Source organism: Benincasa hispida, chromosome 8, assembly GCF_009727055.1.
Source record: "Benincasa hispida cultivar B227 chromosome 8, ASM972705v1, whole genome shotgun sequence".
NCBI classification, from domain to species: domain Eukaryota; kingdom Viridiplantae; phylum Streptophyta; class Magnoliopsida; order Cucurbitales; family Cucurbitaceae; genus Benincasa; species Benincasa hispida.
Window position 1 is genome coordinate 26,030,223 of NC_052356.1, and position 72,089 is coordinate 26,102,311.

A 72,089-nucleotide genomic window follows, 5' to 3' on the forward strand; every position below is an offset into this window, starting at 1 on the left:
ATTGGAAATCTCATTTAATATGATACTTCTTAGTTTATAATCTGTAATTTGGTCTTCCTCCAAGAAAGTAGCATTGTCGATACAAACACTTCATTGTCTTTTAGATCATAAAAGAGACCACCTCTTGTTTCCTTTGAGTAGCCTACAAAGAGGCACAACTTTGAATGTGGTTCCAGCTTCTTTGGGTTAGTCACTAGCATATAGGTCGGACACTCCCAAATCCTGAGATGTTGTAAACTAATTTCCTGATCCCTCCATAGTTCAAAAGGTGTTCCATAAACACCTTTTTTTTATCGAACTTGGCTCAAAAGATAGGCTACAGTCTCCACTGCATAACCCCAAAACGATCTAGGGTTGGAAGCATAGCTCATCATCGACTGAACCATGTCTAACACGATTCTGTTTCTCCTTTCTAATAGACCATTTTGTTGGGGTAAGCCAGGTGCTGAGAGTTGAGATGTGATTCCATGTTCTATCAAATAGTTCTAGAATCTCATATCAATGTACTCTCCACCTCAATCAGATTGAAGTGGTTTTATCTTTTTACCTAATAAATTCTCATCTACCTTGTACTCCTTGAACTTTTCAAGTGTATCGGACTTGTGTTGCATTATGTAAATATACTAATATCTTAAGTAACCATCTACAAAAGTAATGAAATATTCATACCCTCCCCTTGCCTTAACACTTATCGAACCACAAAGGTTTGAATGTAAAAATTTCAAGGGTTCTTTGACTCTATGACCTTTTTTCAGTAAAAGGTCATTTTGTCATTTTATCTTTTAGACAAGATTCACATACAAAGAATTTTCTTCTAACTCTTTTAGAAGTCCATTATTGACCAACCTCTCAATCTTATTGAGATTTATGTGACCTAGTCTTATGTTGGGATTGGTTTCCTAAATCTCCCGGAGTCTCGTAGTTTGTAATTTATACACATTGTTATGAATAAAATAAGAGTTATTTTATCTGGCATTTACTCATATCCAATAAACAAAGCTCCATGGTTATTGTTTGTAATCTTAAGCATGTATATGAGATGTACAAGTGGATCATGCCTTAAGTGATAACCTAAATAGGTCTGTAGTATAAGGATTAAGGAGGGATTCCTGATCTTGGTGACACTACGGATACGGCCTGCTTTGTAGAGGTTTATAAGTGTTGTGAACTACTACAAATGGTAGATCCTGACCATTCATGTGGAGACATGCAAGTAAGGGTGTCCTATACAAAGAGTTTGTATAAGACTGGACCACGAGATGGTTCGTCTCTGTATATAACGTCGTTGATACTAGAGACTTACATCTCACCTAAACGACCATAGGTGACATGACCTCAATCTGAGTGTTTTGAGAACTTCTGCCTTTGAGGGTGGTCCTTTGAATAGTATGGGTGAGAGTGGCCAAATTGCCAACTCAACATGCCTACTACTATGGGGACTTGTCTGATTTGGGAGTTGGGAACTCAGTTATACAAGATGAAATTCACTCCTTCCCCGAAGCAAGGGTAAGTAGATAGATTGCTCCCTTAAGGGTTGATTCTGGGGCTTAAACATAGTGGCTACTGTTGGATCGACATCATCAAGCAGCGGAAGAAATCAGGATCCATATGCATTCTAATTCATTAATTTTAGTTAAAAAGAAACATGTTAAAACAGAGTATAATAGGTTTCAAAAACATACCTTGGCCGAACCATCGAAATCTCTATTTCCAGCTACTAAATCCTCCAAATCCTTATGTAAACCACCACAAGATCTTCCCTACTATCTCTTGGTGCTCTAGATTGAGTTGTGGGACTCAAAATAAGATGAAATCAAAGAGAATATGGAGAAAGCTCACTGAACCAACCTATTGAAGAACACCTTCTTCATTCGAATTTTTCAGCAAAAATTCAATCAATACATCATCCAATTCTTCACTCCAATCTCATCAATATATTGCAGACTATCATGCAAAGAGATGTGTTGCATGGGCAGTCATGCTTGAAGTAAATCAAGGAAGAGGTGTGGGGTTCCTTGTAAGCTAGTTGAAGATGAACTTTAAAAAACCAATTTTCCAAGTTTGTGTAATTTTTCAATTTCCAAAAATCTATTTTGATTTTAAAATCATATTTTATTTCTAAAATCAAATTATAATTTTACAAATAAATTTCATAAATTAATTTTCAAATAAAATTAATAAATAATTATTTAAAAATTTTAAATAATTCTAATTAATTTAAATATCCAATATTGAATTAATTTTTACACAAATTCATCTTCATATATTTAAATCATATTTAAATATATTTTCTCCAATTCCGTTTGATTCTAATTTGAACATTTCAAATTAACTTATCACGATACTCTAGAGTTAATCTATTTCTGAGTTGTAGGGGGACCTCATGGACCTACAGATCCTAGGCTCCAACGATCCGAGATTAATCGGCTAAACTCATTAGACTGATTTAACCCTCATTCGTTAACTAATGGGTCACTCCACTAAAGCCCATAGTTGAACTTCCTTCACTATAGATATATTATGTCCACTCGATATAACCATGATGAGTAAGTTAACCCTTCACAAGTTGTTTGTTAATAACGGTTGGGTTCAAATCTCTGTTTTTACCCTCGAAATTACCTCTTGTTCCTTAAGTTCCTACTGATCCCCTAATGAACAATTATTTTGTGATCCAATCAACAAAACTAAGTCCCTCTCATGCAAATGAGAGGGCGAGATCCCTTGTTCAAGCCCTAGAATAATCACTTAAGGGAACAACCTCTCTACTATCCTTAAAGCGGATAGGAGTGAATTCCCTCTTGCACCTTATGTCCCCAGCTATCTATCCAGTCTTACACCTGAAATGGCAGTCTTATTGAGTCGGCGCTGTTGAGCCAACCCTCACCTATGTAAATCTAAGGGCAATCCTGAATAAACAGGAGTTCATAGTTAGCTCAGGATTAAGGTTAAGTTACCTAGGTCATTGCTTTGAAATAGTCAGTCTTAAACAGTAAACAACGTTATAAAGTAAGAAGTGACTCATTTCGTGATCCGATCTTGTACAAACTCTTTTGCACAAGGACACCCCCACTCCTCATGTCCAACATGAATGAATTAGGATCACTTCGTTTGTAGCACTTTACAACTCCTTGTAACAACTACAAAGCAGGTCGCATCCAATAGTGTTACCAGAATAAGGTACCCAACCTTATCTATGTACTATAGACCATTTTGACTATTTGCTCGAACCTGATCCACCTTTATGTCTCCACATAAAGTTTAAGTACTCATCCAATAGTCAAGGGACTTTTAGGTTTATTGGATTTCTATTCAATCAATAGATTTATTCAATAACACATTTATTGAATTATCATAATAAGCTCCATTGTTTACATACCACGAGTTTTAGGACATAAAACACAACAGTCATCGCTTCTCTTTGGAAGATAGGACTCGGTCATAGTAGGACTATGACTTATGTTCATTAAAGGGATCAATGGTACTTAAGGAGTTAGATGTAACTATAGGGGTATAACGATTATCGGCCCAGTTGTACTTAGGAGTGATCTATGAAGAGTTATCACACTATTGATTGGTTGATATGGACACATAATATATTTGAAGTAAGGAGAGTTCAGCTATCGGTCTTTAGTGAAGTGTCTGATAGTTAATGGATGGTAGATCCCGTGACCAAAGAGTTTAGTCAGCTATTCACGTACCGCTGAGGTTTCGAGCTATAGGTTCATAAGGTCCCCTTGGTAGCTCAATGGATTTAATTTGAGGATTAGTTCTTGGTGTTAATTTGAAGTGTTCAAATTGACAAGAGGTAATTCGATTATATATGATATGATCGGTGTGGTGTATGAGATACATCAAGCGGAGGACAAATGTAAATGAGATTTACATTAAGTACCATGGATTAAAAAAAGAGCTATGGTTTATATATTTCATGAGATGAAATATTAAAACTATAGGTTATAAATATAGTATGGTAAGTTGGTTATCATATATATTTATAATAATATTAATTTCTGGATAATTATCTGTTTTTCTCTAATAACCAATTGAGTGGGAGGTTATTGGTGGTTTCATTGTAATCGTGAGATAAAAAGGAAAAATGTTTTCCTAAATTTAGTAGTTGTTGAAATGAGACTTTCTATTCTTGAAAGTTCTCATGGTGGCTATCAAGTAAATATGATTTACTAAACGACAGCTGAAGAGAGACTAGACGATCGTGGAGTGACTCTACACGATAGTCACTTAGTTGGCTGATTAGCTAAACGATCATGCAGCTTTTGCTAAACGATCGCATAGCTTTTGTTAAACGATTGGGCATCATCTATATGATAGACCTTGTCATCTCCCACTTGATCAATCGTTTACACGATTGTTTCTCCATCATCCTCTAACCAAGTCCATATAGAGCCCACACTTTTGGATTCTCACATCAAAAATACCAAGATAAACATTATGGCGGTGTCGTACTCAACTCGACTATCGAGGTTTATTTTGGAGGTTGTTCGTTGAGTTCGCGGTGTTCATGTGGTGGTTGTCGATTGCTCGTGATCTTGGAGATCGCTGAGTTCGAGCATTCGTGTGTTGCAGTCTTGAAGTCTGTTCGAGCATTCATGATCAAGGGAGATTGAAGATGAGCCTTCAAAGGTACATGTATTCTTTCCCTTGATTGTATAGTAAAGCATGTTGTAATTTCGGTTTTGCTCATAGCCTGTATGTTTTCGTTTCTTGATTGTAATTATTAATGTTCATATACAAATGAAAATTGGAACAATCATTCCGCTGCTCATGGAAATCCTCATATCCGATTTCCTTCATCTTAGATGTCAAAGATGTGCATTTTATTTTGAAGAAACTTTAAGTCTTTTGTTTTGCATGGTTGCAATGTTGAACATTTCAATGTTATGGAGCATTTTAGATGCTAATGGTCTTAGAATGTATAAGTTATTTTTGTTTGTTGTTGAACATATATTAATACCATTTTTTGAGATAAATGCTTTATCATAAACAAAAGATAAGATATGTAAACCTCAAACCCTATTTTTTCTACTTAAGTAAGTTAACTAACATGTAAATCAAGATTAAGTATAAGTTAATAATATGTTTGTAGGGAAGGATTGAAGAGGAAGAAGAAGGAAAAATGTTCTAAGTGTTGAACATTATGGGCCTCGGGTAGCAAGATATTGAAGCATTTTGTAAGGAAATTTTTGGGTAAGTATAGTAGCCTTGCGTTGGAAGCTTTGATGTGTTGCCTAGGTGTGCGGCAGCCATGTTTCATAAAGCTTATTTTGACACATGATATGTTGAAAATGGTGTCCTAAATCTCCTTGTAGTCTCGTAGTTTGTAAACACTGTATAAACATATTGTTATTAATAAAATAAGTGTTATAAGCATTTACTCAATCCAATAAACTAAGATCTAAGGTTATTTTATGTAAATTTAAACATATAGAGACGTACAGGTGGATCTTGTTTAAATAATAACCTAAATGGTCTATAGTATATGGATAAATGAGGGATACCTTATCTTGGTGACACTACGGATACAGCCCACTTTGTAGATGTTACAAGTGTTGTAAAGTGCTACAAATAAAATGATCCTGATCTTTCATGTGGAGACATGCAAGCAAGGGTATCATATACAAAGAGTTTGTATAAGACCGAACCACGAAATAATTAGTCTCTTTATATAACACCGTTGATATTAGAGATTTACATTTCACTAGGATGACCATAGGTGACATGACCTGAATCCTGATTGAGTTGGGAACTCCTGCTCATGAAGGCGATCCTTTGATTTGTATGGGTGAGAGTGGCCAGATTGCCAACTCAACAAGCCTACCATTTTGGGGATTTGCCTGATTGGGGAGTTGGGAACTCAGCTACACAAGACGGAATTCATTTCTTCTCCGATGTAGGGGTAAGTAGATAAATTACTCCCTTAAAGGCTGATTCTGGGTCTTGAACATAGTGGCCACACCCTCACTTGGGAAGAAAGGACTTAGTCATAGTGGGACTTTGACTTATTGTTCATTTGAGAAATCAGTGGTACTTAAGGATTTAGATGTAACTATAGGGGCAAAACGGTAAATTGACTCAGTTGTACTTACGAGCGATTTGTGAAGGATCATCGAACTGTTGATTGGTTATATCCAATGGTCACAGAAATATATCTCAGTGCAAAGAGTGCAACTATCGGTCTTTAGTGGAGTGCCCGACAGTTAATGGATGGTGGATATCGTGATTAAAGAGCTTAATCAGTTATTCACATACCATTGAAGCTTCAAGCTACAGGTCCATAAGATCCTCTTGTAGCTCAATGGATTTAAGTTTAGAATTAGTTTTTGGGTTAGTTTGAAGTGTTCAAATTAATAAGAGAGAATTTGATTATATATGATATTATTAAATTAATTCAATTATATATGATATAATTGATATAATGTATTTGATACATTATTGGAGGAATTAATATAAATATGATTTATATTAAATACTATAAAATAGAAAAAGAACTATGGTTTATATGTTGCATATGATGCAATATTAAAACTATAGGTTATAAATACATATGATAAGTTAGTTATTGTATTTATTTATAATTTATTAATTATATGATAATTAATATTTATTTTTCTCAATAATCGACTTGAGTGGGAGGTTATTTGCGGTTTTATTGTAACTGTGAGATAAAAAGGAAAAAAGGTTTTTCAAATCAGAAGAACACACATTTCGAATCGTCACACAAAAGAATTCACTATCAAGTAAAAAGGTTTTAATGTACAATAAGAGACTAAACGATCAAACGTCGAGTTACTATACGATAGTGCTCGTTATTACACGATCGAGTATCAAGTGTATGCGATAGACTTCTTCTTCTACACGATCGATATCAAGTCTATACGATAGGCTTTTTCTTCTACATGATCGTTTGATTGCATACTTGATCATCTACTCGATCTTTTACCTCCTCCTTCCCTCTATCCAAAATCATATAGAGACCACAACTCCTGGATTCTCACATCGAGAATACCAAGGTAATCTTGTGGTGGTGTCGAGTTCTTTTCGAGGGTTGGGGATTGAGTTGTACTCACTGGTGATCGAGGATCTTCCAGTTAATCGTTGCATTTATGTTGTTTGGACGCGTTGCTAACTGATTGAGGGAAATACGTGAAGAAAGGGTTCTTCAAAGGTATTATCACTCGATCCTTAGTATTCAATTTATGAAGCATGCTGTAATTTATTCTTTAATGCATAACCTATTTTGAATGACTGTAAATATATGTGTTCTTTCACAATGGAGTTTGGAATGATATGCTTCTATTAACAGGTTCTCTAATTTTAGAGTTCCTTCAATTGATATCAGAGTCAGGTTGTTCTGGTATTCCGAATTCCATTGTTGCATTGAATGTCATTTACAATCTTGGTGGGTTTGAATTATTCTACAATACGTTTAAGTGTTGCATGTGGTTGTGGATACTATGGTTGATGGATAATTTCAGAATAATTGCCTCTGTTTAAAGCTTTCTTTACATTTCCAAAGTTAATTTGTAAGGACCCTTGCATTTTTGGGCATTATTAACAAGCGATCGAGTCTATATTCAAGTTTTTTATGTTGTTTGCTTCAAGGAAGTAGACCATTCATTGGTTGCATCATATGGCTTAAGCTAAACGATCGTTTAGATTTAGCTATGCAATCATGTAGAAAAGTTCTACTCGATCGTGTAGTATTTGCTAAATGATCGCATAGCCTATGCTATGTGATCGAGTAAAGAGTTTACTCGATCGTGTTGCGTTGGCTACTCGATCACGTAGATGCTTGGGGTAAACGATTGTTGAGTATATGATACTCGATGCATGGCACGCATGCTAAATAACTGAGTAGACTAGCATGCTCATCGCATAGTCACTAGCTTCTTGATCACTTGGTATAAGATACTCGACACTTGCTCCACGATCGTTTAGACAATCATGCTTCATCGCATAGTCATTGCCTACTCGATCGCATAGCATGCGTTGCTCGATGTGCGCTGCATGATCGCATGGGCCTTCATGCTCATCGCATAGTCACTAGCATGCGATCCACACTAAACAATCGTTTATACTCACTAAGCGTTACTCGACGATCTGAAGGAGTTGCTACATGATCAAGTGACGAGGCTTCGCCTGGGTGGTTCAAGACCCGGTTCACCTGTTTGAATTGGTTGACTCGATGTTTTATGTAATAGTTTGCTTTATTTATTCGGCTTTGAGGCTAATTATCCCGGTCCAATTTTTATTTAATGTACATGTGATGTATGTTAGTTTATATGCCATAACATATGACATCTAGTTTCAAAACACACTATAGGTTATGCATATTATTCATGCATCATCTTTATATTATAAGTGTTATAATATAGTAGTTTGCATGATTAAATTACATTAAAGCATGATCATGCATCATATAATATAAAAATTATAATATATATATGCATTAAGTATATCCATGCATCATCTTTATATTATAAGTGTTATAGTATAAGAATGTATGTTAGCATGTATGCTTAGTTCATTACAAGTTATATAAAAGTTATATATAGTAATGAATGAACATTGCATGAAGCATGACACTTAGGTTTATTTATAAAAGTTATAAATGCCTTGTGTTTGTATAACTTAGCAATGTGATTGATTTTAGTTTCATTTTTTATAAGACTTATAATTAATGAAATTAGAATTAAAATCAATAACCAAGAGTTGCATGCAAACTTAGGTAAAATCCTGTTTTAAAAGAGTTTTAAAATTTGATTCAGATAAACCTAAGCTCATGAATTTCTAATGAGATTAGAAATTAGTTTAATCTTTTAAATCGATTTAATAAGATTAAATTGATTTCAATAAAATATTAAATTTGTAATAAATCTATCTATAAGGGACATTTTGTCTAAGGCGAGTTCTGGCTAGGCTGGGGTACATAAGCTGACGGAAACGGAACACCCCTATCTGGGAACCTACCTAGAAAAGTGAATTAGATAGATTTGCTACAAGCATGCAATTGTTGATTAATATTTGTTAAAATGTTTAATGAATGTTGATCAAAATTTGTTAACTTTCCAAAGTAAGTGTTACTTTTGGGCAAACTTAAATAGTCACTTAGTAAAAATAATTCACCGTATTTTTCTAAGTAAATTAAACCCTAGGTTGTTAAAATACTCAGTGGGAGAAAAAGATATATATGATATGTCAATTCTACTCACGTTTCTCCCTTAATGTTCACACTGTGAGTTCATGCTTGGCCTTGTGGTGCCCTGGGAGCATCCCCTTTCGAATGGTGTTTGCATAGGTCAATATCAAGGTGAATGGAGATAGTATTTATAGTAAGTGGGAGAAGGATGTGTGTCCACATGTCCTGTAGTCACTTTCATTTTTTTTCACCATGAGACCTTCTTGCACGGCCTCGTGACACCCTAGGAGCATCCCCCTTCGGATGGTTTGTGCGGTTGATCAATATCAAGGCGAACTTCAGAAATGGATACGGTCGCTTTAGTTTTTGCTCCAATCGATTTTTCCCTTCGGTTGGCTACTTAGGGCAGAACTCTAGGATCTAAAATGAAGGGTCATACTTACGGCTAATCGTTGGCAGAACTCTCCAATCAATGATGGCTAATCGTTATAGGAATAAGAGTTATTCTGGAGTAATGATTAGTTGAGAGTGTCTCAATTCAGTGAAGGGAGAAATTGACTACCCTGCGGTGGCTTTTGTCCTAAATCACTGAAGCATCATTGCAGAACTAGATGTAATATGGGGTTCATTTAGATTTTGCTAAACCGAATTGGATTTTTTTAAAAGAGTAATGTTAAAATCTAACGTAGATCAATATGTTTGTTTTTACAGCAACATGTCAATGTATGATTTTTTGTTAGTTGCCTTTTCTACTTTGACCAGTTTTAATTACATAATGTGGAAAGAGTCTATTAAAATATTTTTCATGGTAAACGACCTCGTGTTTGTCATGTTTGAGGAATGTCCTCAAGTCCCAACCCCTGATGCACCGTGAATTGTTCGTAATGTATATAAGGTGTGGATGAAGACTAATTCGAAGGCCCGACTTCACATTTTGGCAAGCATACCTGATACATTGTCCAAAAGAGTTGAGAACATGGTCATTGCACGTGAGATCATGTACTCGTTGCAAGAATTGTTTGGATGTCAGATCTCACTTTTTAAGCAAAATGGGATTGATGACAATGAAACTAATTGTGTCAGTTCCCAAGATAATCTCCGGTCCTTATTGAATGTCAAGGGACTAACAAAGAAAGCAATTGTTCCTAACTTTGATGAAGTTCATCGACAAGGACTGTCCTCTGAAATGAAACTTGGAGTTTATAATATAGGTTCTGATACTGATCCCACTACACTCTAGAAAAAAGAAGAAATCTGAAGACGATAAATGTGATTTATTTTTCTTGGAGACGTACCTGGTAGAGAAATAACAATTTTTTTATACAGAATTTACAAATTACGAGAATATAAGAAAGATTTAGGACACCAATCCCAACACATAATTTCACGAGTTAAAATTCATTCATTACTGACTTTAGGGTAAATAGATAAGTGTTCCCTTAACTGGTGTCTCTGAAACTTGAACAAAGGATTCTACCTTCTCACTGGTCTAAGAAAGGTTTCTATTTAATGGTTGGACCATAAACAGGTTGTTCATTAGAGGAGCACTAATACTTAAGGATATAGAGGTAACTCAGGGGTAAAATAGTAATTTAATCAAGCTAATGTTACGGACACTCGTGAAGGATTAATTTGCTATCATTGGTCAATATCCGTGGATACAAAAAATATATCTGTAGTGAGAAGAGTACAACCGTGGGTCTATAATGGAGTGTGCCCACAATTAACGAATATTGATTAACTTGGTTAACGAGTTCAGGCAATTAATCCCATATCGTTAGAGCTTCTAATCTATAGGTCCATTAGGTCCCACTGGTAGCTCATAAAGGGTATAAAGGTAATTAAAGTAATTTGAAATGTTCAAATTTACTAAGGGAAAGAATATAATGTATGGTGATACATTATAATATAAAGTTTATATTTTAATTAAACTTTATAATATAAATTTATTTTGAATTTGATTCAAAAATTAATTTATCGGAGAATTAAATATTTGAAGAAGTTCAAATATTAAATTCAATGTGAATAGAATTCATATTAAAACTATAGGTTAATATTAATGCACAATAGATGCACATTAAAACTATAGGTAATATGAGAGAACATAATTGAATATGATTCAATTATAAGTTTAAGTTAAATATGTGATAGAGGAGAAGAAAAAAATAGAATTATAGATCAGGAGCCCTAGTCATCATCGCGCATGGAGGAACAAGGAAACAGGGAGTGAGCCCTAGTCGTCTTCATGCATGGAGGAGGATGGAAGGAGAAGCCTAGCCGTCTTTGCGTCGCATCACCTCTCGACCAGCAGTCGCACCATCGTTGAGCTCCGATGTTCGTTGCTCCATCGAAGCTGACGGTGTTGTCTATCTGCATTTTCAGCGTTTCATTGGACAAACGTGAAGCTAGTCGTGCCGTCACCGAGACCAAGTATTGTTGTCACTTCTTCCAAATGTTGCCTAGCCCGTTTGTCGCCATCTGAAGCCACCGCGTCATTTCTCTTCTCCGTCTAGCCACCGGTGATTTGATTTTTCTTGCTGAAATCTTATTTTTTGTTGGGGTTGGATCTGGGACGATGGTGCGTAAATGGTCACCTTTAAGACTAAAGGAGAATAATGGAGCTCATATGGCACGACAACCCTTTCATCTTCTTAAATCGGAGGTTGAAGGACTTTGGGGTGTCTGATGGTCGTTCTGAAAAGGGTGAAGGGTCTGGTACGAGGAGTGTTGTCGGAGTTAGGATGGAAAGTTTGACATTCAGTGATCCAGCGACGCTCAAAGGGATGAAGACGCCTCTGTCCTCTAACCTAGAACCAGAATCGAACCGAGTTGGGGAGAACCAAGATTTGGGTGAACCAGTGGGATGGGTATTGGGTCAGGTGGTGGCCAAGGGAGTTTGAGCTCTAGTGGAGATGGGGCCCAGGTTGTGAAGAATGTGTCTGGGTTGGGTCTAGAAGGAGTTGGGGTGAATGTTGCTAAGGTGTTGGGGGGTCTGCGAGATGGGGGTGGGCCTGATAGGAGTGGGCTGTAAGAAGGGAGTAGGTTGGAAAAAGTGGAGAAGGGGAAAGGGACGAATGGCTTGGGTGTTATAACGGGTGGGCCAAGAGGTGTTGGGTCAGAGATGGGGGTCGCGGAGGGGCTGAAGTTAATCTATGAGGAGGTAAATCGGGTTGGGTTTGTGGGGAGTGTTGAGCGTCTGATGTCTATAAACAAGAGTGAGGTGTCGGTTCAGTGAGAGATGTGGTTCAAAGACGAACCGATTAGGTTCAATGGGGGAGCGATTGGGTTCTGTTGGGTCCGATTCTGGTTTGAAAGGGGGAAATTCATGGGCGGCCCTTTTTGGGTCCAAGTTGAGGGGAAATTTAGAGTTTACCCCCCTCCCCCTACCCCCTCCGGTTAGTTGAAAATGATATAGTGGTTGTTAAGCCTTGTGAAGAGGTTCTTGATGTGAGTGTTTGTTTATGGAAAAAATCTTTGGTGGGTTAGTTTGTGGATGCAAAACTCCTGTATTATGTTATTTGTCGCCTTATTCAGAGAATTTGGGGACGTAGAGATGCCAACTATTACCTTGCTAGAGAACGGATTGATTATCTTTAAATTTCAAAAGGCAGAGTCAAGGGATTAGGTGCTGGAGAATGGTCTGTGGCACTTGGGTGGCAAACCCATCTTACTACGACAGTGGTCACCAGGTATTGTTCTTGAAACATTTTTTTTATTTTGTTTCTATCTGGATCAAACTGGAGCATGTTCCCTTAGAGCTGTGAATGGTTAGGGGTTTAGTAGTGTTGGCTAGTGCCATGGGTAAGCCTGTTTCTTGATATTGCAACTAGAGAGCGACGTCGGTTATCGTATGTGAGAGTTTGTGTTCAGGTGGATAGTGATTCGTTATTACCCCCTTCATTCACTGTTAAAATGTGGGATCGAGAGTTTATTATTCCATTATATGAGTGGAAGCCTCTAAGCGTGCTTGTTGTGGCTCTTTTGGGATACTGAGACAATGTGTGAGAAACAAGGTGTGGCAAAGGGTCAGAATTTGAGTTGTGACGGTTAATGAGGGGTGTTTAGGGGAGAAGGGTGGCCTTGAGAGTGTAAAGAAGGGTTAGGAGTTGAGTACTGGTGGGAAGGGAACTAGCCTAGTGGTTGGGAATAGGAGTGTAGGGTGTGATGACGAGTTTACTATGNAGAATGGTCTGTGGCACTTGGGTGGCAAACCCATCTTACTACGACAGTGGTCACCAGGTATTGTTCTTGAAACATTTTTTTTATTTTGTTTCTATGTTCCTATCTGGATTAAATTGGAGCTGTCTCTTATACACATCTAGATGTGCAAGTTTACTATGGTTAGCCGTCTCGGTGTGATAGAGGAGCTGTAGAACGCAGGAGTGGCAGTAGGTCATTAGGATCGACTCTCTTGAGGAGCAGAGTAGTTTATAGCTTCCCTGGGATTACAGGGTTTATTAAGCATGTTGATGATCGTAATCAGTTTGACGTTCTGAGTGATGAGGGGGGAGACTCGTTGGCACTGGCATTAGTGTAGTCTGATCCTGATCCATTGTCTATTTTGGATAGGATGTTTAGGAGTTCGAGCAAAAGCCCAGTGAGGAGTGGTAAGTGTGATTTCTTACAAGTTTCATTATCTAGTGTTCCTAGAATGTTAAGGGGTTGAATGACTCTGTCAAATGTAGGGTGGTGGCGGATTTTTTTTCTTCTTCATCTGTTACTTTCTGCTGTTTGCTTAAGATGAGGGTTCGTCGCGAGAACTTTGGTATAGTGGCGGGTAGGTTTGGTGATGCTTGGAGTTGTGTGAGTAACTATAGTGTGAGGGGAGTTAGGAGGATTTGGGTGATGTGGCGGAAGAATGTCTATGCTTTTATTCTGGATGTCAGTGGGGATCAGTTCATTTCTGGTACTTTGGTGGATATTGTATCTAGTGCTAGGGTACATATTGGTGTTATGTATGCCTCTAATCACGTGAATGATAGAAGGAACTTGTGGACCCAGTTGATTGATGTATGTGCCTCGTGGCAGCTTCTTGGAGTTGTTATGGGTGATTTTAATGCTATTTGTAGTAGTTCAGAGGATCTTGGTGGTTGCCCTAACTTGAGGGAGAGGGAGGAGTTTGATGGGGCGTTGTTGGAGGTGGATCTGGTTGAAATGGGTGTGATAGGTAATTGGTTTACTTGGAATAGTAAAGTTCAAGGGAATGTTATCTTGCGCCGGTTGGATCGTTGCTTGACTAAAGAGGTGGAAGGTGTCTTTTTGGTATTCGAAGGTTAGGGTTGGGCAGTGGGGGATTTCTGATCATAGCCTTCTTCTGGTCTCTACAGGGGAGACGAGGTGTAGGCCGCCTCCTACATTTTGATATTTTACTCATTGGGTAGAGGTAGATGGTTTTATTGATACTCTAAGGATGTGTCCCCTATGGTTAGCTTTGTGTGAAATTTGAAGGCAGTGAAGCTGGTTTTACGTGCCTCGTTTGGTAGGTATATCTCTATGTTATTTGATGAGGTGTGAGTTGCCAGGTAGGTTATAGAGGTTGTTCAGGCCGAGTTGGAGAGGGATCCTTTCTCATAGTCTGTGTGTGCGAAGGCAGCTCGGGCCACTGAGGTATTCTGGTCAGTGGCTAGATTGGAGAAGGCATCACTTCGGCAGAAGGCTAGGGTGAGGTGGATGGAGTTAAGCGATATGAACATGGCATTCTTTCATCATTGTGTTCGCTCTCGCCGTGGTTGTAGTGGTTTATTCTCAGTTGTGGATGTTGGGGGGATTCACCAGACGGTGCATGACAGGGTGTCAGGGGTGGCAGTGGATTTCTTTCATGGTAGTTTGGGGTCTCGACGTGTAGGGTATAAGGATCTTACTTCTCGGATTGGGGATATTGTGTAGTTTAGTTGGTCCGCGGAAGGGGTGGAGGCGCTTGGTCACCAAGTAAGTCGAGATGAGATCAGAAGGTTTTATTCTCAATGAAGTCTGGGAAGGCTCCTGGGCCTAATGGGTTTTAGTGGATTTTTACAGAGCTGCTTGGAATGTGGTTGGGGATGATTTCTGTGATGATGATATGACCTTTCTTGAGTTTTGTTATCTGCCTAGTGGAGTTAACTCTACTATTATTACTCTTATCCCAAAGAGGTGGGGAGTTTATCGTATGGAGGACTTTCGTCCTATTTCTTGTTGCAATGTTGTGTATAAGTGTATTTCAAGGGTCCTAGCTGAAAGATTGCGATTGTGGTTGCCATCTTTCATTAGTGGTAACCAGTCCGCGTTTGTTCCTAGTAGGTCGATTTTTTATAACATTTTATTGTGTCAGGAGTTTGTGGAGAGGCTATAAGGTGAGCAGAGGGAAGTTGCGTTGTGTGTTGAAGGTTGACTTTCAGAAGGCGTATGATTCGGTCAATTGGGATTTCTATTTGGTGTGTTGTTTGCTATAGGTATGCCCCTTCAGTTTGTTAGTTAGGTGAGGGCTTGTGTTATTTCGCCTACGTTCTCTGTGATGATTAATGGTTCCCTTAAGGGTTTTTCCCTAGTAAGAAGGGGTTGAGGCAGGGGGATCCGTTGTCTCTATTTTTGTTTGTGATGGGGATGGAGGTTCTGTCCAACTTGTTAAATAATTCTTCTGTGTAGTTTAGGTTCCATGATCGGCATGAGCATGTGGGCCTAACTCATTTGACTTTTCCAGATGATTTAATGATTTCTTGTGCAACTGAGAGGGGTTCTTTGGAGTTTGTGAGGTAGGTTCTGGCAAAGTTTGCAGAGTTGTCTAGGTTAGTTGCAAATGTTGGGAAGAGTTCCATGTTTGTTGCAAGTGTGGAGTCGAGTTCCATATTTGTTGCAAGTGTGGAGTCTGGTGAGGTAGAGAAGCTTGTTGCTTTTATGGGATTCTCTCTTGGTTCGCTGCCTGTTAGGTATCTGGGATTACCTTTATTAGATGGTTGGCTAAGGGTTATGGACTGTGCACCTTTGATACAGAGGGTTACAGCTCGTATTAGAAGTTGGGTGGCTCGGTCCCTCTCTTTTGCTGGGAGGTTGCAGCTTGTCAGGTCTGTCTCACAGTCCTTTCAGGTGTTTTGGTGTAGCATATTTGTGTTGCCTGCATGTGTAACTCCTGAAGTTGATCATCTGTTGCGTAGTTATTTATGAAAGTGCAGTGAGGAGAGTCGGGGTGGTGCGCAAGTGGCATGAGATGAGGTGTGCTTGCCAAAGGGTAGGGGTGAAACATGTGGCTTCATGGAATCAGGCTGCTATTATGAAGCTGCTCTGGCTTCTTTTAATTAAATCAGGCTCATTATGGGTGGCGTGAGTGGATGCATATGTTTTGTGTGAACGGTCTTTGTGGATTGTTCGGTGTGAGGTTAGGAGGTCTTGGTGCTTGAGGGCTATCTTGCGTTGTAGGGATAGATTTAAACATCTAGTGGGTGGGCAATGGAAGGTCATGTTTTGTTTGATGGGATCCTTGGTTGTCGGGAGGGTGCAATTATGGATTCATATGGGCCTACGGTGGTCTATGATGCAGAGAGTAGTATGGAGGTGCGGTTATCAGTTTATGGATGGTGAGGGAGGTTGGAGGTGGCCTTCAATGTCATGGGAGTTGCTTGAGATCTGGGGTCTTATTCAGGTAATGGGGCCTAGGGTGAGGGGGGAGGATTATTGGGTTTGGATGCCGGGTATTAGTGATCAGTTTTCTATCACCAGTGCGTGGGAGAGTTTGCATCCTCGTCGTCTTAGGGTATCTTGGGCAGGTCTTTTGTGGTCTAGGGGTGGTATTCCACGTCACTCCTTCTGTGTGTGGTTAGCTGTGAGGGACAGGTTGGGTATGCAGGATTGGTTGAGGAATTGGGATGTGTTGTTAGAGGGAGGGTGTCTTTTGTGTGGGGGAAATGTGGAGTCGCGGGATCATCTATTTTGTTAGTGTGGGTATGGGAGAGAGGTGTGGTTAGGTGTGTTGCGTCAGTTGGGTTCGACTCATCGAGTGGCGGGTTGGGTTGTCAAGTTGAGTTGGTTGTGCCAAGTGGGGTCGGGTAAGGGGGTGCGTAGTAAGCTATTTCGTGTCTTCCGGTGTGCTTCCATCTACTACATATTTGGCAAAGGAGCATAATCACAGCTTCATGAGGGTAGACCGAGGACAGTGTCTGCTCTGTTTCATCTTATGGTCTCTACAGTTTGTGCTCGTGCTGTTTCCTAGCGAGTTAATCTTCTCGGTCTTATCTAGTGCGTTTACAAATGCTTTTCCTTTTTTTGTACATATCGATGTTCTTTGTTTGGTTGTTGGCCTTAGTTGGTGGGGTTTTGTTTCCTTTTCTCCGTTTTCTCCCAAGTGGATGGTGTTGTTTTGTGTTTATTTTGGCTTTGTTTCGGTCGAGTCTTGTCTTTACTTGTGCTTTGTTGCTTTGATGCCTTGATCTGGGCTATGAGATCCTCCTTGTTGTTGTATAATAATATCACCTATTCTCAAAAAAATAAAATTAAATATGTGATATTTAATTTAATGATTAATTAATTAATTAATTTTAATTTAATTTATTTTAATTTGATTTGATTTAATTAAATTAATTGAATTAAAACTATAAGTCATGAGAGAGGGATGTATTAGAATATGATTATAATGCACCTTTAATTAAATATAAGATATTTAGTTACTATTAATTAAGTTGATTAATTAATAATTATTTGATTTATTTTAATAAATTAAATTTTTATTTAATTTAATTTTTAAATTAAATGAATTTATTGTTATTTAATTTAATAAATTAAGTTTGATTTAATTTATTGGTTAAATAAATTTAAATAAATTTGTTGTAACTAACTCCCTAATGTGGGGAGTTATATGGGAGTGAGAGAGATCTTCTCCCAAAACTTCCTTCTTTCTAGTTCGTTCTCGGCATCCCTGAAGAAAAGGCCAAAATTTTTTCTCTTGGCTTTTGACTTTATGAGATTTTCTGAGATTTTTTATCGGTAGAAAATTCCCTCCAAAGATAAATTCCCTCTTCCACTTGATTTGCAGTAGAGGAATCAAGATATAGACCCAATAGTTGGTGAAGCCCTTTAGAGCCGTCAACGAAAGTAAGAGATTCTAAATTTTATTTTCGTTAATTTGTTATTAAAATCTGAAAATGGTTTGGATTTTTTTCGTTGCGCTTAGGATTTCAACCCAGCAACTCTAACTCCCATCCACGTGAAGAATAACTCTCCTATGTGGGGAGTTATTAATGGTATAATAATATAAAATTACATTATATTATAACAAACTTTATAATATAAATGATTAATTAACTAACTTAATTAAACGATCATATTATATGCTTTTTAATTACATTAAAATGCACATCTCTCATATAACTTATAGTTTTAATATGAATCATATTCACATTAAATTTTAACCTATAGTAATTATATAAATCTTATTTATAAGAATAAGACTTTAATCTCATTCAAATATTTCTTTTGCATACTATATAGCTTTAATTATAAATCATGTTTTAATTAACTATATATTATAATGTATCAATATACATTATACTTTAAATTAATCATATTAATATAATTAATAGCTTCAGCTCCCTTAAATAATTTGAACAATTCAAATTATTTCAAATACCATTATCCCTTGTTTTTATCCTTAGTGAGTTAACCAGGAAACCTTATGGATCTACAAATTAAAATCTCTAGTTATACAAGATTAATCAATTAAACTCTTTAATTAGATTAATCAACATTCATTAACTGTGAGTCACTCCATTCATGACCGATAACTGTACTCTTTGTACTGTAGATATATTTTTGTGTCTATGTATATAACCAATCGACAGTAAGTTCCCCTTCACTAATTGCTTATAACTACAACTGGGTCAAATTACCATTTTATCCCTATAGTTACATCTAACTCTTTACATACCATTGATTCTTCTAACGAACAAAATAGTTTATAGTCTAATTATAAACTAACCCCTCTCGAACTAGTGAGAGGGTGAAACGCCTCATTATTCAATACTTGGAATCAGCCTTTAAGAGAGCACTTCATCTACTTTTCCTTAAGACGGAATTGAACGAATTCCATCTGGTGTTGTTGTATTCTCAGCTCCTTGTTCGAACAATTCCCCTAAATGGTGGGCATAATGAGTCGACGATTCTGGCTACTCTCACCCATACAGATCAAAAGATTGCCCTCATAGGCAAGAGTTCACAACTTATCAGGATTAAAGTCAAGTCACCTCTGATCATCCTAGTGAAATGTAAGTCTCTTCAAGTAATAGTGTTATAAAGAGAGACTAATCATCTTGTGATCCGGTCCTATACAAAGAACCTAAACTCCATGTCTCCACATGAACGATCAAGATCAGATCAGTTATAACACTTTACAACTATTGTAACAATTATAGAGCGAGTCATATCCATAGTATCTTATCTATATACTTCAGACCGTTCAGGTTATTACTTAAATATGATCCGTTTGTATGTCAAATGCATACATGTTTAAGTTACATAAAATAACCTTGGATCCTAATTTATTAGATTGAGTTAATGCAAATTAAATGTCAAATAAAATAAAACTTTATTGTATTAAATAAATAATTTGTGTATAAATAATTTACAAACTACGAAGTCTACGAGATTTATAGCATCAATCCCAACAATTTTCCACTTATCCTAAAGATAGTGAGGTGTAAAATACAAACCATAATACAAAGTAAGGTACACAAAACAATAAACTAGGACATATACTGCATAATACTTCAAATGTAAGTTTCCTTCTTCTTCTCTCTAGTTCTTATTATTTCATGCTTAACCTATATTGCATTGTGAATGCATATTCTTTTCTGCGTTCTAAATTTCTAAAATAAAATCGAAAGCAAAGCTATCACTCGCTTCCACTGCAGGATTCAACCTTAAAAACATAGACATTGTTGAAATGAGTTTAGCCTTATTATCTCATTGCTCTTTAAATCTTAAATTTTTTTACGATGCTTTTTCTACTGCAGTTTATTTGATTAATAGACTTCCTACATTAGTCCATCAAAAGATATCTCCCTTGGAAAAGATTTTTGGAACAAAACTAAACTACTCATTCCTAAAGACCTTTGGTTGTCTATGTGATCCATCATTATATAACAAACACAAACTTGATCTTAGATCAACCCGTTGTATTCTTTTTAGGTATAGTTCCATTCACAAAGGTTACAAATGCCTATCTAATATTGGCTGATTGTATGTGTCTAAACATGTCTTATTTGATGAGACAAAGTTTCCTTCCATGTCTTTCTTCAGTCAAAACAATCATCCTCAAATATCTATTCAAATCCAAGCAACTTACCAATTTTTCAACCCAATTATCCATCCATTATTCAACTTAGTATATCAACTTTATGTCCAGTCAATGACCCATCAAATCCATCTTCAACAGAGGCTTTACACTTTATTAATCTGTGTACAAATCAAATATCCAATAGTTCCTTAGCTTCTCCTCTTCCATCTGATGTTCCTTCCTCGAATACTTCACAACCCTTCTCAATGTTGCACCAACCTCTGCCTCAACTACATCTCCTTCTCTTTCTCAAACTTCCTCTGCAAATCATTTTGATCCTATTAACAGTGAGAGTTCATTCAATGTTGCACCTCTGCTTGATTGATCTCATGTTGTTAATAATCATCAAATGGTTACAAGGGGAAAGAATGAAAATTTTAAGCCCACGGTATTGTTAGTGGAATATCTTGACATTAAGCCTCCAAATGTTAAATAAGCTCTAGAATGTCCGTGCTGGGTAAAAGCAATGATAAAGGAATACAATGCTTTATTAGCAAATGAAACATGGGCTTTAGCCACAGCTAACTAATAAAAAGGTGATTAAATGCAAATGGGTATTCAAGATCAAAAGAAACTCAAATGGATCTATAGCTAAAAATAAAGTAAGGTTAGTAGCTCAAGAATATAATCAAGTTACAGATGTTGATTACACTGAAAGATTTAGCTATGTCGTAAAATTCGAGTTTTGTTTACTTTTGCTTTATATTATGGCTGGGAATTAAGACAGTTTGATATAAATAATGCATGTCTTCATGGATTGTTAGAAGATGAAATATATATGGCTCAACTACCAGGTATCATAGACTTCAAAGCTCCTATAATGGTTTGTAAACTGAAGAAAGTATTATTTGATTTGAAACAGGTTCCTCATGCTTGGTTTGATAGATTGACTTCTTTTCTACATTCACTGGAATTCACAAATTCTAAAGTTGATTCTTCTCTTCTGATTTATCATAAAAATATAATATTTTATTACATTCTAGTATAAATAGATTATATTGTCATCACTGGTAGTTCAAAATAGATGGTTGATAAACTCATTGTTGATTTAACTAATTAGTTCTCCCTTAAAAATCTTGGTTTGTTAAATTATTTTTTAGGAGTTGAAGTTTCATACCCAGAAGCTCGAGGTCTTTTTCTCTCACAAAAGAAATATGTTTCAAAACTTTTGTATAAGGCAAAGATACAAGATGTTAGAGCAATATATACTCCTATGGTTAGCGACTCAGTTCTGTCTGCAAATCATGGTGAAAGATTTGATGATATTCGACTATATAGGAGCATAGTTAGAGCTTTGCAATATGTAACTAAGTGTGCCAATTCATGCATTCTCCAAATCAATTCCATTGGCAAGCAGTAAAACATATTCTCAAATATTTGGCAGGAACTCTTGAGCATGGTTTGTTGTTTAAGAAATCAAAAGATCTAAATATTCATGGTTTTGCTGATGCTGGCTAGACTTCAGACCTAGATGATAAAAAATCAACTTCAGGAGTTTGTATTTATTTTTGAGGGAATTTAATGCAATGAGCTTCAAAGAAACAAACAGTAACATCAAAATCTAGTACAGAAGCAAAATACAAAAGTTTAGTTTTTTTTTTTTTTTTTAAGAACTGATTTGGTTAAATTCTTTGTTCGATAATTCAAATTGCTAATTATGTCAATCTCCAATACTATGGTGTGAAAATTTGAACGTTGTTCATTTAAGTGCCAATCTAGTTCTTCATTCTAGCACCAAACATGTTGAATTGACATTATTTTGTGAGAGATCTAGTACAACAAAAGAAAGTTCGAATTCAACATTTTCTAGCTCATGGACAAATTGCAGATGTGTTTATCAAGCCACTCTCAATTACAAAGTTTCTTCCTCTAAAAGATAAACTCAATGTATGCTCTTCTCACCATATAGACTTGGGGGAGAGGGGGGAGTAATTAAGAGAGTTGATTAAGCTGGGATTTATGTATTTATATTTATTACAGCTGATCAGTTTATTTTCATTAGTTTGTTAGTCAGTTGTACATTTTGTTTATTAGTTTTTACATAATCTACCTTTTATATAAAAGTCATTGTGCTTGATTATTATCATCAATGAAATACTACATCATTTGTGATCCTCCCTTGTTTACATTTTGAAACTCTTTGGACCAAACCACCAAACAAAAAGAATCCACCAACGACGAATGACTATTCCATCCCTCAAGCCCCAACATAATTTCGAATTTGGCGAAAACTCTAAACATAATTTCAAATTTGGCAATCAACAATGGCTCTACAACAGTCCGGCCATTGAGGTTGTTATGTATAATACTGGTGCTACATGGGAAGCAATGGGAAACATCTATTTTATCCCTTTAATCCATCAACCTTGTTCTTCGAACCATGATTGGGATTGAGAAGACGAGGATCCATCCTTGATTTCTAGTTTGTGATGGAACTAAGAAGAGGTCGGAGAAGATGAGCAAAAAAAAAAAAAGTCTTTACTTAACCTATTTTATATCTCTTTTAACTTTTCTTAAAATTAATTTTGTAATTGTTTTTTCAAGTAATCAAATACAATTAACACATCATCAAATATGATTACCATCAAGCCCGTACTTAAATAGGCAAGGTCATCATTTTGATTTGAAATTTTAAAAATCAAAAGTGCATTTTATCCCATATATAAATAAAATTCAGATTGGTTTGATTTTTTATGGTTTTTTAAACTACTGAACCAAGGACATGACAGAGATAACCAATTCTCAATGTGAATGAACCAAAGAACTCAAAAAATTAGAAAACTAGACCGAAACAGCAGGTTGGGTCCGGTTCGTCAGTTTGGACCGAATGTTGAACCCCATCAATATTCAATCTAACACGTGGCAACTTTATGACAAAATTCAAAATTTGAAAAACACACATCTCAAACTTTTTGTCCCGCTGCGGACCCCACTTCATTTCATCATCCACCAATCAGTGTGTACATGTGGGCTCCACTCACTAGATTTGTTCAAACTTTAAACGGGCACTTCTCACTCACTCTCATTCAAAAATATCTGGTGGATAAGTAAAATAGAAATCCCCTGTAAAAGCCCCTACCACAATCTTCCTGATCTTCACTACACGTGTACAGACCAAATCAATCGATTGATCACATCCCCATAATACATCCATCCTCACCATTCAATTTCAAACGATACACCTGTTCAAAATACATCGCGTCACACACAAATATAGCTCCGCCACTCAGCCGTTTCCCAGCCCCGAGAAAAACGAGTTGAAACGGCGTCGTTTCTAGCAACGGCGTGCGTTTCAATTTTGTTCATCCCAGAGCGCCAAAACAGTTGCCAGAACTGAAGAAAAAGGATAAAAATCAGAGAAGAGTTGATAGTAGAGAGAGTTGTAGAGTCGTGATAATCCGGTGGATCTTTTTCAAGTTTTGAATTTCATTTCTCTGATTCTGTTTCAAAGATGGAGATTGGATCGGGTGCGATCGGGTCTTGCTCGAAAGAGCAGCTTAAGATCTTTCAGGAATGGTTCGGTTTGGCCGACTCAGGTATTTTTCTATCCTCAATCGGTGTTTCTTGTTCTATTTTACTCATCAACGATGTTTATCGTTTTGTTTTCTGTTCTTCTCTTTCCGTGTAGATGGAGATGGTCGTGTTACTGGAAATGATGCCATACAGTTCTTCTCCATGTCTCATCTTTCTCGCCCTGAGCTCAAACAGGTATCCCACTTGTTTTTTTTTAAGTCCATTGAGTTTAATAGCTCAATCTAGCGTTGACGCCTGGATACTGGATAGATTAGAGAATTGTGATCCTTTTCTGTTCATTTTAATTGTTGTTAAGTTTAACTTCGATGTTTTTAGTAGGATGTCCGAATTCGATGTGCTTAGGGGTGGATAATCAGTATTGAAAACTTTCTTATTTGAACGAGAATTCAAGAAACTTTTTTATTTGTTTATTTGGTCAAATATTATTTTTACTTTCATTTGTTATGTGGTCATAGATTTTCATTTGGTTTTGTTTTTAAAAATTTTGTGCTTATTGTTTTTCTATCTTTTTTTCCAAGTCACGATTGAGGATTTTTTTTTTATGGTAAACTTAGGAGCATTTTAACTATATATGCATCAATAAGTTAAATGCTAACACTGCATTTATTGCATCGAGTATATGCTTGTGCTGTCTGTTTTTCTTTGTATGACATGGGTAGTTGCACATTGAGTAAAGAGTTTTGCTCGGATCGTAAGCACAACTTTGGGGGGTTTACTTATTTGGGTGTATGATATGTATTGGATTCTTGAGTTACATCTTCTTCCCTTTTCTACGATGCCATAAGTGAAACTAATGTGATATTTCATTTCCTGTTTAAAGGTTTGGGCTATTGCAGACTCCAAACGACAAGGATATTTAGGGTTCAATGAGTTCGTTACTGCTATGCAGGTTCTATATTACTTTATTTGGAGTTTATTACATTAACCAGTACATGGAGCTTTTTCTAATTCTAACATTGTTTTGATAACAACCAGCTTATTTCTTTAGCACAAGCAGGGTATGACCTGAACTCAGACATCCTCAAGAAAGCAGGCAAGTTGAATGATGTGTTTCATATTTGTCTTTTACTTTTAACAATTTGAAGTTCTTTTGGCTTTTATTCTTGATTGTAACCGATGAATTTCTGGTCTGGCTCAAGACATCAAATAATACAGATATCTTCTGCCAGAATCTTTAATTCTGTGGCATGTCAGTATTTAAATAAGTGGTATGTTAGGTCTATAGATTAGTTTTACTTTATCTTCCTAATCCTCGAAATGTGACAATGCTTTCATGGTATATAATTCAAGAGGAAGCATAATCTAAGCAAATTTCTTGTAGACTGCCCAGGTGATAATATTGTGATTCAGGGCCAGTAATTATTTCTGACCAGTTAATCCATCCTCTAATAGTTGGTTCCTTGATTGATTTTATTGCATATTATTGAGCTAGATTATTTGAAAACTATTAGTGAAAGGTTCAGGTAGAAACGGATAAATCTGATTCATAGATTGTAACCAGAAAGTGCTTTCTTTGAATTCAAACATTGTGTTCATGTGCTTACATAACACTTTGCAAAGAAAAGGCACTACTTGTTTACTGTTCACTATAAATTGACGCCGTTCTATTTCCTTACAGCCGGCATGGAGGAAATTAAACTTCCAGTGCTAGAAGGCTTGGACGCTTTAGTTGTTGTAAGTAATATCACTCATCTGACAATGTTGAATTTCCATTGGAATACAGAAAAATTAATGTAAGCTTATCATTTTTCTGATTCTCTTTTCAGAAGACTAAGAGATTAACAATATCTAGCCAACACGAAACAAATGGTTGGAAAATTTCTGATCATTGAATTCCCATTATAAAATTGCCAACTTGGTCTGTGATTTAAATTGGTACTCTGCTAATTTAGGAACTGTTCAACCTATGCCACCGTCATCAAATCCATGGTTTGCTTCAAAATCTGGGAGCAAGGTACTATGGGTTCTTTTCTGTTGACTTTTTTTCTTTTTCTAGTTTGCCTATGTTTGTTATGTTTGTTTTAGACATTTTTTAATTTGTTCCAGATCTAATTTTTGCATGATAATAATGATATGAAATTGCAAATGTTAACCTATTCATCTGTGGTAATGTTATCCTCTGCATTATTTCTTGTTAAGATATCCCATACTGCGGTTACATCAATAATTGACGGTTTGAAGAAACTGTACAATGAAAAGCTGAAGCCTCTGGAAGCTACTTATCGGTTTAATGATTTTGTGTCCCCATTCCTGGTGAGTAGATTGGGAAACATCTTGTCCACTTAAAATTTTTAAGTAAAGATGGAAGAAGAGTTATTGCAAGGTTACTGACATTGTGTATAATGCTCTCCTTCAATGCCTTTCAAATTCTTTTTGACTTTGCAGACAAGCAGTGATTTTGATGCTAAGCCAATGGTAATGTTGCTGGGCCAATATTCAACTGGAAAGACAACATTCATCAAACACTTGTTAAAATGTAATTATCCAGGTGAGTTGAATTTTCTTTATCACCTTTTGTAATCTGCATATATAAACTTTGAATTATGACTTATTATTTATTTAATCTTTTTTTTTTCTTTCAGGAGCTCACATAGGACCTGAGCCAACAACTGATAGATTTGTAGTAGTTATGGTAAGGGAAACCCTTTCTTTGTTGTTAAATAATAGTATTGAACTCATCAATAATAAGTATTGTGTTAAACTATTTGCTTATCACTGCAGATGATCTTTCTCCTCTTTGTTTTTTTGTTTAAGGAAAGATATGGATTTAGTGTGTCTAATTCCATATTCACTTTTATATGTTTTTTTCTCCTTGTTGAATGTGTTTTTTATCAGTTCTCAACCGAAGAAAAGTTGGCAGAAAAGACTTAAAGTTTTGTTTTACTTCCCACTGTGTGAAGTTTGTTTTCACCGAAACTACTTTAGTCGATAACCCAAAATCAGATAAAATTTTGAGTCATCAAAGGGGCGTTTGGGGTAAGGAGTGTAGTTGTAAAGTTTGAGTTGTGAACGTCTTCTACCAAACAAGAAGTGGTATTCATAATTCCACTCTTCTAACTCCAACTCGTCGGGCCAAATAATCCCCAAACTTTACTCATGTAATCAAACTGGATGATATATTCTTAACAAGGGGGCATATGCTAACACGTTCATGGTTCCATTGGTTTATTGTGAATTTCTACTCAGTCTGGACCAGATGAGAGAAGTGTTCCCGGAAACACTATTGCTGTTCAAGCAGACATGCCATTCTCTGGTTTGACAACCTTTGGTGGAGCGTTCTTGTCAAAGTTTGAATGTTCTCAAATGCCGCATCCTGTATGTTGAAGTTTTTAATGGCTTAGTTAAAAAAATTTAATACCGTCAGTTCATTTTTTTCCTCTTAAATTTATGCAGTTGCAGTTTCATTTTGCTAAATTGGTATAATGAAGCTAATACTTTTCACCTATACTTTCAGCTCCTCGATCAAATTACATTTGTGGATACTCCTGGGGTTCTATCTGGGGAAAAGCAACGCACACAGAGAAGCTATGATTTCACAGGGGTTATATCATGGTTTGCAGCAAAATGCGATCTCATCCTTCTTTTGTTTGATCCCCATAAACTGGATATCAGCGACGAGTTCAAGCGTGTGATAGGATCTCTTCGTGGTCAAGATGATAAGATTCGAGTTGTTCTCAATAAAGCAGATCAAGTTGATACTCAACAAGTAAGATTTAATTATTTTCTTCTTTGCATTGTCCTTTACTGGAGGATTGTATATAATGTATAATTTTTACTTTCCATCATTCTAGTTAATGAGAGTATATGGAGCATTGATGTGGTCTCTCGGTAAAGTGTTGAATACTCCAGAAGTCGTTCGTGTTTATATTGGGTAGGTTCTTTGATTCACTCTACTCTATAGTTGTGTCTGTGTGTGTGTTTTGACGGGGGTTGCAGTTTACATAGTTGTCGTTTAATTATTTTAATTTATTGTTAACTTGATATTTCTTTTGGATATTGTGTTTGATGTTGACCTCAACCATTTTGATTCTCAATTGATTTACTTCGATCGTCTACCATATTTACTGATTTATATAAACTATAACGTCTGCTTCCTAACTGATCCATGACAGTTTGAGTGCTATTACATTCCTCAGCATTCCAGTTGTTTTTTAATCCAATTCTACATGACTCATCTCTGACCTTCATCGGTATCATCATTTTCTAGCATTTCTTGGTTAACTTTATTATCTGATTTTATCAGGTCATTTAACGATAAGCCTGTTAACGAAGCCTCTGTTGGCCCAATTGGTCGCGATCTTTTTGTGAAGGAACAAGATGACCTCTTAGCAGACTTGATTGATATTCCAAAGAAAGCATGTGACCGTCGGGTATAATTCTAAAAATACATGTTTTTGAGTGCATATGCAATAAGCATTGATATCTACCTTTTTTTCCCTTTTGGCATCACTATGGCCTAGATAACGAAGTTTTGATTTTCTCACATTCCAGATTAACGAATTTGTAAAACGCGCCAGAGCGGCTAAGATTCATGCCTATATAATCAGCCACCTTAAAAAGGAGATGCCTGCCATGATGGGCAAAGCTAAAACTCAACAACGGCTTATTGATAATCTTGAAGATGAATTTGGAAAGGTAGCTAAGCGCACTCTCTATATGTATAGGTTAAGTTGTAAAAAAAAAAAAACCCTTTTAACTTTCTCGTCTTTGTCCTATGTTTAAAAAATATCATCTATACTTTCAAAAAGTTACAATATTACTCTTGACCTTTTACCAAATTTCAATTTGGTACCGGAGAGGAGACTTGGAACGGTGTGACATTGCCCTAGAACAAAAATTTGGATCGTCACCTTGTTTTAGATCACCGTCACACTATTTTAGGTCTCAATTTTCGTCTAGCATTCTACTCCAAAGATGATTTTGAAATGTTTATGAAAAATGAAGGATAATATTGTAACTTTTGAAAGTGTAGTGTAATTTTGAAACAAAGTGTAATATTTAGGGGTATTTATTTATTTATATAATTTACTTAGATATATATCTCGATGAATTTCTATGTGAGGTGTAAATCATAATAAGTGAGAAATTCTTTGAAATATTTATGAAAAGTGAAGGATAATATTGAAACTTTTGAAGTATAGGGGCACTTTTGAAACAACGTACAAAATACGAAGTTTTGTTTTGTTTTTTTTAGACTTTTTATAATTTAACCAGATATATATCTCCATGAATTTCTATGTGAGGCATAACTGAAAGCTCGGGTTTTCACAGGTTCAAAGGGAGTACCACCTACCGGCCGGGGACTTCCCAAATGTGGAGCATTTTAGGGAGGTATTAAATGGGTATAGTATTGATAAATTTGAGAAATTGAAGCCTAAAATGATTCAAGCTGTGGATGACATGCTTGGCTATGACATCCCAGAGCTTCTGAAGAACTTCAAAAATCCTTATGAGTAAAAAAAAATATTAAATATCAATCTCAATCTCTCTAATTGCATTGCTACTTGCAATGAAAGTTGATGATGCAAAGTTTTGTTAGAATTCAAAATTTTGGGAACTTTTTATTATCTTTTTATTTCTATCTTCCTTTCAATTAATGCTCAAATGTATGTGTATCTCGTGGTTGAGCATTTTGATGTAATCTTCAAGTTTTTGGGTTTATTATAGAAACTAAAAGAGAATGGGGTTCTTCGTAGTTCATTCCATGGGTGAAAATAGTTGCTTTTTCTATTGAGAGTTTGTTGGCAGTTCGTGGCTTGTTGTAAGATAATTTATTATGTTTTATTAATGGTAACTCCATTTGTGCAATTGGTCCAAATAAATCGTTAAAACCAAGATGACGGAACCAAGGAAGATATATTAAATATCTAAGCTTGGTTTTATTGGTTAAAATATTTTTGTGGTTTTCTAGAAAAAAAAAAAAAAAAACCTCTAATTGAATATAAATATCACGTATTTATACTCATTGAAAGACACGTACGATATCACGTATTTATATTCATTGAAAGGCATGTACGATACATGTAGCTTGAAATGTCTACTAAAGTTTAATGACAATTTTAATTTTGATTAAATTTATTTTTCATTGAATTTAATTAGTAAATATTTATTATGAACTTGAATAATTAGTAAATGTCTCTTGTTTTGAGTTAATTTACTGTGTAAATGAAATTTATTGATGTGCTAAAAAGTTTTTGAGACAAATTTTAATAGGGGAATAAGATTTTGAATAATTATACTTATAATCAAGTTTAAATTTTAAATATTTGACATGAAATTTTAAATTATAGAAAGATAGAACAAAGTATAAAAATATATGAATAAAGAAAATTAATATATGATGTAATTTGAATAAAATTTTTAATTTGGAGATAACAAAGCTACCTCTTTATCTACGAAAATAAAATTGTGGATTTTCAAAACTCTATTTTGACATGGTTCAATATTTTCTTTATAAGTAATAAAAAAAATTAATTTCAATTTTTTTAAAAAAACTTTAATCTCTTTTGCAAGAGAAACCATTTTTTTGTGACATATTGAAACTGTATTTTATTTATTTCTATGAAATGTGGTGTATAATTTTTGTTTAATGGATTGCATGAGTTCAAAATTGAATTACTAGTATTGGAAACAAAAATAAGAGATAAATTTTTGTTTGCGCTATTATGTATGATGGAAAGGTCTAAAATTAAAAAGAAAATCAAAAGGAAAAATAAGATACAAAATTTTGTTTTTGCTACTGTGTTTGTGAAAGAAATATAAATTTGGAAAAGAAAAGTTAAAAAGATTAAAAAAATGTTTTGGTCTTGAGAATTACTTGTTGAAAAAAAAAGTCTTACAAAAAAAAAAAAAGAAAAGGTACAAAGAAAAGGGCATTTTATATGGTTATTTGTCATAGGAATAATGTTGTAGTTTTATGTTTCTTTAAAAAAAAAAATGTTATATAGATGGCAACAAGTGAACCTAAGCATAATTTTATTATTTATATTATATATTTTCGATCTAGAGGTAAAAGATTTACATCTCAAAAATATATGATATAACCCATAAAACTATGCTTAGGATTCTAATTAAGATTGGTAAAAGATTCATCCATCTCCTATTCACGTGTCAAATTAAAAAGAAACTTGATGATGTCATGATAGCATTAATGAAATAAAATAAATACGATAATAACCCATTAAATTCAATTCTTCAAATTTGAATCTAGGATTCTAATTCAACTTTCTTATCTCTATATAAACATATATTCGGGAGATAATAACATTACTTATTAAAATATTAAAAAATTATTTTAAATTATAAAACTAGTAAAAATATTTATAAATATAATAAATATCACATTCTATCAAATTGTTATATTATATAAATATTTTAATTCATTTAACCATTCTAAAATATTCTCATAATTAAAATATCCGATTCTCAATATCCCAATCTTGTTCTTACTTCTTAGATAGAAAAAACCAATCCTTCCCGGCAAAAGTATATAAATAATAGTAATAATAATAATAAGGCATTGATCAGAAAACCTCGGCCCGAGATTTGTTGAACGGAGAGCCAAAAAATGGATAATAGGAAGATGGGGAAAAGGTTTGAGGGGAAGGTCGCCATTGTTACTGCTTCAACTCAAGGTATCGGCTTCCAAATTGCTCACCGTCTCGCCTTGGAAGGCGCCTCCGTCGTTATTTCTTCCCGCAGACAGGTTAATTCATACTCCCTAATCAACGCCCTTGATTCTGCTGTTTTCCTTTGTGATTCTCTTGAGGTTTTTTAAATCATCGACTTCTAATCGTCGTTTTACGTTGATCAAGTCGGAACGACGATTCTCGAACTCTTTCTTTTCATTAGAAAGCAATATTACTTGCAGGATGACTTTGTTCGTTGTAATCTTAACCTCTGCCTCAGATCTTCTCTTAGTTACTTAAATCTCGCCTTATTTGATTTTAGTCTTTATTTTATCAATTATTTTCTGTCTTTTCTTTTGAATTTTGTATACTCTTTTCGATCTCTATAGGGAAAGCACAATGTTGGATTTGTGCTTTGAAATACACAACAGTGTTTGAACATAGATCATATCAGATGTCTGTTTGGTGTAGTACAAAAAATTTTACCAACAAGGACAGAAAACAGATTTTATGAAATTTCAAAAGTTAAGACGGCATCTTGGATTATGAATATGAAAAATTGAATGAATTAGACAATTGAAGAATCAAGATAGGATTTAAGTTTTCTTTTTTGCTGCCAAATTTGAGATAGCTCAATACTATTGGATATAGCTTCTACACCACACTTAAAAGCTCACCTTCTAATCTCTTGTCATAGAGAGAAGAAATTTTCTTCATAAAGAGTAGCGATGATAAACATAAAGTAGACAAGATATCAACTTAAACAAGAATCTTACTGTCAACCACTTCTATCAATTTGGTTAATATATGTTCTATGGTAAAGTGTCATTTTCTTTTAATAACTGGTTGATGTACAAAATGTTGAAGACTTAAATGGACAGCAGGAGATAAAAACTTTTCTATTCAATATTTATGTGAAGCATAAATCATGAATGTTATGGAAACTATAACATAAAGTTTGTGGATGCTTCATTTCTTAGTCATATTCCTGTTGTTGGCCATTAGTGCATCCTTCCTGACTATTCAATAATAATGATAATAATGAGCAAATGGAGAAAAGGAAACGGAGTCGGAGGAAAGGAAGGCAAGAATTAAAAAACTAGATATATTTTGGTTATTTCGAATTTGTTTTCAGCAATCAGCAACAACTTTCTGGTTTTGCGAACGAAACTTCAATGGTGACATGTTTGCTTAATTCTTTTTTGGTTTCCCTATACTTTGTTCTTACAGATGGTTTCTTTTTGAAGTACTTTTGAAATATTTCTTTTTTTTTGGGGCTTATGAATTTGTAGTAATTTTTTTCAACAAGAAACAAAAGAATGAGTAGTAATTTTAAATGCACAAGAACTCGATCCAATTGATCACAATTCTTAAATGCAGTTTGTTTTCACTTTACTCGTTAACCTCATTACCTCTACTAACTACAATGAATTTACTTCTGCATTTACTTTTATGTTTTATGAACTCTTCTCAAATCAAATGTTCTTATAGATAAATGTCGACGAGGCAGTTGAAAAACTCAAAGCTCAAGGACTTGAAGTGTTAGGGATCGTTTGTCATGTATCAAATGCACAGCAAAGGAAGAATCTGGTGGAAAAGACTATTCAGGTGACAGTAGTTTTATGCTTGCTTTCTAAGTTCTCCTGAACCTAGTGAAAACTGAAAGTGGTTATAATAGATGATCCTTTAACATTACGTTATTGGTAGGTTCAAACTCATAAGGTTTTTGTTTCCAAAGACAATTAAAATTCTCATTTCATTAACTAAAAAACGTTGCCAGATTTTCGTTATTTCTCTTGTATTTTTGTTGATAATTAAGAATAAAGTCATATCAAGCTCAGAGTCAATGATGTAATCCTGCTACAGTATCTCTAACTCGCTGCTCTTGTATATGGTGTTATCAATAAGACAATAATGTTACAGTTTTCTTTTGGGTAAGAAACCTGTATATATGTACCTGTTCTCTTTCCCATTGCATATTTCAGTTATTAGTTTGAGGTTAATTGACATTCATTGGTTTGCTTACAGAAATATGGAAAAATAGATGTAGTTGTATCGAATGCAGCTGTCAATCCATCAGTCGAATCCATCTTGCAAACTCAAGAATCCGTCCTTGAAAAACTGTGGGACATAAATGTTAAAGCTTCAGTCCTCCTTCTGCAGGTACTACACCGAAGCACAATTTTTCAGAATATTGTCATGATTCAGGGCTTTTTGAAAATAAAGAATATTTCTATTTGAGATGGCATTCTATTTTGTATGAGAGTTCGATTATTTGTCCACTTAACACGTCTTTTGTACTACTCTCCTAACTTCTCAAGTCCTTATTCACTCACCAAAATATTGCCTATCTTCTCTATTCTTCTCCTCCTCTATTTATAACCACAAGTATAACAAACTCCCTAGCTAATTACTAATACACCCTTAATACTCTAATAACAGCCTCTAATATCATTCCTATCAGAACACTACTTGTGTATATATTTGAATTTTGTAAATTTCTGCCACAGGAAGTAGCTCCTCACTTGCAGAAAGGCTCTTCAGTTGTTCTGATTTCCTCCATTGAAGGATACCAGCCTTCTGCCTTATTGGCCATGTATGGAGTGACAAAAACAGCCCTTCTTGGACTGACAAAGGTTAAACAATGGCTTTACATGCTTTTTTTCTCCGACTCTTGTAACTTTTGAATAATAAATAGCTATATATTTTTCTGCTTATTATTCTTCTTGATTGATTTCCTTCAGGCTCTTGCTGCGGAGATGGCCCCTGACACTCGTGTAAACTGTGTCGCTCCTGGTTTCGTGCCAACACACTTTGCTGGTTTTCTTGTGACTAATGAAGCCGTTGTAAGTAACTGTTTTAATGCCTTGGCCTTTTTATTGCTCTGGTAAATATGTTTTAAGTTCTAAAGATAGTATCATTCGATTTGAACCAAATTCAGAGGAAGGGGGTTGAGTCAAAGACTTTACTCAACCGGCTTGGTACGACTGAAGACATGGCTGCTGCCACTGCCTTCCTGGCATCAGACGACGCTTCATATATTACCGGGGAAACTCTGGTTGTAGCTGGGGGGATGCCTTCCAGACTCTAGGCTCCTTTGCACTGTATCCTCAAGTTAAATAAATTAGAACTGGAGGGTGTTGGTTGGTTTTCTTTCTTGATTAGGAATTCAGAAATAAATATCTATATAAGCTCTCGTTTGCCTTTTTGCCTTCTTACTTATTTTGGGTTAGCTTTTGTAACAGAAAAAAAAGAAATCTCATTTATCTCAATAAATTTTATAGTGATATTTAATGTGTAAATATGGCAACTTCTTGTTTGCCCGTTAATCTCCAAGAAAGAAGGTAGTGCAGTTTTTGGTTGTGTTGTTTATCTAAGTGAAGTGTTTTTTTCGATTCGTCCTGAATACTTGATGGGTTGATTTATTTTTCATTTTGCTTGAATCAATATTACATTATAGACTAAATTATATAAAATATTCTCTGTGTTACGAGGTGTTTTAAAAAGCCCTTTGGATGCTGGCCTAGGCTCAAGGTGCAGGTATGGCGTCTCGCACTAGGCTTACAAAATAATTAGTTGCCTTTAGATGTGCACCTTCTTTGAAGTCCCAATGCGTTAGGCTCTGAGTTTGGGGTTTTTTTCATTATTTTTTAAAATGGTAACAATTGAGGTTTTTCTTCTTTATTAACTAAAAAAAATTAAATTTACTAAGTCTAAATGTAAAATTTCTTGTGTTTAGGTATTTTTTTTTCATATTTCCACATCAACTATGCTGTATTACATTTATATATAATGCGCCTCAAAAAAAAAAAAAAAAAACTGCCCTTTTTTTCCAACTTGTGTTTGGTTTTATTGTGCTTGAGCTTTAAAAACATACAATATAATAAATATTATTTTTGACATGTCATAAACATTTCAAAACTATTTTTGGAATAAAAATCCTTTAGAATTTCAAATGAAAATCAAAATATGGAAGGACGATGACTTAGAACAGCATGGTAATTAAAATATTCATTTTTGTCTGAAATTCTAAAGATTTTCTAGTTCAAATGTGATTTTGAAACAAAGTTGGGTAATATTATGATTTAAAAAAAAATTAATCTATATTATGCCATTTCATTACTTGAAAGGATTGAGTGTAACAATCTCATTCTTTGGCTCTTGCACAGTACATTAATCTCTCTTCTTCTTGCATATAAGATTCCACCATCTTCATCTCAAATAATAATAATAATAATAATGTATATATGTTCTTCATTTTTAGGCATCTAAGTCCATTTCTACACACTACAAGCACTGATTTCGTTACCAACAAGGGTATTCTCGAGGATTTTTATGGTGCAATGGGAGCAAAGATTCGAACCTCATATTCTTTTAGTCATTACCACATATTTTATATCATTTGAGTTTAAACTTATTTTTTCATTTTGATAATTGGGCACAAATTTCTCCCAAAATATCAACGGTATTAAATATTTATTTGGGTTAGGTGTATTTTATTGCATATTAATGATTTATGTTTCTAAGTTGGAAGTGGCCAATACTAGAGAAACAAAGCGAGAGAACAAAAGCACATGGAAGTAATATCCAAAGAAACAATTTATGCTATGTTTGGAGTGCACCAGAAATATTTTTATTCAAATAACTTGACAACCCAGATAATTCAGACTATCCAACAAAAATGTAAGGATTGGATTGGGTTGAATTATTCTATTTTTATTGGGTTAGATTAGATTGTGAGTTAGCTAAAAAAAATTGGAATAATAAGATAAATAGTATAATTATACTATCATTTGAAAAAATAGCAAACGGCAGAGTAGTTTTGAATTATAGCAAGACGCGTGGAGATCACATGAGTCAAACTTTTGGAAATCCTAAAATGTCATTATCGTTCTCTTTAAAAATGTAATTAATTCGACATTTGTATTAATGAGACTGTAATTAATTCAACTATATATTCCAACAAATTTTCAACGGCAACTAACTTGATTATTTCAAGCTGATAATCGTCCTTAAATTTCGCGATTTTAACCGTTATGAATTTATGTATCAAATTTATATTTATTTTGAATTTTCAAATCTTCTACAACAACTAATTTTTAAATCTTGGGTATTCTCCAGGATTTTTATGGTGCAATGGGAGCAAAGATTCGAACCTCAATTCTTTTAGTCATTACCACATTTTATATCATTTGAGTTAAACTTATTTTTTCATTTTGATAATTGGGCACAAATTTCTCCCAAAATATCAACGGTATTAAATATTTTATTGGGTTAGGTGTATTTTATTGCATATTAATGATTTATGTTCTAAGTTGGAAGTGGCCAATACTAGAGAAACAAAAGCGAGAGAACAAAAGCACATGAAGTAATATCCAAAGAAACAATTTATGCTATGTTTGGGAGTGCACCAGAAATATTTTATTTCAAATAACTTGACAACCCAGATAATTCAGACTATCCAACAAAAATTAAGGATTGGATTGGGTTGAATTATTCTATTTTTATTGGGTTAGATTAGATTGTGAGTTAGCTAAAAAAAATTGGAATAATAAGATAAATAGTAGTAATTATACTATCATTTGAAAAAATAGCAAACGGCAGAGTAGTTTTGAATATATAGCAAGACGCGTGGAGATCACATGAGTCAAACTTTTGGAAATCCTAAAATGTCATTATCGTCTCTTTTAAAAATGTAATTAATTCGACATTTGTATTAATGAGACTGTAATTAATTCAACTATAATTCCAACAAATTTTCAACGGCAACTAAACTTGATTATTTCAAGCTGATAATCGTCCTTAAATTTCGCGATTTTAACCGTTATGAATTTATGTATCAAATTTAATATTTATTTTGAATTTTCAAATCTTCTACAACAACTAATTTTTAAATCTTTGTTTGAAATTTAAATTATCATATTTTATTAATGATCTCAACTTAAATTTATTGTTTTTATTATACTTTCTATTAAACTTAATCAAGAATCACAGTTTTAAAATACTTTTGAACATCATATTTATTATCGTTTTCTTCATCCTTTCGACATTTTCTTCTTATGATTGTTAAACCATTAAGAGTTTTGTTCAATGATAAGTAAGATGAAAATAATTACTATCATGACTTCCGATTTATAGAAGTTTCTATTGCTTCAAACACATATTTTAAACATCTTGTCGATCTAATCCAATATGAGGTTTTTCAACTTCTGAATGTATTATTTGTCGATTAACAATCAGGATGGTTGCAGAAATCCTAATGTGATTAGAATTGTGGAAGACAAAGATGTGAAATCCTAATGTGATTATAATCGTGGAAGACAACTGACGACAAGTCTACTTTGCAGGATGAAAGACTTGGCTTAATCGGTCATGAATAATAGTTCAAGTCGCAGAGTCTCTTCTTTCTAAAGTGATTCCTATCAAGCCATTGTGAAAAGGTATGCCAAGCATATAGATGGTGTTGGTATTAACCTGTTTGCCTTGGGAGTCTTATACCTACCTTGACTGATTCGATCAAGGAAGGATGTACCAACCTCGAATATTGTTTGTTTCTCTTCTATTAATTAGATCTCCATGATTGACATCAACACCACATCATAATTGGTTAGTAATTTCAATTGACGATTTTTAATTGGGATTTTCACACTCTAATCTAAATCGGTTTCTTTCTTCATGAATGCAATTATTTAGATAAAGTTTTTATTAGTCCAGTCCTCACTTTCTAAACTAATATTTTGGTCTAGAACCAAGAAAAAGTATTGTTACATAATTTTGGATAAGTTCAACATCGATGTAGATGGTTTAGTTGAGTGATTTTCAATTGCAGTGTATTTGTTTTTAAGTTTAATGTATAGTTTGGAAACTAATTACACTGTATTTATAGGTCACATAAATATCTCATTGGAAGTATCGCAAAAAACTTTCAAAAGATCTTTGATGACTACAAAACCTTTGTCCAAATTATAGTGTAATTAATTTTTCTTTAACCCTAAAATGCCCCCATCTGGATTTTCATAATTTTTAGTAGGGTGGAGGAAATTATGGTTGCGATGATAGATTTAGAGACAACAATTCTATTCACGACTAAACCATTGTTGGCGGAGGAGCCGATTTCGGAGAGAAAAATGGTGGCAACTTGGTTGGAGAAGGGGTCGGTGGAGTGATTAGAGCCTAGCCAACCGATAATCTCTAGATGTTAATTTTAATTACAATATAATTATAAATATTTCTTAATAAGTCAATTGCAATATCATTTGGATGGCTAGGGGTAGTTTAGACTTTTATAAATTCGTTATTTTTTTATTTTTAATTTATTTTTCTTTTTTTGTGAATGAAATGATGATTTGCTATATATATATACATGTACATGTATTTCTCTTTATTTAAAATTTGATTACTTTGTATTAATTAATTTGTGAATTTTTAATATTTTCTTTTAAAATTATTATGATATTTGTATTTGTTTAAAGTTTGCAATGAATATCATAGATATTTAGTATTTAGCATTTGATTTTATGAGTTTTTTTAGTTATTAGTAATGTGTTGTATATAAATTTTTCATATTTTTCATTAAAAATAAAAAAATAAGTTATAACCTGATAACCCAACCCAACCAAAATTTTGGGATTGAGTTGGGTTTAGTTAAAAACTTTATTTGGTTTATTTGGGTTGTCAATTCAACCAACCCGAATTTTCAGATTGGTCGAAATAACACTCTCAATCCAACCAACCCGAATTTTCAGGTTGATCGAAATAACACTTTCAATCCAACCTAACCCATATACACCCCTACTTGTTTCAAAGTAATCTATTATAGTCCACTTGAACTTAGTTCGATAGTCAAGACCTTAGCAAAGGTTATATGTTTGACATTCTTATTAATTTATTCTAAAAAATACATGTATTAAATCAAAATGAACTTTACTTAGTGGTACTGGTATACACCTCGATTCAAGAGGTCAAAGTTTCAATCTCTTACATTGCATCTGCTGTACCAAAAAAAATGCATTATTAAAAGAAATCTTTTGTAGTTGCTTTAATAACATATTTTATTATAACTAGCAAAAAATGCATGTATATTGCACATGAAATTTCATAGTTTTATATTGAAGTATAGAAACATACCAATGATTAATAGCTATAAGTTAGGGAAAAAAAAACATTTTTAGTCTTTGAGTTTTTTTTGCTTGAAATAACTTTTTTAGTCCCAAAGTTTTTAAGAAAAGGTTTAGAATGATTAATAAGTAATTTTTTTTTTTACTAATATTTTAAATGTAGACATGACATTTTTAAATTATTAAAAAATGAGAGTGTAAGAGAAAAGAGAATATATATATAATATATATATATATATATTATATTATATATATTAATATATATATATATATATATATATAATAATTTTTATTTTTTAATTAAACCATGGTTCAAATTTTGTCTAATAATATATTTATAAATCATGAAACTAGATACCAATTAAATATTGAGTTAATATAATTTATTATTAATTAATTTTTTTTGAAACACTATTATCAATTAGTTTATGAATATGTTTTATCTATATTATATAAAGGGTAACGAGAAACATTTGATTTCTTCTTTTGCTCCTTTTAATTGATGGTCATTTAGATATCTTTGAGTAAAAGCTCATTAAAAACCATATCGTAGGGTGACACAAGCAAAGGTGTCTCAAGGTCGAGCATAAAAGTTTACTGTAAACTAATGAAGAAGACCGTGGGATGTGTTGACAAACATCCCTTTCCTACGTTGTCTCACATTTAAATCATCAGAAAGATCTCATTGTATCTCTAATATCTATTCTACATGAAATAAAGGAAGAACAATTTTTTTTAAAAAAAATCATATTTTATCCTCTAATCTCTTATTCATAATTTTTTTATAAAAAAAAAATCGCATTTTATCTCAAATATCTAAAGCTATATAAAGATAAACAAAATTAAAACAAATAACATATTATCACCTGATTTCTTATTCACAATTTTTTTTTTCTAAAAAGCGTATTTAATCACTAATAATCTCTACTTCATATTAAATAAATGAATTTTCTTTTTAAAAAATAATATCAAATTATAATTTGAAATCTAAAATTTCTATGTAAATAGCTAATTTCAACCTCTCATTTTTCATTAGGTATATTTTTTTAAAAAAAAAAAATTTGTTAACCAGTTCTATCTAACTCTTTGCTTTCTTTATTTTCTTCTTCTTTTGGTTTTTAGAAATTTTGTTATAGGTATTTTTTTTTTAACTTCTTTAATAGCAACATCTTTTCCAATATTTATTTTCTTTCTTTAAAAAAATTTAATTTCTATGTTAAGATAACACCCTTTCATCTGATTAACACGTGTCCTCTTTTTCATTTTTTTTTTTCACTTTTAAATTTTGTAAAAGCATATAGAGTGATTTAATATAATTTTTTTATAAGCTTTTATAGTTTTTTTTATGCACGCATTAGATTCACCTAGTGATCCTACTAATCCTCACATATTGAAGAGGATGGAGAAAAGACCTTACTTTTGAGGTCAAGAAATTTCTCAAAGTTCAAGCTATTTAAACACCGACAAAGTGACGGAGAAGAGAGTGAGTTTTAATACTTCTGTAGTTTTTTTTTTTCCATGTTTTGTTATTTCTTTTCTTTTCAAATATGTTGTAAGTACACACCAATTCATTAAAATTTCAAACAAAGTTTAAAATCAAGAAGAAGATGTTGCAAATCGAAAAGAGATTTTTTTAGAGCTTCTGTTTGCATAGAAAAAATTATATTTTAGTTGAAATTAAAATTTGAAAAAACTAGTTAAAATTATGAGGATAATCAAAATTTCTTTTCCAATTAAGAAGGAATCATTGTGAGATTTTATTCAAAAAAATAATTTATTTTAAATAAAGTTTGAAATTAAAAAAGATATTCATATCATCCCAACCAATTAAATAAATATAGATAAGAGTATAACAAAAAAATAATAATATTATGCTTTAAACTAAAGTTTAAGATTAAGAGAATAATTACATCATCCAATTCAAAATAATTAAAAAAATATTTTGATTTAATTTAAATTTTTAGAATTAGGAGGCTTATCAAATCATCCAATAAATTTTTTATTAAATAAAAAAATTAGCACGTATTCTTTTCTTTAAAATTCTTTTTAAATCAAAGTTTGAAATTAATAAGTTAATCAATTTATCAAAATACAGTTAAAAAAATAAAAAACTAAGAGATTATTATCACGAAATTTTAAAAAAATATATTTTAGTTTAATATAATGTTTAAAAGTAGGAGGGTAATCAAATCATCTAATAAAAAAGTTTTTTTTTAAAAAAATTATCACGCAATATATTTTTCTAAAAAATCTTGGTTTAAATTAAAATTTGAAATTAAGAAAATAATCAAATCATTAAAATGAAAAAAGAAAAATCACATTTGATCTCTAACTAATATCTACTTCACATTAAATAAAGAATTATTTTTTTTATTTTAGAAAAATTGCATTTCATCCCTAACTAATATCTTAAATAAAAGGAAAAATATTTTGTTTAAAAAAACAACATTTTATCTCTAACTAATATCTATATCATGTTAAATAAAGGAATTTTTTTAGAAAACAAAATCACATTTTATGTCTAGATCACAAATTTATATCTAACTAATATCTACTTCACCTTAAATAAATATATATTTTTAATATAATAAAAGACAATCACATTTTATCTCAATCAAATATCCACTTCACATTAAATAAAGGCAACATTTTCAAAAAATCACATTTTATCTTTAACTAATATCTATTTTATTTTTTTTTTATTTTTTTTAGAAATTTGTAATAGCTACTTCACATTCTATTAAGGAAAAATAATTTTCTAAAAAATCACATTTTATCTCTAATTAATATCAAATCAACCCAATTTTTTTTTTTTTTTAAAAAAAAAAATCACATTAGGAAATTCTTTTTTAAAAAATCACATCTTATCTCTAACTAATATCTACTTTTTTTTCTTTTTTCTTTTTAGAAACTGTAAAAACTATTTTTTAAAAAAGTCACATTTTATCATTTTATTTCTAGTTAATATATACTTCATGTTAAATAAATAAAATATTAAAAAAAATCACATTTCATCTCTAATTAGTGTCGTAGCACGTTAAATAAAAGGATTTTTTTTAAAAAAAAAACCAATCTATCTAAATTATTTTTGTAAAATCAAATTTGGAATTCAAATCTAAATTTTCTCCACGAACATTTGAATTAAACTTTTAGTTTCCATTAGGCATCTTTCTCTTTTTTCTTTTTTTTTTTTTCTTGTATTGGTTTTAATTTTATTAACCTCACTCTTTATTTTTTGATTGAATTTTTTTGTAGCTTAATTTCTTTAAGTATCATCGCCACGTTTTTGTATTTTTTGCTTATTTATTTTTTAGGACAAGAATTACTTTTTAGGACAAGAATTACATTTTTTTTGTGCTTAAGGTATGTTATCTTTTTAATTTTTTTTAATAACGTAAATTGTATTTTTTTTATATTTATGTGAGAATAAAATTTAGATTGAATAGTATTTTTAATTTATATATATACATGATATATGACATTTTCAACGTTATGAAATACGTGCTCCCACTAATATTATAAAATTCGTATAATTATCAATTTACAATGTTATATAATTACTCATTTTATGAACTCGATGACTTGAACATAAATAAAAGTTCAAATTACATAACAGGCCCCAAATTATCTAGTATTCCTGTGGTAGTTACTCATTTCATTAACATTTAACAACATAATTAACAAATACATTGTCTTATTAAATAATAAATATATTGTTTTATTGTATAAGATCCACGTAATAGATAATTTTTATTTTTGGATAAAATACCATGCTCATCCTTCACTTATGGGAGTTGTTTAATTTTATTCTCCTACTTTTAAATGTTGAATTTTAGTTATTATATTTTTAATAAATCATAAATTTAGTTTCAAAGTTAGTTTATGGTTTATTTTTACACATTTTTTATTATCTATTATCATTTTCATAATAAACTTTGGAAATATATATTATATTTTCTTGCACAAAACTTGTTTTTATCATTTAACCAATTTCGATTAAGAAAAAAAAGCTTTGAAGACCAAATTTATGATTTATTGAGAATATAGTAATTAAAATTAGATATTTAAAAGTACATAGAATAAAATTGACCAAACTTCAAAGTAGGGAGATCGAAATACATTTAAACATATATTATATTTAATATGAATACTCCTTTTATTACTTTAATTGAAAGCATGGCATTATATGAAATAATATTAAACAAACACAACTCCTAAATATGACATTGAGAATATAAGTTTGTTGAACTAAAAAAGAAAAGAAAAACATTTAGAAAACTTATCGCTCAAGCAAGCTTTAAAAAGTGCAATTAAGTCTAAAAAATGCAATCATAAAATAACTACTCAATCAAAATGGAATCTTCACCAAACATTACTATGTTAGTCAACAATTAATTATTTAAAGAGATTGAACATTATTTTGTTTGAATTTGAATGAAGCCTAAATCTTAAGGCTTCCATTAATGATATGAACAAAGGAAATTTTATACTTTACCATCATTAAAATAGGAATAGACTTATTTTTATAGATTGGATAGGGTTGGCAACGGGGTCGGGCGGGGTGGGGTGGGGGGCATCCTCCATCCCCGGCCCTGTAGGGGAAATTATCCCCCATCCCTGCCTCATCCCCGCCATTTGAAGGCGGGGATGGGGGCGGGGATTCCCTGTCGGGGAAATGGGGTCCCCACGGGGCCCCATTCGTGGCAGACTTCAACGGAGTGGGAGGGATGAGCGAGAGGGGAGAGATGTTTTGTTGCAAACTGCAGAGAGCGAGAAGGGACTGAGGGATAAAAAAATATATATAAATTCGGGATCGGGGATTAATCGGAATCGGGATCGCAGTCGGAGTAGGGGCAGGGATACTGTCCCCATCCCCACCCCGTCCTCAGATGGGGCCTCGAATAAATTCTCCGATTTGACTCCATCCTCGGTCAAACCGGGGAATCCCTGGCCCGAATGGCGGGGACCCGACCCTCGGGTTTTTTTGGCAACCCTAAGATTGGATATACTACTAGGGATGTCACTACAAAAAATCATTGAAAAATGCATAGATGATAGACTTGTATTTTGACATTTTATCAATATTTATAGGACAAAAATGCCCCTCAACCCAGATTTTGGTTTTTAAATTAAATTTAACCAACTAACCCCCATCCTTACAATTGAGGACACCTAGTTAATCAAAAGTAGAAATAAATACAAACATGATAAAATTCCTAATTTTCACAATATCAGAGCCATGTATATACATAAAATTACAGTTTAATAAACCTAACAATAAAAAATGTTGGTTTTTCACTGTATATATAATGAAACTTAATTAACATAGAATGTACCTTACTTGTATTGGAAGTACTGGATGACTCAAAATTTAATATATGAATAAATTTCATTGTATGTATAGGAATGGAAACATTGAAATGCATATATATAAAAAATTTTATAGGGTACTTAAAAAAGGAAAACACTATTTTTAATTAAAAAAATTAGTCCAAAACAAGAGCAAGTGCTAGACTACAAGCTGCTAGTGTTATTCCATCAATGAAAAATAAGTAGTAGGAGTGTTCATAGGTTGGGTTGGGTTGAAAGACTTTTTAGACCCAATCCAATTGTGCGGGGTTGTAAATTTCTTTAACTCAAATAACCCTTATTAAAAAATGAATTCAATCCAATCCAACCACGAAATATTTGGGTTGGGTTGATTCGAGTTAATCGGGTCATTTATTTAAAATTTTGTTATAAAAAGAAGCAAAACTTAAATGTGTAAAATTCTAATTTATTTTTATATATTGAATTAAGATTAACAACTCCATTTCAATTTATATAGTGAAAATTTTCTTTCTAAAGTACAAAGAAACTACTTCTAAGAGTGGTTGAAGAATAAATTATTCAAAAAATATTTGAATTAAATAAAATTAAAATCAATATATATATAAATAATTGTGTTATAAGTAACAAAAGAATATATTTTAAAGTTAATAATAAACTCGGGTTGGTTCGGGTTGGTTTGGGTTATATTAGGTGAACCCATGAACCAACCTAACCCATAAAATTTTCATTTATTTGAACCCAACCCAACCCAAATGAGTTGATAACCCAACCCAAACCGCACAGGTTGGTTGGAATGATCGGTTTGGGTTGGGTTATCAACTCATGTGGGTTGAGTTGGGTTCAAATAATTGGTTGGAATGATCGGTTTTTTTGGGTTATCAAGTTTTTTGAACACCTCTAAGAAGCAGGGTTCACAGTCAAAGTGGGTAGCGATAATGAGGTATATCGAGTGGTATACAACAACTTATAATCTTCTTATATATTTTATTCATTAATTTTTTTAATTATGTATGAATAGGAGCATGAATCAAGTATGGCAGAAAGCAGGGCACATGGCAAATGGCAGGTGAAAAAGGGTGTAAAAAGAGATAGAGACATACCAAACGCTGTAAAGAAGGGAGGTTATAAAGCCAAAAACAAGAAAACCAAGGAAGTGGAAGAAACACATTCTACCACAATAGATATAAGTAACTTAAAGTAACTACATGAACATTGATTGTATTAACTGATCATAATCAGTTTGACGTACTGAGTGATGAGAGGGTGAATTGTTGGCACTGGCATTAGTGCAGTCTGATTATGATCCGTTGTCTGTATTGGATGGGAGGGTTGAAAGTTCGGGCAAAAGCCTAGTGGGAGGTGGTAGGTGTGACTTCTTGTAAGTTTCATGATTTGGTGTTCCTGGAATGTTAGGAGGTTGAATGACCCAGTCAAGTGTAGGGTGGAGGCGGATTTTCAGTCCTTCTCCTCTGTTACTTTCTGTTGTTTGCTTGAGACAAGGGTTCGCCGTGAAAACTTTGGTACGGTGGTGGGTAAGTTTGGTGATGCTTGGAGTTGTGTGAGTAGCTACAGTGTGAGAGGAGTTGGGAGGATCTGGGTGATGTGGCAGAAGAGTGTCTACAATTTTATTCTGAATGTCAGTGGGGATCAACTCTTTTCTAGAACTTTGGTGGATATTGTATCTAGTGCTAGGTTACATATTGGTGCTGTGTATGCCTCTAATCACGTGAGTAATAGGCAGAAATTGTGGACCCAGTTGATTAATGTATGTGCCTCGTGGCAGCTTCGTAAAGTTGTTATGGGTGATTTTAATGCTATTCGTAGTAGTTCGGAGGATCTTGGTGGTTGCCCTAGCTTGAGGGAGATGGAGGAGTTTGATGGGGCGTTGTTGGAGGCGTATCTGGTTGAGATGGGTGTGATAAGTAACTAGTTTACCTGGACTAGTAAAGTTCAGGAGAATGGTATCTTGCACCAGTTGGATTACGACTTAATTAATGAGGCATGAAAGGTGACTTTTTCGTATTCAGAGGTTAGAGTTGGAAGTGGGGGATTACTGATCATAACCCTCTTCTGGTGTCTACAGGAGAGATGAGGAATAGTCACCTCCTATATTCCACTATTTTACTCATTGGGCGGAGGCAAATGGTTTTATTGATACTATCAGGTCAGTGTGGAGAAGTTTTGAGGATGTATCTCCTATAGTTAGCTTTGTGTGAAATCTGAAGGTAGTGAAGCGAGTTTTATGTGTCTCGTTTGGTAGATGTATCTCTGTGTTATCTAATGAGGTGCGGGTTGCTAGGCAGGTTATGGGAGGATGCTCAGGCCAAGTTGGAGAGGGATCCTTTTTCAGAGTCGGTGTGTGTGGAGGCAGCTCGGGCCACTAAGGTATTCTGGTCAGTGGCTAGATTGAAGGAGGCGTCGCTTCGGCAGAAGGCTAGGGTGAGGTGGTTGGAGTTGGAAGATATGAACACGATGTTTTTTCATTGTTGTGTCCGTTCTCGCCATAGTTTGTAGGTTTATTCTCAGTTGTGGATGTTGGGGGGACTCGTTAGACGGTGCATGACAGGGTGTCGGGGTGGCAGTGGATTTTTTTTGTAGTAGTTTAGGATCTCAACATATGGGATATAGGGATCTTACTGCTCGGATTTGGGATATTGTGTAGTTCAGTTGGTTGCGGAGGCGGGGACGTAGGGGAAATTTTCCCCCATCCCCGCCCCCATCCCCGCCATTTGAAGGCGGGGACGAGGGCGGGGATTCCCCGTCGGGGAAACGGGGTCCCCGCGGGGCCCATTCGTGGCAAACTTCAACGGAGAGGAGGGATGAGCGAGAGCGGGAGGGGAGGAATGTAAAGAGCGGAGGGGACTGAGGGATAAAATTATATATATAAATTCGGGGTCGGGGATTAATCAGGGTCGGGGTCGAGACGGGGATGCTATCCCCATCCCCGCCCCGTCCTTGGACAGGGCCCCAAATAAATTTCCCGATTTGACCCCATTCCCGACCCGAACGCGGGGACCCTCCCCATCGGATTTTTTCGCCAACCTTAGATCATGCCTTAAGTGGTAACCTAAATAGGTCTGTAGTATAAGGATTAAGGAGGGATTCCTGATCCTTGTGACACTACGAATACGACCCACTTTGTAAGGGTTTACAAGTGTTGTAAACTATTACAGATGGTAGATCCTGACCATTCATGTGGAGACATGCGAGCAGGGGTGTCCTCTACAAAGAGTTTGTATAAGACCGGACCACGAGATGATTCATCTTTATATATAACAACGTTGATACTGGAGACTTACATCCCACCTAAACGACCATAGGTGACATGACCTCAATCCTAAGTGTTTTGAGAACTCCTGCCTTTGAGGGCAGTTCTTTGATTAGTATCAGTGAGAGTGGCCAAATTGCCAACTCAATATACCTACCTTTTTGGGGACTTGTCTGATCTGAGAGTTGGGAACTTAATTACACAAGATGGAATTCACTCCTTCCCCGAAGCAGGAATAAGTAGATAAATTGCTCCCTTAAGGACTGATTCGGGGCTTGAACATAGTGGCCATAACTTCTCTTTGGAAGAGAGGACTCAATCATAGTAGGACTATGACTTATGTTCATTAGAGGGATCAGTGGTACTTAAAGAGTTAGATATAACTATAGGGGCATAACGATTATTGGCCGAGCTGTACTTACGAGCGATCTGTGAAGAGTTGTCGCACTATTGATTAGTTAAGATGAACATATAATATATCTGTAGTAAGGAGAGTTCAGTTGTCGGTCTTTAGTGGAGTGTCTAGCAGTTAACGGATGGTAGATCTTGTGACTAAAGAGTTTAGTCAGTTATTCACGTACCGTTGGAGCTTCGAGCTATAGGTCCATAAGGTCCCCTTGGTAGCTCAATGGATTCAAGTTGAGAATCAGTTCTTGGTGTTGGTTTGAAATGTTCAAATTGACAAGAGGTATTTTGATTATATATGATATGATCAGTGTGGTGTACATCAAGTGGAGGGTTAATGTAAATGAGATTTACATTAAGGACCATGAAATAGAAAAAGAGCTATGGTTTGTATGTTTCCTGAGATGAAATATTAAAATTATAGGTTATAAATATAGTATGATAAGTTGGTTATCATTTATATTTATAATAATATTAATTATTTGATAATTATCTCTTTTTCTCTAATAACCAATTAAGTGGGAGGTTATTGGTGGTTTCATGGTAACTGTGAGATAAAAGGAAAAATGTTTTCCTAAATTAAGTAAGATGTTGATTTGATTTTTCCAATCTCGGAAAGTTCTCACGAAAAATACTGTCAAGTAAATCAGATTTACTAAAGACGGTTGGGAGAGACTAGACGATCGTGGAGTGTTCCTACACAATAGACACTCAACTAGCCAATGAGCTAAACGATCGCATAGCTTTAGCTAGGCAATCGTATAGCTTTTGGTAAACGATTGGACATCGACCTATACGATAGGCTTTATCATCTCCTACTTGCTCAATCGTTTACACGATTGTTCTCCTCTGGTCTCATGCTCTAACAAAGTCCACACAGAGCTCACACTCTGGATTCTCATATCAAGAATATCAAGGTAACCTTTTTGGTGGTGTCATACTCAACTCGACACAGTCGAGGTTCTGTGGAGGCCATTCGTGGTGTTCGGGGTGTTCGAGTTTCCTGTGATCGTGTTGTGTAACGATCGTAGTGTTCGAGCATTCGTGTGTTCCGTATTGTCGTTGTTCGAGCATTCATAATCAAGGGTCTTGAAGATGAGTCTTTAAAAGTATGTTAATTCCTTCCCTTAATCGTGTAGTAAAACATGTTGTAATTTCTGTTTTGCACATCACCTGTTGTTTCCGTTTGTGACTGTAATTATGTATGTTCATATATGATTGAAATTTGGAAAGATCCTTCTGCTGCTCATAGAAATCCTCATGTCTGATTTCCTTCAGATACACTATTCTGCTAAGGTATACCAGGTACTGAGAGTTGGGATACAATTTCATGCTCTATGAAATAGTCTTAGAATTTCAAATCCATATACTCTCGACCTTAATCAAATCAAAATGTTTTAATTGTTTTACTTAAGTATTTTCAACTTCAGCCTTGTACTCCTTGAACTTTTCAAGGACTTTAAACTTATGTTGCATTAAGTAAACATACCTATATTTTGATCATCTATGAAGGTGATGAAATATTCAAACAATTCTCTTGCCTTAATATTTATAGGACCACAAAAGTCTGAATGTACAAGTTCCAAGGGATCTTTGGCCCTATCACCTTTTTCAGTAAATGGTCTCTTAGTCATTTTGCCTTCAAGGCATGACTCACACACTGGTAGAGAATTTTTTTCTAACTCACTTAGAAGTCCATTTTTAACCAATCTCTCATTCCTATTGAGATTTATGTGACGTTATCTTATGTGCCAAAGTTGGGCATCTTGAGGAGAAATTTTTTTTCTTTTGTTTTGAGTTATCGTAGTTCTAAACAATTCAATATTTAAGAGGGCCTTAGCACATAAAGTTTATATTCTAATTTTGCAGAACAAATCTCAACACCATTTTTGTAAATAAACACTTATTTACATTAAAAGTTGAAGAATAATTTTGTTCTAACAAGCATTTTACAGAAATCAAATTCCTTTTTGAATTAAGAACAACATATACATTTTCTAATAAAATATATGATTTCTATAAACAAAGTAGAAATCCTCCCAAGATGAGATGACGTGCCCAATTCCAACATGCATTGTCATCTCACCAGTCTCTAGCTATAGCCAGAAACTAATTCCCTTAGATGAAGAACATATATGGTTAGTGGCATTTGAATCAATTATCTAGGTAGGATCATCTTTCTCTACTAAACAGGTTTCTAACACTAGTAAATCATACTTACCTTATTTGGCCTTCTTCTTTTCCGCCAAATATTTGGGACAATTCCTCTTCCAATGTCCCTCTTTAGTTGCAATAGAAACAAATTCCCTTTGCAGCCTTAACTTTCTTGCCTTTTTGGGCAGCAACAAGGTTAACCCCTGATCTCTCTACTTCTTCCATTTTTTTCGTGTCGAAAGAAGAGGACGCAACTTAGTTCAAAGGTCAAACCTTTGTAGAATTTCTTAAAGGATGAGAAAATATATTTCTCACCCTTCTATTCCTTGACTTTCATCAAGGACTTATAAGTTTGTAGCCATTTAGCAGGGTGGTCAAGTTGTAGTCAATTTTGTTCATAATATCATTATACAGAATTGTAGGAAACTTTCAGGTAAAGTTTCTAGGATGAAGCTAATCTGATTGGCCTCATCAATGACAGACACATTCATATCTACCATATTAAAGTGGACCATCATGTTCAGAACAAGTTCGTAAACAGAGGTCCCCTCTTGCATACAAGCATTGAAGATATATTTAAGAGCATCGTGTGAGCTGAGTGGATGGTAATCCAAACATTCCCCTCAGGGACTCCATGATCTCACGGACCGTGAGCATAGGCTCATGCTTCTTGACCAAAACTTCAGATAAGCTAGCCAGGATATATGTTTGGGCCTTTTTATTCGTCCTGACCCATTGCTCATACGCCTCTTGAACATTTCGGGTGGTATTGACAGGTGGGACTTGAGGACACTCCTGTATGAGGATGGATTGCAATTCATTGATTATAAGAATAATATTGATAGTATTTTTCTATTTAACGTAGTTATTGTTGTTAAGTTTGTTGACGACAAGCAAATTTAATGTAGCGATTGTCATTTTGAAATTGCTGAAGACGTATAATTTATTTATATTAGTTATACATGCATTACTCGATTAAACAATCAATCAATTTTTTTTAAAAAAAACAAATGCACCCTATGTAACATCTATTTTGTAATGATGCTTCAATGGGGCAAGGTAAAAGCCTGATCAGTTACCCCTTCACCGAATTGAGACTATCTCAACCAATAATTATACTAGAACAACTCTTGTTCCTATAATTATTAGTCACCATTGTTTGATCTAGAAATTGTTAACTTGATTAACATTTTCTTATAAGTGTAAACCCTCATTTTAGATTATAGAGTTCTACCCCAATGAGCCAACCGTAGTGATAAATCGATTGAGGCAAAAACTAAAGCATTCCTATCCATTTTTGGAGTTTGAGTAAAAGTTCATGCAAATGTCATCCATAGGGGGACACAAGCAAAGGTGTCTCGAGGTCAAGCATGAAAGTTTACTACAAACTAATGAGAGAGATCTTGGGATGTGTTGACACACGTCCTGCTCCCACTTACTATAAACACCCTCTCCATTCACTTTGATATTGACCCATGCAAATACCACCCGTAAGGAGATACACACAAAGGTTCCTCAAGGCCGAGCACAGGTCTCACGGTATGAACGTTTAGGGAGAAACCTGATAGAAAAATGAAATATCATATACCCTATTTTTCTCCTACTGAGTATTTTACTTAGGGTTGATTAATTTAGAAAATACGACCAATTATTTTTACTAAGATTTTGTTAACTTTGCCTAATGTAAAATTTACATTGGATAGTTTAACAACGTTGATTATTGTTCATTAAACACTTTAACAAACTTTAATCACTCATTGTATGCTTGTATTAAATCTATCTAATTCACCTTTCAAGTATGGATGTTCCATTTTCGTCAGCTTAAATACCCCAGCCTAAACAGAACAATCTTTAGACAAAGGTCCCTTATAAATATATTTGTTACAAATTTAATCTTTTAAGAATATCTAATTTAATCCTATTAAATTAAATTAAAAGATTAAACATATTTATAATCTTATTAGAAATATTATGATCATAGGTCTATAATGTGAAACCAATTTTAAACCATTTCAAATTTATTTAAACCTATGTTAGCATGCAACTCTTTATTATAGATTTTAATTACTAATTTCATTTAACTTATAACTATTGTAAAGTAATGAAACAATTAAAACCTAAATATGCATTTGATAACATACTTTAAAACATATAACAATTCTATACTAAAGTAGTGTCATGCAACATGCATTCCCATTTTTCATTACATACCATACATAACAATTATATACTAAAGTAATGAAAAATAGTAAATAACATATACCCATACATTTGAAACTGCTCGTCGAACAGGTTCGCGCATGCCACTTAACTTGGAGCGCTACGACGTGTACCCTAATGCCGTGGTGCTATGGAAAAATCTTCTGTCCACCTCCCGTTGGAGCATCACAGTGCTAGGGTACAACAACTTTTGTATAGTGATGATTTGCTCCAAATTCCTCTGTTTTGGCTCCAAATTTTACCAAATTTAAGTTAGAAAGAATCATGAATGACTTTAAATTACAGACTCGGTAGAAAATTAATATGTCAAAAAACAATGGGCCCTTATATACCAAATCATAAATAAGTTTTGGAAATTCTATAAGCCGACTGAAAACATCCAAAACGTGCAAACTACAGAACATGCATTCATAATGTTGATCTATCCACCCACGATTACTTTGAATAAAATCCAAAAATTAAAATTAGGACTCAAAAACCGTGCACTCTGATATCAAATGAAGGATGTGTGAACATCTGCTATAGAAGCGGATCACAACCCCAGTTTTAATTTTACAGAAAACATACATAAATTTAGAAGACGGAAACATGGAATACATTTAATTAAGCACACTGTACAAAAATTTAAGAAGAATTGAAGAGATTTTAGTCTACTTATCCTTGAAGACTAAATTATTTTCGCCAAATCCTCTCCGATCACGAACTTTTCAAATTCTCCCACGAACTCGAACACGCCAAAATACAGTAGCACAAAGAACCCAAAATCATATATCACTACAATGAAATCTCAGTATTTTTGGAGGGTAAGAATTGGGGAGAGCGTGTGGGGCTCGTTTCTAATTTTGGCAGGGAGAGAAATTTTATTGAGAATAAGAATTAGAGAAATTCTTTTTTCTTGTTTTAGATATGTTGTTCTATCAAACTCAAGAGGAAGAATCAGATTCAAAACCAACTCCCTCTCTCTCCCTTATATGCACGATAAAATAAAATGAGAGAAAATGGGGGAAAGTTATACCCAGAACTCCCTCCAACTACATTAATTCAAAATAAAAAAACTAATTTTTTAATAATAATAATAATAATAATAATAATATAATAATAATAATAATAATAATAATAACAACAACTAATTTACTATATATATCATATATTAAAACTATAGGCTAATATGACATATAAGCTATAGTTTATATTATATCACATATAATATAACCTATAGTTTAACCTTCTCTCATTTAACATACAGTATTTAATATAAATCAAATTTATATTAAATTTACCTATAGTATTTATTTGAATCACATTCATATAATTAATATTTGAATCATATTCAAATATTTACTTTCTCTCAAAGAAAACTTTATATCATAATGTATAGTATACATTATATTAATTATATCATAGATAATTAATTTCCTATGTTAATTTGAACTATTCAAATTAATCCAAAATTAATTCAATTGTCATTAATCCCAATTAAACTACCGAAAGAACCTTATGAACCTATAGATTGAAGCTCCAATTGTACTTGATTAATTAATTAAATTAACCAACTTCCATTAACTGTTTGTCACTCTACTAAACACCGACATCTGCACTCTTCGTACTACAAATATATTTATGTGTCCATTGAATGTAGCCAATCAATGGTGCATTGACCCTTCACGAATTACTCATAAGTACAGCTGAGCCAAAATTACCGTTTTGCACCTGTAATACATCTAACTCCTTAAGTACCACCGATCCCTCTAATGAACAATATGTTATAGTCCAACTATAATCGTATCGGGCTAGGAGAAGGTGTAGCACTACATTGTTCAAGCCCCATAATCAACCCTTAGGGGAGCAATTTTTCTACTTACTCTAACTATAAAGAATGAGTGAATTCCTTGTTGTGTAACTGCATTCCAGCTCCCTAATCAGATAAATCCCCAAAATGATAGGCATATTGAGTTGACGAAACTGGCTACTCTCATCCATGCAGATCAAAGGACCGCCTTCATAGACAGAAGTTCACAACTCACTCAGGATTTAGATCAAGTCACCTATGGTCATCTTGATGAAATGTAAGTCTCTTCTAGCAACAATGTTATATAGAGAGACTATTCATTTCGTGGTCTAGTCTCATACAAACTCTTTATATAGAATACTCCCCCTTGTATGTCTCCACACGAATGATTAGGATCAGATCATTTGTAGTATTTTATAACAATTTTAACAATTATAAAGTGGAATGTATTTGTAGTGTCACAAGAATAAGGTACCCAGCCTTATCTATCTATTACAGGTCGTTTATCTTATCACTTAAATATGATTCATCTATATGTCTTCACATACATGTTTAAGTTATATAAGATAACTTTGGATCTTAGTATATTGGTTTTGTGGGTTAATGCAACTAAATATCAAATAAAATACTTTTATTTTATAAGATAAATAAAAAGCTTGTACAATATAATTACAAACTATAAGACCACGAGATTTAAGGCAAATGTATGCAAACTTTTTTCTTGCCTATCAAGATGACGATTACCTTGTGTCAATCTCGAAAAGAAGACGGCCACTGAAGCTGAATTTGTGTTGGAAGAGTGGAATAATGGCAACAATGAGGAAAGCGTTGTCACCAACTGCTACATATATGTTTAGGAATGGGTGTTTTGGCCATATATTGGACTTTTCTTTCAAAAAAACATCATCACAACTGTTGTTACATCTGATTAAATGTTAATGCAAGTCAAAAAGGTCATATTAGCTAAACTTCAAGATAGGAGGACAGGTTTCTGCGATTCGGTCTAAGGGAATTCGCGTTAGTGACAGGGCTGAACTGTAGAACTGCAGATTTAAAACCCCAAAGCTCAAAGAACCCAAGTGATGATCCCTCATCTCTCTTCAAGACCATCTTCATACGATAATCTAACATACACCATGGTGAGATAATAAGAAGATATCTCAAAGAAGTTGGATGGAGTTATTACATCAATCCAAAGTGGATTTAGTAGTTAAATGATTACATACGGGATACTCTCTTGAAATGGTGTATGCTTTTAGGTATGTACCTATGCTTATATATCACTAAGGCATACATAATATTCTAATGTATGTAATCTACTTATTTTGAAAATATATCACCTCTAAAAGAAAGCCTCCCAATATTAATTCATGTTTACATCTAATTAAACAACGTTGTTTAATGTCAAAAAAATTCTAAATGAATTATGTTCTCGGTAAAAAAATATAACTAAATGTTTGATTTTATGATGGGTCATTCCAAGAGAAGTGAGTTATTTTGGCCAAAGAGATCAACTCTGCAAGATAGATCAAGAGATCAATAAACACCATGGAGTGGATCGGCGATGATGGGCAAATTATGTTCAAGTGTTCATTTACTAAACCAACTATATGTGCATGAATCCACTAGTGAGATTATTTGTAATGACTAAAATAAGTAACCGTTAAACTAATTATTCGAGAGATTGATTAATTTGGTAATCGTTACAAAATCATCTTCTACATAATCAAAAGGGCTCGAGACATTTGAGGAAAAATAAAAAATATCATGAATTTTCTATTCCCTAACTCTCTCTCTAAACGATTACTAATTTGATCGTCAGAGTGTTTGTGGTCAAGCACCACACTGATGCGAGGTTCTCTATTTTGTAAGGTGTTAGTTCGATTTACTTCCAAACATTATAAATTCACCATGAGTACTAAAATTCGATATCAATAGTTGGCATTATTTGTGGGGATGAAGTTCACACGCTCTTACACGAGTTCTAGTTTTTGGGTGTTGTGTGGATTTTTATTGGGCAACAAGGAAGGCTAAACTAAAAAAAACCTCCTTAGGCTGCACGAGTTGAAGGTGAAAAATTCATCATGGAATAATCTACCATGTGACAAGTGGTATCAAAGCTTGTCTCTATCCCATCTACACTCAAGATTGAGATTCATCATCCTCATGCCATACTTTCTCAGTTCAAGAATGATGAAGAGATTCAAATAGAGAGTAGAGAGATTCAAAGAGAGGGTGGATGTTCCAAAAGGGCAATTCGCAACCGAATTAAAAGGAAAATGTTGGCATGCTACATGACGATCTCCTTTCATTGAAGGAGGAGATCACCTAGCTGAAGGCCGCAATTGAAGTCCAGTCCCAACTTATGGCACAGCAGAACTTTGATGATGCAGTCCATGGTGAAGGAATGGTTACGTCAGGATTCTCAAGCACGAGAGTTGAAGATAAAACTTGAAATCATTTAGATAGATAGCGACAACAAGGACAGAAACAAGTCTAATGAGTGTTCAAATCAACTTGAGGTTGACGAGTGCACGCTGTGCGAAAGCTATCACAATGTTGAAGACTGTCTGGAGGACACTTTGGCCACAGCAGGACCAGGCGGTCCTTCTTATTCTTAAATAGACAAGAGAGTCTGAGGAGCCCAGCAACAGGCTCTGGAAAATAAGGCATCCAAGGGGTGATGCCACATTACGACCGAAAGCCATTTCTCAATAAGAGTCAGGTCGAGTTAGAGGCCAAAGGCCAAATGGAGATCATCAATAGTTTCATTTTGTTGCATTATGAAACTGCTTTCTTTCTTTCCTACACTACAAAAGTAAAACGCCAAAACGCCAAAACGCAATAAGAGTCAGGCACGATGCTTTACACAAAAGGGTTGATTGGCATGAAGCACCAAAATGCTGAATGATGCTTGAAATGCACTCAAAAAGTATCTTTTTGGCTTTAAATTTTATGAGTTTTATTGTTAATTTGTGCTCATTGATACACTTTCTTTTTAGGCTTTAAATTTCATTAGTTTTATTGTTAATTTGTGCTCATTGATGCAATTTTAGGTTTGATTTGTAGGAATGGAGTAATTGGATCAAAATGATCTATTTTGAGATTAAAATGACGAGAAAACCTCTATAATATATCAAAGTTTGATCTAGGGTAAAAGAAGGGGTCAAGGTTGATGAAAAAGGAAAATGAATGAATTAGGGCAAAAAAGGCTTGAAAACCACATGGACGACACTATCCCGCTACTTTAAAACCCATAGTTTGTAATTTGATCATAACTTTTGATTCAAATGGCTGTTTTAGGCGAATGACCACTTTTTCTTCATTTTTTTCATTCTCTATCCACCTACAACATTACATTTAAAATTTTATTTCATCTACTTTCGGTATCAAGTCAAATATTGACAGATTTTATTTTTTATTTATCCAGTTCCTACACAATTTAGGAAAATGTTTGCCTACATAAAGGAGGGTTTGCAGTGGTTTTCATCATTGAATTTTGGAGCTTTTGAAGTCAAGAGAGGAAGTTCTTAGTAGAATATAGAGGTTCCTTGGCGTTGAAGCCGATTGAAGAACATTAGAGGGTCAATTCCATCATGAAAATGAGATCAAAATGCTGGATCATTCTTTCTTTCCCTTTTTTCATCTTGGATCCTTCTCTGTATTTTTATATTCTTGCTATGGTTCTGTTATGGAAGCCATGTTAGGTTGAATCTCTCATAATTTTAGGGGTAGATGAATTCTTTGGCTTAATTATTAAACACTTTGCTTATTGAATATCAATTTGCATTTACGCTTTCTAGTATAACTATTCTTAATGCTTTTGAATATCTTATCAATGTTTGAATGATTTTATAATTTGAATCTTGTTTGAGAGAGTAAGTTTTAGATTAGATCATGCATGCTAGACTATCGTTTAAAAACATGAGAGTAGTCAGATAACGGTAAAGGTTGTTTATGAAGAGTCTTAATACTTTGCTTAACTACCTAGTTTCACGAGATTAGTAATTAGCAATTAGATGAAAGAAAAAATTGATCTTAACAGGGACAATCCGGATAAAATACTTATAAATCTAAGTATTGTGTTAATTGGTTCAAGGGTGAAAGCAATTGTGATTAATAATGTCTTTGATGAACTCTATTCTCTAAAGTGTCTATTGTTAATAAACTTCATATTTGATAACTTTTATTGCTTTCTTAAATTAATTTAGTTTAATTTACATCACGAGTCGGTCCTTAAATAAAATTGAAACGATCTCTGAATAGCTAAAAATTCAATATGATTCCCTGACTACGATAATTGGTCTTGACCATTTTAACTATATTATAATTTGATGCGTGCGCTTGTGCTATCAACGCTGCGATATGATGCAATTTATAGTAGAATTATTCAAAGGTAATGCCACGACGCTACAAAGTTGAAGATCAGGCTTTCACGAGAGGAGCACCACAACACTCCACAACGCTACGACACAACATTCCGATTCGAGGTCTTGCCATGGTGTCAACACAATTTCTATTTAAATAAACCTAGCCACCAACATTGAAATATTTCATCCTTTTTCTGTCTTTACTCAATTTGGGCTTGTATTTATGCATCTTAATCACTACCACCGATTTCAAGGATGATTATGGGATAAACACATAAGTTCTAGCTTAGGTGTTAGAAGTATTTTCCCTTTTATATCAAACTTGTGAGACAGTTTCCTTAATCTAAACTGATTTCTACTTTTTTCTATGAGTTTTTTCTACTTGAAGGGATTTCTTTGATCATCTTATCTTGAGAATGTCTGATAAATTAGTCGGGATTATATGATCTTTAACTAGAGATCCACACTTAATCTGTAATCATTAAGTAAACAAATCATTAAGTAGCAACAATTAAGTTAGCTTGTGAATTACTTGGCATCCACTCAATGAACATCGATTAACCAACCTATGGAAAAATCACATTGAGCATCTAATTAAGCATTACCTATTAGAAGTTCATCTTAACATAATCCTAGTTCTTAATGTAGTTAGACTAATTGATTAGCGTACATTCATCTACTCACTTGTGCTAATTAGTAATTTAGGTCGATTGGTTAACATTACTAATCAATTTTCTTAAGCTTAGACATTAAGTAAAGATAAACTCATGAGTTCAATGATTAAGTAATTAATAGGGAAAGACTCCGAAAATATTCAAATTAGATCTCTTTAAACATAGTAAATTTTCTCTTTTCTCATGATCGCATTGCCTACAATTTACTTTTGTAACAATTACTTTTGAGCAATTTTAATTTCTTAATCAAGAATCAACCCAAACCTCCCCTCTGGTTTCCTTGAAACTGTAAATATTTGATTGAAAAACTTATTGGTTCCTAGAGGATCGACCCCTACTACCATTATGACAAGCTTAAGTAAGCACAATAATTTATTAGGTGGTTAAAACCTTCGACAAGTGTTAACTATCAATTAGTCATTTTGGATAAGTATAGATACCGAAATATAGGGTTGGCCATGAACCCATAACTTAATTTGGCTAAGTCTATAGAACATCTTAGCATTAAGAAGCAACGGTTATGTTAGCTTGTGAATTACTTGACATCCACTCAATGAACATTGATTAACCAACCTATGAAAAAATCACATTGAGCATCTAATTAGGCATTACCTATTAGAAGTTCATCTTAACATAATCCTAGTTCTTAATGTAGTTAGACTAATTGATTAGTGTACATTCATCTACTCACTTGTGCTAATTAGTAATTTAGGTCGATTGGTTAATATTACTAATCAATTTCCATAAGCTTAGACATTAAGCAAAGATAAACTCATGAGTTCAATGATTAAGTAATTAATAGGGAAAGACTCCGAAAATACCCAAATTAGATCTCTTTAAACATAGTAAATTTTCTCTTTTCTCATGATCGCATTGCCTATAATTTACTTTTGCAACAATTACTTTTGAGCAATTTTAATTTCTTAATCAAGAATCAACCCAAACCTCCCCCTGGTTTCCTTGAAACTGTAAGTATTTGATTGAGAAACTTATTGGTTCCTAGAGGATTGACCCCTACTACCGTTATGACAAGCTTAAGTAGGCACAAAAATTTATTTGGTGGTTAAAACCTTCGACAAGTCTTAACTATCCATTAGTCAATTTGGATGAGTATGGAGACTGAACTATAGGGTTGGCCATGAACTCATAATTTAATTTGGCTAAGTATAAAGACCGACCAATAGGGTTGGCTATGAAACCATAAGTTTATTTGGCTAAACATGGCGACTGGCCTATAGGGTTCAAAAAGTTAATTTGTCTAATGATTGACCAAATGTGTGAATGACAATAGAACAATTTTATGAGGTCTAGTGCAAAGCATACACGGTCAAAAAGTAGTAAATATGGAATGTGATCTAAGTATGAAATCCCAAGAGACTAGTAGTAATTCAATTCTTTCTAAGAAAATATTAAGAATGCAAAATCAAGGGTAACTAGTGGAAATATGTGAGTTTTGGATGTGTTTTGAATATTAAAGTAAGTAGTAGATGACATATGTGATGGGTGATGGTCAGGTTTCAACCTGTAAACAAATTACCTTAAGCTATGCGTAAGGGAAAAAATATGCAAAACCAAGTGTAACTATTTGAAATAAGCTTGTGGATGTATATGGAATATTAAAGTAAGCAGTAGATGAAGACAAGCATTGATGGTCAAATTTTAACCGGTAGACAAATTAGGTTAAGTTATGCAATCGCATCAAGTCAATATTGACCAACTATCGATAGAAAACTACTTCTATCTAGTCTTGTTTCACAAGTTTCTTTAGAGCCTAAGTAGCTAGTCCTATATTTTTTATGCCTACCTGAGACTTAGATTAGTTCATGTAATCTCTATATCCTATGCTGTACTTGATGTAAGGTTATGTGATAACCCATGTTTTAGTTATAGTCTCATATTCCTTTGTGAAATTCGCTTTTATCCTAACCTTCACAACATTAAGACGCAACTTGCAAGCCAACTTAAATGGATAGTTTAACCTAACAAGATAACACTTTGATCAACAAAGAAAATAGAAAGGTCAAGGTGATGTGATGCGATTGCATTAATTCAAGCCATATTGTCTTAAGGTATCCACATGATTGGATCCCTTATAAAATTATCTAATGAATGAAGAAAAACGAATAAACTTCATTGGTGCAAAAGCTATGGGTTTCAAGTGTCAAATTCAAAAAGTAAAAGATAAAGAAATGTAAAAGTAACAAAAAATGAACAATTAAAGCTGAAAAAACCGCATAACAAACTGTTTGAGTCAAAACCTCACTCTTAAAGGCTCTCAAGGATGTATTTAATTTCTTCCAAGGATGAATGATGTAAAGTGTTATAAACGATCTGATCTAATCATTCATGTGGAGACATGTGAGTGTGGATATCTTATATAAAGAGTTTTTATAAGATCGGACCACAAAATGATTAGTCCCTCTTTATAACACCGTTAATTGAAGAGATTAACATTTTACTAGAATGGCCATAGGTAACTTGACTTTAATCCTGAGTGAGTTGTGAACTCCTATCTATGAGGGCGATCCTTTGATCTGTATGGATGAGGGCGGTCCTTTGATCTGTATGGATGAGGGTGGCCAGATTCGTCGACTCAATAAACCTACCATTTTGAATATTTGTCCGAGTAGAGAGCTGGGAACACAGTTACACAAGATGGACTTCACTTCTTCTCGTCTTGAGGGTAAGTAAATGAATTGCTCTCTTAAGGGCTAATTCCAGATCTTGATCAATGAGGCGCCTCACCCTCTCACTGGCTAGAGAGAGGTCTAGTTTATAGTTTGACTATAACTAATTGTTCATTAGAGATATCAATGGTACTTAAGGAGTTAGATGTGACTACAAGAGTAAAATGGTAATTTTATCTAGCTGTAATTGCAAGCAATTCGTGAAATGTCAACTTATTGTTGATTGGTTATATCCGTAGACACAAAATATATCTACAGTGTGAAGAATTTAGCTTTCAGTCTTTAGTAAAGTGACCGACAACTAATGAATGATGATTAATTTAAATAAAAAGTTTAATTAATTAATCTCGTATCATTAGAGTTTCTAATCTATAGGTCCATTATGTCACCTTGCTAGTTCACTAAGGATAAAACAAGGAATAATTGTTTTTGAAGTAATTTGAATTGTTCAAATTATTTAAGGGAGTTAAAGGTAATAATAGGATTAATATAAAATATAATGTATATTGATACATTATAGTATATAGTTAAATATAAATATGATTTATAATTAAAACTATATAATATGTGAGAGATAAATATTTGAATAAGATTTAAGTATTATTATATGAATAAGATTCATATAAATACTATAGGTTAAAATTAATGTGAATAAGATTTATATTAATTAAAACTATAGGTTATAAGAGAGAATCACATTTTAATATGATTAAGATGAATAAAATAAAGTTAATTAATTAAAGGTTGGTTAATTAATTATACATTTAATATTTGATACAATATTAATAACTCCCCATTACAGGGGAGTCATTATTTGGTCTTCATGTGGCGGAGTTATGTAACTCCCTCCATCATTCGTTCTTCATCTATATTGTGAATACATAGGGTTTTTGGAAGAATAGAAGTGAAATAATTTCAAAAAGCACTCTCAAGAAAATTCTTTCATCTTCTCTGCAATTTACTTTCCTTTCTCTCAAAAACTCTAAAGGTGATCACACATCCTCTTCCTTTTCGGAGAATAGCAAGGTTGTCACATGGTGGTGTCCTATTTGTTGGAAGAGTACCCGTGTTCGTGCAAAGGTGTTGTTTGTGATCTTGGAGAGGAAATATGTGAAAAAGAGAAATTCTACAAGAGTAAGCATTTCTTCTTCTCTTTCTCTCAATAGATAAAATGCTTAGAGTTTACTTAGTGAACATTTGAGGCAAGAGGTTGGTTTTCATAGTCCTAGGTTATTATAGTTGAGTTATAATAGTTTGTGTTTGGGGTGTAAATTGTTTTAGTTTTGATTATAATAGTATGTGTTTCAGGTGTAAACTATCATAGTTTGAGAAGAAAATAGTAAACACTATAGCAAAGAATAAAAAAATGATGAACGTAAGATAGTAAAAACTATAGCTAATGACGATCTTGAAATAGTGTTGACCGTAGCTAATTGGGGAATATAAAATAGTATTTACTATAGCAAGAGGTGATTATTATAGTCTTAAGATAATCCTTGCCCCAAACGTCTTCTTAATGTTTATCCTTATTACATAATTGTATGTTTTTCTTTATTTTTCATTCTTTTCAAAATTGAACTTCAAATGCATGTCATTCACACACTTCCGCTAGAAATTCAATTTCCTCATTGGGAGCGTTAAAGTCATAAAAAAGTGTAGTATAATAAAAAAAAAGTCCCAAAAGGACGACAACTCAACACTTCCTCAAGCATCTCTCATTGTTATTTTTCATACAACCAAACCTAAAAGGCCACAAGGATAACAACTAGACACTACTAAGAATTGACTTCATCAATAAAAAGAATACGTGTGGGTCAAATTGGATGGTTTCCATCTGTAGCATCGAGAGGCTGGCCCTAGCATCTCGACGCTACACTAAAAGATGCTAACATTTTAGGAATTTATGGCATTGTCGAAACAATATCCTTAATGTCTCTCGACTATGTAATTAAGGTTCCTATAAATTCTTCTTTTCTCATATAATTGTGGGGAGGCCAGACATAGAGAAAATAGTTCAAACATGAATTTTTGCTCAGTTTGAGTTTAAGAGACACTCTTGAAAGTCTAAGAAGAGATTCAAGGCTTGTGATTGCAATAGAGCACGACGATAACGAGGATTGGCACGCATCATAATGTTCTTTTTTACTATTTTACTTTGTAATTTTTGTTAGGGATTTTTCTTAGATGGGTTTTAGTTTCCTATCTGATATTGAGTGATCGAACTCGAAGTTTGAGACTCTATATACTTTTTCTAGATGGTTAGATGTTTGATGTTTGATTAATTCTAAGACTTTTTTAATAATGCAACGACTTATGTGTATGTTTTGAGTTATTTTTGTCTATTTTTGTGGCCATTAAATATAGTGTATGATCTAATTCTAGGCCTTGGTTTGGAAAAGTAAATGAGATTTGGACTAGAATGCATAACTGCCGGTACAACTTTACATGCATGAGAATGAAAGTTTCTTGTAAAAGTCATACCTAAAAGGAGATAGATGTTAATAACTATAGTACTCGATCAAACTCGAAGACCAATCATGTAGATGACATTCATACTCAACTCATTATATTAATACTTTACATTGTACATTACCAGTTTTGCAGACTGAAAACTCACACTACAACCTCATGGGTAAGCCTTTTTTTTTTTCCTCGAACCCCATGCCTTATTCCTTGCAGGTAATACTTAGGTATATTCCGAGCATCATCCATCTTTGTGCATCCCTTTTCATCACTCACATCTAAAAAAATATTAAAATATTTCAAAAAGGAAAAAACGAAATTTACCACATGACAAATTTATAAGATTGGACAATTTGATGGATGGACAAAGATAGATGATACTAGAGATGCACCTAAGTATTTTTCATTCCTCACCTAACTCTTTATTCCTTAGCCTTAGGAGTGTTCATGAGTTAGGTTAAAAGACTGTCTAGACCTAACCCAATTGTCCGGGTTGTAAATTTCTTCAACTCAAATAACCCTTATTAAAAAATGAGTCCAATCCAACCAAACCATGAAATATTTGGATTAGGTTGGTTCGGGTTAATCGAGTCATTATTTAAAATTTTGTTCTAAAAAGAAGCAAAACGTAAATATGCAAAAATCTAATTTAATTATTTTCATATATTGAATTAAGATTAACTACTCACTTCAATTTATATAGTGAAAATTTTCTTTCTAAAGTGCAAAGAAACTACTTTTAAGAGTTATTGTAGAATAAATTATTCAAAAAAATATTGAAATTAAATAAAATTAAAATCAATATTTATAAAAATAATTGTGTTATAAATAACAAAAAAAAATATTTTATTAAAGTTAATAAAAAATTCGGGTTTGTTCGCGTTATATTAGGTGAACCTATGAACCAACCTAACCCATAATATTTTCATTTATTTGAATCCAACCCAACTCGAATAAGTTGATAATTCAACCCAAACCGCACGAATTGAATTAGGTCGATCGACTTTTTGAATCATCGAGTTTTTTGAATACCCTTACTTACCCTCATACCCTATGTTTTACCCTCATACCCTATGTTTTGGCTTAGGGCATGTTAGCCTATGTTTTAGCTTCATATTCAACTCATTATTTTCGTGCCTGGATCAAGTCGATGGGTTGCAAATTCTACTTGGGGGTTACTAGGATAAATATTGTACTTTAAAAAAAAACAAATACTTCAATTAGAGAAATGGAGTTGTTTTTTTTTTTTTTTTTTAATTTATTTATTGGAATTAGTCTGTTTAAGAGATGCATTATAAAAATATATATTAATTTTTGGTCACTGTGTTACTTCATTTTTGACTGATGGAAATTACCTGTCACAAAAAATTTATAGTTAAACGTGGGTGATTTTCTCTCTCTTCTTTTCTATTTTTACACATTTTTCATTAATCGTTTTTTTTTTTTCGTTTTATTTATGTTACTTTTTCTATTAAAAAAGTTAATTAAATTTTTTTAAAATATTATTTTTTTTATAGAAAAAACCTTCATTAAATATTTTTTTTATTTCATATTAAAATGATATTAGTGTAATTAAATTTTGTTTGTATAATTTAGTTAGAATTTCTTCAAAGAAATAACAATAACAAATGTCATATTTACATTTTTCGTTGAGGGATTTTCCATTCTCTGCACCAACTCGTTTGCCTACATTTCAATTTATCGTAAAAGTTTTTTTTGTTATGTTATTATTATTATATAAATATTATATTTAAATTTTAAATTTTATTATTTAATGATCAAATATAATTAATATGTTTGAACTGAATAACTATGAATTATTACATGTGTAATTATTTTCTTATAACAGAAAAATTAAGTAATTTGATAGATAATTATTCTTTCAGATTTATATCTTTTGTTTAATGTTAGTTTCTTTTTTAAAAAATGAAAATTATTTTAAATGACAAAAATGTTGAAAATCCTTATAAATAATAACAAATTACCGATAGATTGCGATAGACTATTATCTGTATCTATCATAACAGATAAATACGGATAATAGTCTATCACGATCTATCGCAGATAGAAAATGAAATTGTTATATTTATAAATATTTTGATTCATTTTTCTATATTTAAAAAAAAAATCTATAACATTTTTTTATTTGATATTGAAATGATTAATTATTTAATTTCAATAATTGAAGCGCAAGGTAACTTCTAAATTGAATTTAAAGAGACACGTTATCAAAAAAGAATTCATATTTTGTTACGATGTAGTATTTCTTATTAAAAAATTCAGTTTCTTTTTAAATCAAATTGACGTTTGTTTAACTATTTATTCCATTATTGAGAAATTAGTTTCTTATGTTTAAATATGTCTATTCATTTGTATAATCAAAACAAAACATAAACATCTTTTGTTTAAATTTACTATTTTTTTATACAATTCATTTTACAAGGACAATTTGTTATTTAAGGAGAAGTTACTTAATTTTTCTAATAAAAGGAAATAATTACTTATCAAATTATTATATATATATATTATCTACATTCAACTATTCAATACAAACATATTAATTATATTTGGTCGTTAAACAATAAAATTTGAAATTTAAATATAATATTTATATAGTAATAATAACATAATAATAAACTATTATAATAAATTAAAAAAGAAGCAAAAGATGCAGGAGCCGAGAATGAAAAATCCCTCCTAAACGGGAAATTTAAATATGTAATTTGTTATTGTTATTTATTTGAAGAAATTCAGGTTATTTAGATAGGGGTTGTTTTGAAAGTTAATTAGGAAAATGGGGGGTTTCAACTTATTTAGAGGAAAGGGGTAGTTTTTTTTGTCCCCATCCAAATGCGCCTCTTGAAGAGACGAATTCGGGAATATTTATTATTTTTTTCCTTGTACGCCACATTAAAGAAAAAAATTAAACCGGTCATTCGAAATATTTTATTATTTTTTCCCCTGTACGCCGCATTAAAAAAAATATTAAACCGATCAAAATGCGTCTGTTCAACACGATCGTTTAGTAATCGTTTAGTAAATTACTATGCGATCGTTTAGTAAATTATACACGATCACTTATATACACGATCACTTAGTAAATTATACACGATCGCTTAATAATTTATACACGACCGCTTAGTAATGGCACTACTTCGCATCTTTGTACGATTTGGTGGGGATTGGGATGAGTCCGGAAGAAAATATGTTAGTGGTCATATGAAAGATCTGAAAGTCATAAATGATATAACAGTTAGTGTATTAGTGAGTATGATACACCAATGACTGAATATCGATCCGGATATGTTTGATATACACATCAATTATACTGTACAATATGTAATTTTAGCACCAATTTTAGCACGAATTATATTCTGTACAACACCAATTGTACTATATAATATGTAATTTTAGCACAAATTTATCTAAACGATCGCTTAGTTAAATGTACAATACCAATTGTATTCTACAAATTTAGCACAAATTTATCTAAACAAAAACTAAACGATCACGTAACAGTTAGTTAAACGATCACTTAGTATTATCTAAACGATTGCTTAACAAAACCCAAACGATCGCTTAGTATTATCTAAACGATCGCATAACAAAACCTAAGCGATTGCTTAGTATTAACCAAACAACCGCTTTATAAATTAGTACACGATCGCATAAGCAATGAATCAGACCCCATATTACTGTCATCCCCGTTGTTGAATCGTGTTCAATGGTCATCTCATTCAGGTCTATCTCAGTAAATGTTTCGGGGACTTCATGTACGCCATAAAATTGACCAAGTAGTTGATCTAGATCGATATCATCATCCTCTATTTCAACTTCTTCGTCGTTTGTGGCAATAGTTAGAGCACACTACTCATCCTTCACAACATGGCTTTCGAACTGAACAGTAGTTTCAACTTATTCTCTCGTTGATGTTGTACTTGGGACACTTGGTTGGGATATATAGCTCAACTCTATTTGGAGGACATGGAGTGTTGCTCATCATGAACCGTACACCAATCTCATTTTGTAATGAGATGGGGATATAGAAAGTAGATCTTGCTACATAACTATCATATCTAAATATTACCTCTACCCCATCATTTCTATTTATGGATAATGCATCACATAATCCATCGATTAATGTGTTGAAGTCAACTTGACGATGCATGTTTATACGAAGAAATGGTTGCCTATCATATTCTATCCCATTTAGCCCATTAACAATGTTTATGTGCATATAACATAAAAAGTCCACAACGTCTATCGTAGTTTGGCAAATGTAATCTGATATTTATCATAATATTTGTAAGTATATATTAGGCCAACCATATTAATGTGTTATTACTATTTTTTTTAATATGTACAAATAAAGGAATATTTTTTTTAATAAACAAACAAAATATTAAGACATGCATCATCATTTGACCATAAATCAATGATAAATATTCTTTTATATTAACATGAATCTTTGTTCTTTAATCATCATAAAATTTACAACAACACAATATTACTAACAATAACATTAACATTCAATATTCAATCATGAATACATCATTCCAAATAATGGTAAATAACTATATACACATCTTTTGAATGACTTGATTGTAGAGTTTTCTAAAAATAATAATAATAATAATAATACAAAATTATGGATATTTTTTTACTATGTAATATTTTTTTACTAAAATAATAGACATTAGGAACATTAATAATTTTACATTAATAGCTATTAGGAACATATTATATTATTTTTATTAATGACTTTTTTATATGTTTCTAAACTCTTAACTATTAACTTTTTTATATGTTTTTTTTTTCTTTTTTCCACAAAATAAAGTAATATCACTATTTTTTTTTTCCATTAGGAACATATTCTTAATTTTACATTAAAAACTATTGATAAATTTTAAAATTTTGGCAAAATGAAAAAATATTTAAATATAACTTTTATATAACTCTTACATTTAAAAAGATTTAATTTTTTCCATTAAGAACATATTTAAATACCTATTTTTAAATTCCGTTAAAATTTTCTTTCAATGTAAATTAAGGATAATTTTTTTTAAACATTTGTGTTAGATTATTTTTACTAAAATTATGAAAAAAACCATTATTTTCATTATATAATATTTTTTTATTAATGATTTTTTTATATGTTTAAACATAAATAATTAAATATTTTAGTTTAAATCCAATATAGTTATTAACTTTAAACTCTTTCTTCAATTCATTTTAGGTTTTTCTTTTCTTTTCTCCACAAAATAAAGTAATATCACTATTCTTTTATCCACATATTCTTAATTTTACATTAAAAACTACTAATAAATTTTAAAATTTTGGCAAAATGATAAAAGATTTAAATATAAATTTTACATTTAAAAATATTTATTGTTTTTCATCAAGAACATATTTAAATATCTATTTTTCGAATTCGTTAAAAAAAATTTTCAACCTATTTTTAGATTTATTTTTTTTTCATTAATAACGTTAAATTATTTTTATTAATGATTTTTTTATATGTTTAAACATAAATAATTTGAGACTATGATGTAATATTTTAAAAATCTAAATATCAACCAAATACCAACCAGAAAAGCAACAACAGAGAATATATCAATTTATTAAATATATCAACATACTTACAGTTATTGCACACTTTAAAAAAATATATCAACTTATTAAAAGAAAAATATTGCACACTATCAAAAAAAACTTTGCACCTTACCAAATATTCCAACTTACCAAAAAAAACTTTGAATAATATCCATTGTAAACAAAATAAACATTAAAAAACCAGTAAAAATTATCAAAAACTTAATTCAAAGTTAAATAACAAAAATATATCAATTTACCAAATAAAATATTACACTGAAACAAATGAAGGTAGAAAATGATCGATATTTGAAAATAAATGAAGAATGTGGAAGAAATGAAGGAAATTTTGTTTTGGGTGAAGATGAAATAAGGGCTTCGGTGATGAAGGGGAAGATGAAAGGAAGGTTTCGGTGAAGGAAAAGATGAAATCGGTGAAGGAGGATGAAATCTGTGAAGGAGAAGATGAAATTTGTGAAAGGAGAAGATGAAAACGATGGAATGAAGGAAAAAAGTGGGATTTTTTATGCTAGAACGGGGGGAAACTCCAAATTTGGTTAGAATGCATCTGTTGAATTGATTTCATCAGAGTGCATCTGTTGAACAGACGCATTCTGACCGTGCGTGTCAGAGTGAGTTGTCAACTCACTCTTAATGTGTTTGTGTTGTGTTAGAATGCGTCTGTTCTGATTGGTTTAATTTTTTTTTTTAAATGTGGTGTATTGGGAAAAAAAATATTTCCGAATGTGTCTCTTCAAGAGACGCAGTCGGATAGGGACAAAAAAACACTCATTTTTCTCTAAATAAGTTCCAATCCACTCCTTTTCCCCAATTAACTTTCAAAACAACCCCTTATCTAAATAACTCTATTTGAACCGTCAACTAGTTATGTACGTTTTTAAATTTTAAAAACTTCTAATATATTTACAACTTTTAAATAGTTTTGGTACAAAAAAGTATTGGTTTTTAAAGAGATTTTTTCAAATATAACAAAATAAACTAATTTATTTACAAATATAGCAAAATGTCATTGTTCATCAGTGAAAAACGTTAATAAACATTGATAGACATCTATCAGTATCACATGTTGATAGATGTTTGATAGATGTCTATCAGTATTTATCTATCATTAATAGACAATGACATTTTACTATATTTAGAGTTTTTTTATTATTTAAAACAGTTACGTTTTTTAGAATTCAGAGCAAAATATAAGCGTTTGGAAAGTTTAAAAAAATTAAACTAAAATATTAAAGAGATATTTGAGATGGTAATAAATAGTTTATTCACTGAATAAATAAAATTAAAAGTTAAAAAAATAAAAGATATATTTATCAACAAATATGATAAATTAGTCATCTATTACAATAATATAGATAGTAATAGTATATATATAAAAGTGGA

At 32.9% G+C, this 72,089-nt stretch overlaps 2 protein-coding genes across 3 annotated transcripts; both read left to right on the top strand.

Annotated features, from left to right (window-relative positions):
- The first annotated feature begins 23,723 nt into the window (after positions 1 to 23,723).
- LOC120084217 (EH domain-containing protein 1-like) lies at positions 23,724 to 29,721 on the top strand. Of its 2 annotated transcripts, none has more exons than XM_039040122.1 (16): positions 23,724 to 23,989; positions 24,082 to 24,161; positions 24,808 to 24,876; positions 24,963 to 25,020; positions 25,606 to 25,661; positions 25,757 to 25,796; positions 25,880 to 25,941; positions 26,127 to 26,240; positions 26,373 to 26,475; positions 26,570 to 26,619; positions 27,174 to 27,302; positions 27,442 to 27,693; positions 27,779 to 27,858; positions 28,231 to 28,357; positions 28,479 to 28,622; positions 29,259 to 29,721. In XM_039040122.1, exons 1-16 carry the CDS (start codon positions 23,905 to 23,907, stop codon positions 29,442 to 29,444), a joined length of 1,635 nt encoding a protein of 544 aa, XP_038896050.1. In that variant the 5' UTR covers positions 23,724 to 23,904; the 3' UTR covers positions 29,445 to 29,721. The 2 variants fall into 2 exon arrangements, with proteins under 2 accessions (XP_038896050.1, XP_038896049.1); XM_039040121.1 differs by having other exon boundaries at positions 23,725 to 23,989; positions 25,754 to 25,796.
- A 1,743-nt stretch (positions 29,722 to 31,464) lies between these two features.
- LOC120082711 (tropinone reductase-like 3) lies at positions 31,465 to 35,010 on the top strand. Its single transcript, XM_039037991.1, has 6 exons — positions 31,465 to 31,692; positions 33,107 to 33,223; positions 33,644 to 33,778; positions 34,126 to 34,251; positions 34,360 to 34,461; positions 34,557 to 35,010. The coding sequence occupies exons 1-6, from the start codon at positions 31,555 to 31,557 to the stop codon at positions 34,704 to 34,706; spliced, it is 768 nt and encodes a 255-aa protein (XP_038893919.1). The 5' UTR covers positions 31,465 to 31,554; the 3' UTR covers positions 34,707 to 35,010.
- Positions 35,011 to 72,089: the final 37,079 nt, after the last annotated feature.

What these genes read in the sequence shown, in the direction of transcription:
- LOC120084217 (XM_039040121.1), top strand. Translation starts at nt 23,905, where the DNA reads ATGGAGATTGGATCGGGTGCGATCGGGTCTTGCTCGAAAGAGCAGCTT. An exon ending in AGACATCCTCAAGAAAGCAG is followed by an intron (nt 25,021 to 25,605) that starts GCAAGTTGAATG and finishes ATTTCCTTACAG; the next exon opens with CCGGCATGGAGGAAATTAAA. An exon ending in ATTTTGTGTCCCCATTCCTG is followed by an intron (nt 26,241 to 26,372) that starts GTGAGTAGATTG and finishes TTGACTTTGCAG; the next exon opens with ACAAGCAGTGATTTTGATGC.
- LOC120082711 (XM_039037991.1), top strand. Translation starts at nt 31,555, where the DNA reads ATGGATAATAGGAAGATGGGGAAAAGGTTTGAGGGGAAGGTCGCCATT. An exon ending in TTATTTCTTCCCGCAGACAG is followed by an intron (nt 31,693 to 33,106) that starts GTTAATTCATAC and finishes ATGTTCTTATAG; the next exon opens with ATAAATGTCGACGAGGCAGT. An exon ending in CCCTTCTTGGACTGACAAAG is followed by an intron (nt 34,252 to 34,359) that starts GTTAAACAATGG and finishes GATTTCCTTCAG; the next exon opens with GCTCTTGCTGCGGAGATGGC.